General features: G+C 42.9%; 1 protein-coding gene across 1 annotated transcript; it reads right to left on the reverse strand.

Annotated features, from left to right (window-relative positions):
* Positions 1–8,855: 8,855 nt before the first annotated feature.
* On the reverse strand, positions 8,856–39,720 carry HSD11B2 (hydroxysteroid 11-beta dehydrogenase 2). Its single transcript, XM_040410110.1, has 5 exons — positions 39,355–39,720; positions 15,391–15,603; positions 13,562–13,747; positions 12,349–12,486; positions 8,856–9,781 (listed from the first exon to the last, which is right to left on the reverse strand). Exons 1-5 carry the CDS (start codon positions 39,629–39,631, stop codon positions 9,429–9,431), a joined length of 1,167 nt encoding a protein of 388 aa, XP_040266044.1. The 5' UTR covers positions 39,632–39,720; the 3' UTR covers positions 8,856–9,428.
* Between the last annotated feature and the right edge of the window lie 32,369 nt (positions 39,721–72,089).

Below are 72,089 nucleotides of genomic sequence, written 5' to 3' on the forward strand. Positions count from 1 at the left end.
AGGTGACATACCGTACGAGGAGATTAGGGGGGTTGGGTATGGTCAACCCAGTGGTGTTCCTTGTGAACACCTTTGTTAAGATCAACCTGGCAAACCTCTGGAAAGAGAGGGCTCCTCCGTGGGTAGTCTCTTGCAGGGGTTGGTTTCGGCCTTTCTTCCAGGAGTGGGAGACAGGAGGGCAAGTGAAGGATTTGCGTACACCTCACGGATATCTTCCGGCTTATGTCACCCCGATTCTGAAGGTGATCCGCCAGTGGGGTTTGGGAGTGAGGGAAATCAAGACCCAGTCAAGGAGATCCCTTGACGAGAGGGTCTTGTTGACCCGCTTCTGGAAGCCCCTGGCCCTTAAGGATTGCCCAAGCCGGGATCTAGACAAGGGGTTACAGTTGTTAAATTCGACAAGGATCCCCTTGAAGTTTTGGGACTTGGGTTGGCGCTGCTTTCACGGGAAGCTGTATGTAAGGGACAACTTGAAGTACAGGAACTCTGATGAAAGGGGTTGTCCCCGGGAGGAGTGTGGCGACATACTGGAAAGTATGGAGCACTTCCTGCTTCAGTGTCCCTTTAATACAGAGGTATACAAACGGGTGGGTGCATCCATTGGCTGGCCTAGGCTAGCCAACCTCTCCTATGCGGAATGGGCTTATGGAGCATTCAAAGGTTTGGGAAGAAGGGACCCATGCACAGCTTTTATAGTTAGCATAGTGATCAGGTACTTCACATGGAACGCACGGTGTTTAGTTTCAACCCAGCAGAAAGTCCTCCCTGTGGAAGAGGTGTGTAGGAACATTCTAGGTGACCTGGCGAAGGTTCGCTCTCTTGAGTGCGAGAAGGTGGGTACGGATGGGGTCTCTTACCTCTGGAGAGGCTTCACCTTTGATGTGCCTTAGCCTCAGTAGCACTTTTCCTGGTGTTGGGCTGAGGCTTTCACATTAGGTTTTTGTTTTGTATTTAAGATGAGTTTTTGAAGAAAGGTTTGCAAATGACTGAACTTGGGCCTTCGGGTGGATTTTAATAATGGTTTGTATAGATTGATATGGTTGTTATAAGATGTATATATTGTATGATAGGGTAAGTGGGGTGTAGTTAGGTTGGGTGGGATGGGGTGGGGGGGGTTCATATTTTTGTGTGGGGAGACCTGCATCCAGCCCTGGACTATGCGGACATAGGAGGACATGAGGCGAGGGGCTGGGTGTGGGTGGTGGAGGAAGGGCTGGCCTCATGGAGGGACAAGAGGCGGAGGTTGGCCCTGGGTGAAGGTGATGAGATAGATAGATTGGTAGGGTTAGTATGGGTTTGTTTTCTCATATATGTGTGTAAAAAAAAAAAAAATATTTAAATGTAAAAAAAAAAAAAAAAAATTAATAAAAAAAAAAAAATTATTATAGTTATTTGATATTTCTGTTATGATTATTTTATGTTTATTTTTTTTATTGTAAGAAGTTGTAATTTATTTTCTGTTCTGATTAATTTGTATAAATTTGTATATACCGTATTTTTCGCTTTATAAGACGCACTTTTCCCCCCCCCCAATAGTGGGGGGGAAATGGCAGTGCGTCTTATAAAGCGAACACTGCCATGTTTACTTTGCTGACGCTGATACATCGCAAGCCGCAATGTATCAGAGGGGTGGGAGGAGGGGACGGAGGCTGGCAACACTCGCGGCGGGGCCCGATGCAGTCACTGTACTGTAATACATCGGACCCCGCTCACGGTAATTATCACATGTAAAGTCTATAATCTTCAAGCAGTGTCTCTGCTTTAAACTAGGGCAATCCTCTGTAGTGCAACTCACTATGAAAGCGGCAGGCAGAGCGGCAGCGTAACCTCGCGATTCTCACTCATTCATGGGAAGGAAGTGGGAGGAGCGTGAATGAGTGAGAATCGCGAGGTTACACTGCCGCTCTGCCTGCCGCTTTCATAGTGAGTTGCACTACAGAGGATTGCCCTAGTTTAAAGCAGAGACACTGCTTGAAGATTATAGACTTTACATATGAAAACTGCTTCATTACACTCTGCTTTCTTCTATACCAGTACTCACTATGAAAGCAGCGGTCCTGCCGGCGCGTGACGTCACTCACTCGGTCATGCTCCTCCCACTTCATTAATGAAGCTGGCAGGAGCGTGACTGACTGAGTGAGTGACGTCACGTGCTGGCCGGACTGCTGCTTTTATAGTGAGTACTGGTATAGAAGAAAGCAGAGCCATTAAAAGATTTTACATATAAAGTCTACTGTGTGCCCTGTGGTGTAATGGGGGTCACTATTCACACAGGGACAATATACTGTGACACATGATACTATGACCAGCATAAGATCATCTTATGCTGGTCACAGTATCATATGTGTCACAGTATATTGTCCCTGTGTGAATAGTGACCCCCATTACATAAGATGCTATATATGATGCTACATCCCCCGTAGTAGTGCGTCACCCAAAGGTCCCCCATAACAGTGCGTCACCCACAGGTCCCCCCATAACAGAGCGTCAACCACAGGTCTACCCATAACAGTGCGTCACCCACAGGTCCCCCCATAACAGTGCGTCACCCACAGGTCCCCCCATAAGAGTGCGTCACCCACAGGTCCCCCCATAACAGTGCGTCACCCACAGGTCCCCCCATAACAGTGCGTCACCCACAGGTCGCCCCATAACAGTGCGTCATCCACAGACCACCATTAGTTCAAAACCCCTCCAAAAGCACACCATTAGTTCAAAACCCCTCCAAAAGCACACCTTTTGGTTCAAATTTTTTTTTTCTTATTTTCCTCCTCAAAAATCTGGGTGCGTCTTATCATCAGGTGCGTCTTATAAAGCGAAAAATACGGTAGTCGGGGCTCAGCCGGATCGGATGTTTACGTTAGGCTAAGTTTCATTTTCTCCATTTTTTTTTTAATTTTTTTTTTTAGTAGGTATGAATGAGATAGTATGCATGTAGCTGGGCCAGTAGGGTAAGTGTATATACTTTATACCTTGTTTGGAAAATTTTATGGCAACGTTTTTGTATTTTTGTATAAAATTAAAAAAGAGTTCCTCAGTATCTGCACTTATTCTGTATATATGGACACTGCACAGTACAACTTCTCTTGTCCTGTATACCGGGTGTAATTCTCAGTATCTGCTCTTATTCTGTATATATGGACACTGCACAGTACCACTTCTCTTGTCCTGTATACTGGGTGTAATTCTCAGTATCTTCTCTTATTCTGTATATAAGGACACTGCACAGTACCACTTCTCTTCTCCTGTATACTGGGTGTAATTCTCAGTATCTTCTCTTATTCTGTATATAAGGACACTGCACAGTACCACTTCTATTCTCCTGTATACTGGGTGTAATTCTCAGTATCTTCTCTTATTCTGTATATATGGACACTGCACAGTACCACTTCTCTTCTCCTGTATACTGGGTATAATTCTCAGTATCTGCTCCTATTCTGTATATAAGGACACTGCACAGTACCACTTCTCCTGTCCTGTATACTGGGTGTAATTCTCAGTATCTGTTCTTATTCTGTATATATGGACACTGCTGTAGTCCTGTATACTGGATGTAATCCTCAGTATCTTAGTCTCTATGTATGGACACTGCACAGTACCACTTCTCCTGTCCTGTATACTGGGTGTAATTCTCAGTATCTGCTCCTATTCTGTATATATGGACACTGCACAATACCACTTCTCCTGTCCTGTATACTGGGTATAATTCTCAGTATCTATTCTTATTCTGTATATATACACTGCACAGTACCACTTCTCCTGTCCTGTATACTGGGTGTAATTCTCAGTATCTGTTCTTATTCTGTATATATGGACACTGCACAGTACCACTTCTCCTGTCCTGTATACTGGGTGTAATTCTCAGTATCTGCTCTTATTCTGTATATATGGACACTGCACAGTACCACTTCTCCTGTCCTGTATACTAGATGTAATCCTCAGTATCTGCTCTTATTCTGTATATATGGACACTGCACAGTACCACTTTTCCTGTCCTGTATACTGGGTGTAATTCTCAGTATCTGTTCTTATTCTGTATATATGGACACTGCTGTAGTCCTGTATACTGGATGTAATCCTCAGTATCTTAGTCTCTATGTATGGACACTGCACAGTACCACTCCTCTAGTCCTCTATGCTGGAAGTAATCTTTGTATCTATTCTTAGTGGACTCTACACATTGTTTTTGGCAACAGTCTGTAAATTTACGGACAGTTCACAAAACACTTTTTTCTGCCATCTGTAGTGGTTTATTTTTTCATTTGCACTGTGCACGTGCCAATACATGACATGTGTAGCACAAACAGCTTGCTCAGCTTTTTCTGTCGCCAAGGGTCTGAGGAAAGGTTCTGAATTAAAGGGACTGTTCAGGAGTTTTTTTTTTTATTCTCACACGGTGCTGCCGGATTCACAAAGGAGCAGAAAGCTGCTGTGATCATTCTGCATCTTCGACTTTCATGACCTCTTCTTAATTGTCCGAGCTTGCACCCTGTTACGAGTTTAAGCCTGTCTCTGAGTGCCACACACCTACTCCTGGTTGTACAGCAGGATCCCTTCCTGCAAGCCTAGGCACAGACCAGTGATTGGCGCACCAGGCAGCACTGGAGCCTGAGAAGGTAGACACCAACCACTGGACACTAGATACTTCCAGGACGCATTCTCTTCCAAGGCCTCTTAACCCCTCCACTAACAATATCTACAAAATATAGTATTGCACATGGTAGAAGTGTTTTGTTTTTTTCCAAAACTTTGCTACACAATCCAAATGTTATGCCTTGGGTTTTGCTGTGGAATTTGCCCCAGATTTGTCCACAGTTTTTACCATTTGTAAAATCTAAAGGTCACACCTGCAGTAAACTTTTGAGACATATAGGGCATTTCTATCTGGATTTTCTGACGGGGCGATTGAAAATCTGCCATACGTGGGAAGGATCAGGTGTGGGATGGGGAGATTGCATTTTTCTCCTCAGGCAGCAGAAAGGCTAGGTGCACCTCCTTCTTCCATCTAACTCTTTTTAGTTCATCAGTTTGACATTGAGGGAAAATCCACACTGAGAAGCAAGAGTTGGCTGGATATTTTTCTCCTGAATATTGGCTGTCCAATTCATTTCTTTAAAAATTCCTTTTCATAGTCTGATGCTTCTAACTCTGTTTCAGACCCATAAAAACGCTAGACCCTTTAACAATATCTAATCTGGTGGTAGCGCTACTCTGGTTGTACCCAGAATTTGCGGGAATTCTAGACCATGGGGTTCACATGGGAACAAGGTTTTACTTTACTTGAAATCTGCTTACGACCAGTGTTGAGCGAACTTGTGTTTTAAGTTCAGCGTCTAAAGTTCGGGTTATCGAAGAATCGCGTTATGGATTCTAAATTCCGTTATGGTCCGTAGTAGCAGAATCCATAACGCGATTCTTCGATAACCCGAACTTTAGACGCCGAACTTAAAACACAAGTTCGCTCAACACTACTTACGACTCAAAGGGATCTGTCTGTTCAGTTCCTCTGATCTCTTTCTATGAAAATTCTTATGACTGCTGTATGGGACGTCAACAAATCTGCTTACTTTTTCCCCCCATTCACTGTGGGAAGCTTTTGACCTTTAAACTCTAATCCTGAGAGTTTAGTCATTATTGCTTAGTGACGAGTTCATATTATACCATTGATACTATTCGGATATGTTTGCTCAGTCTACTACAAGAAGGACCGCATTGGATATGTGGTTATTTATTGCAAGGCTTCTTTTATGCAAAAGTTCAGGAGTCTTAGAGGAGAAAGAAAACACATGCAGAAATACACACACTTACACGCCTGAGGTTATTAATGGTTGTCTTAGGAATGTTCTGCCACGCTGAATGCATTTAGGCACACAAATCATCAAGATCTGTTGGTGGTAGCTCCCTGATGCCTCAGATTTGCTCGATGGGAGCTAAGTCCAGAGACACAGCAGGCCATAGTAGCGTGTTTAGACCACGCGGGCTTCTCTCAGTAGAAAAAGTAACATGCAGCCTGGTGTTGGCCTGTTGACAAATGGCTCCTGTGAGAGTTTGAAGAACTGGCTGTACCACTGGTTCCACAACCAAATCAATGTTATGCCGAGCGGTTAGTGTACCTGAAATAAAGACTAGAGTAGTCCAGCTACTGTACATTATACCACCCCACACCATAATCCCGGGAGTAGGGCCAGTGTGACATCCCTAGGGCCCCAGTGCCCCACTCAGTTTCCCAGTACGTGTGCGTCAATCACTGCCAGGCAATACAAAATGCAAATCGCAATGCCCCAGATGTCTGATAAAGTGACCAAAGGGATTTATTAAGTGGACCAAATTTTAATTAAAAAAAAAAGTAACATAAAAAGTCACCCTTGCCACTTCATCTGACTTCTATGTCCGTTAAATGGAACAGGTGCTTTCTAAATATGGCGCTCCTTCTGATCACCAAATTTCTCAATGTATGTACACCAGACAACTGGCATCAATACTTCTCATCTATTTCAAAACTGCCTGCCTGTAGCCACCACTAGAGGGAGCTCAGTGCATAAGAATGTATGCAGTGGAAACTAATCACTTGTTTGTCCTCAGCTCCCCCTAGTGGTGACTGCATGAAAATGCAGTGTTTTTAACACTGGAAAGAGTTTAGCCCCCCAATGGGCATAATCAGGTACACCACTGATTGCATGATACCTTTCAAAACCTAAAAATAAATTATATGGATTTGATACCTATCCTAAATTTGATACCTATCCTAAGGATCAAACCTAAGCATCAATATCTAAATCCTGGAACCATATCAAACACTTTCTTTGATACACAATGGATACGCAACAGACCAATTTTATGAAAAAATAAAAACCTTTATTTTGTTTTAGAAACTAGAGACAATTTACAAGGAGAGGCAGAACAATGATTTTGAAAAATAATCTCCATTTTTGTAAAGCATAATAACTGCCACAACACAACACACACATCACAGAAGTCGGATTTCTAACATGATCTGTAAATCATCATTTTTGTAGCGAGTGGTTTAATGCAGACAGAATGATAGGCTACATTACATTTCCAGCATGGTTTATGGTCTCTTTCAATGTTCGGTGGCTGACCCCCGGCACCCCTCACAAATCAGCTCTTTTTGTCAACTGTCAGTCCTATTCTCTCTATTTTACATAAAAGCAGTGCAACAAATATATCCGGATAATCCCGTAATACAATCATAGACAGAAATAAAATGATTTGCTTAAAATGCATAATATAGTATAATAACATGAACCCTTCTGATTATCAAACTGAACGTCTCAGAGCAGAAGTAAGACTTACAATATTTGGCTGATCTCAGACAAAAAAAAAAAAAAGAACAGAACTTTTGACGAAGAATACTTTCCTCTACTGTCCAGTCTTCAAGTTCAAGCTATCTCTACACAGTTATGGCTACAGTTAGATACAATCTAGCATCGACTAAATATAGTCGGACAGGTTGGGTTTTCCAATTTGATGGCATCTCCGAGATGAATGACGCTGGTGGTACATATCCATCATAGAAAGCATTAGGCACATTCGTCCATATTGGAGAAGCCTGTTAGAGGGAGCTCGGAGGAATTAATTTCATGGCTGAAGAATCCTTCAGTTGGATGGTGGCTAGAATTGGCCAGATATTAACTAGAAGAAAACAGCATTGATACATTCGTAAAAAGGTCCCACCGGAAGGACCAAGGTTTCATCACAGAACTTACTACACTTCTAGAAACCCTTCTTCTATGGCCCTCACTATTTATTTTTTACTCCAGATAACAGATCTTCTGGATGGATTTTTTTTGTAACATTTCATCATCCCTGGTCCACTGTGGTATACATGGAAATCTCTGAAATGTGACATGGCTCCCCCAATAGAACTGTGCATAGGAATTAAGGGGCACATTTATTAAGACCGCTGTTTTAGATGCCGGTCTTAATAAAGCCCTAAACTGGTGGTGGGTCTGTAGAGGCGCCTGAAACACGCCTAATTAGGCGTATTTAAGAATAGTAAATGACCCCCTAAAATGTAGTCATTCTATGACCTGAAGATAATTCAGTTGTTTTTGCAGTTGTTACGTTGCTTCTCCAGAATATGACTTACAGTTCTGAGAAGGCAATTTAAACGGTCTACACTTACAATGAAAGCCCAACTCATTATACTTACAAAATATGAAAAGGCATTTAAAGGGCTTGCGCCACCATTAAATGTTATTTTAATATACTCCAGCATTAAAAACAAGTTACTTTTATCATTTACTTTGCACTAACATGCCCCAGTTATGAGATATTCACTTTATTATAATGGTGTCTCCTGCTGTCCACCTATCGAGGTGGTCTCACATGCTCACTTCCATTGCTCAACTGCTACCAGCCATATCTACTGTTAGAAGCTGTGACAGTTACAGGGAGAGAGCTGCAGCAGAAAAGACACACCTCCTGTGAAAGAACACGCCTCTGATCTGTGATAGGTAGAGAGCTACATCATAAGGACACCTCCCCAGAGCTCTGATAGAGAGAGAGCTGGAGCAGAAAAGACACACCTCCTGTGAAAGAACACGCCTCTGATCTGTGATAGGTAGAGAGCTACATCATAAGGACACCTCCCCAGAGCTCTGATAGAGAGAGAGCTGGAGCAGAAAGAACACACACTCTGACATAGGGACAGAGATGCAGCAGAAAGGACATGCCTCCTGTGAAAGGATATGCCCTTGAAATAAATGTAGCAGAACAATTGGAGCAATGAACGTGGAAATCTCTGGATCCATGTGAGGTACAGGGCTGGTTCTAGCTTTGTTAGAAAGAGGATGTCAGGTACTATATGGTGTCTCATTTAAAAAATAAAAAAACATCAATCATGGCATAACCATATTTAAAAAAAAATGTAATATAACAATTATATAACAATCATGAAAACTGAAAAGATAGACAAGCCAGATCTGTGACATAACACAAAAATGACCAAAATCATAATGAGGTCATCAGCTCAAATGAATGACATGAGCACTTAGTGTTCCATTCATTGCTTAGTGTTCCATTCATTGCTGTGTTTTAGACAGACCATAACTTATGACATTTACAAAATATTCTTCATTTGGCCATTCCAATCAAGAGCAGAAAGTATCACTGGAATGAAAGACACAATGGAGGCGGCAAAGACCAACATTTTTTTCATCAGAAATGTTTTAACCTCTTTCCAGAACTTCTAGACAAGCACTTTTAATTATGCAGACAGGACAAAGAAATGTCCTTCTCATATTAGCAATGTTCAGTGATGCTTTTTCTGCAGTATTGTACAAAATTATGAAGACGTTCCTCAATCGAGATGAGAAGGAATTAGACTTGTATACAACGTTCTTGAATGCAAATCACCGGGTTGGTTCCCAGAGACCATGTTCAAGGACGGCAATAGGTGGTTTCTCTTATTCGTTGTTCTTCTGCTTTTGAAGTGCTCTCGGCATAGCCTTATTCTTTACGAAGATACTTTTGAAGAAGCTGTCACTGATACTGTGTGGTAAGTAAATTCCAATGAAATACAATAGCCATAGCTGTTTGCCAGCATAATATTTCACTTTTGGTTCCTCGGACAGTATGGCATCTGTGATACTGTCTAACACTGGGCTGAAGTCGGTGTTTGCTGTATTTCCATAATTGAGAAACAAGTTCTGGGTTTCGCCGATATATTCTTCTCCATATTCTTGGAGCAATTCACTTGGTAGACTTGTCAGCAGCTTTTTGTGTTGTTTCTCCCAGTGCGTTTTGTTGTCGTGAGCACCTAAAAGCAAAATCACAAAGAAAAATTATAAAGTGGAAAGCACCGCCACTATACGATTTATGGCATTGTTCTTAGTAAGCAACTGAGTGAGCGCTACAGCTTTCTGAAAGAGCCGATTGGCAGGGGAGCCAGGACTTGGACCCTCGCCGATGTGACATTAATGACATATCCTGTGGATAGGTCATCAATATTATTTCCCGGATAACCACTTTAAGTAAAGATCTCTTCACAGGTAGGAGTAGGACTTTAAAAACAAAAGATCCTGGACACGCCCTTAAAGGCTACACAACTTTTGTCTCTTATTATCCCTGCCCTTACCCTTGATTGCTTACCCATACTTCGGCTGAATTATACCTAAACATTATGGGGGAGCTTTATCAAAACGAGTATATAGGAAAACTGGCTTAGTTGCCCATATCAACCAATCAGATTCCACCTTTCATTTTCCAAAGGAGCACTGAAAAATGAAAGGTGGAATCTGATTGGTTGCTATGGGCAACTAAGCCAGTTCTACTATACACCGGTTTGATAAATCTGCCCCTATGTCTTATTGAGCTGACCTTTTTGAAATGACCGCGTTAGTCGTGTTGTTCGTTATATTAGTAGCCTTTGGCAGCCAAGTAGAAATCATGTTGTTATTATAGAATAAAGTGAAAATACAAGGCGGCCAAAATGTCATTTCAAATCGTAAATGGTTTGCCAATTTCATTGCTATTAGATTGACCAGCCTTGTAACGTCCAAAGCTACATGAGTGCAAAGTGGTCAGACGGTACATCAAATGTTTTTTATTGGAAGAAAGAAAAAGGTAGGAGAGAAAATCTTCTATTCCAGTCTACTGCCGCTGTAATCGTGTTGCCGATAGGAAAATATCTCTTGAGTTAAAATGATTTATATCTTATATTATTCAGGATTAATGAGTGAGTGCTCCACCGACAGGGCAGTTCACCTTAGATAGCCTGATGGATCTCAGCTACTTTCATATTTTGTGGTCTAGCGGCCCAATTAAGATGTCTGGACCATTTATGAGTTGTTTAGTAAGGATTTACTGCAGTTACGCCTTTTAATATTTTTGGAAAAACAGATATTTAAAAATAGAAGAAATCAAAAGTTACAGGACTTCTTTAAGGGCCTATCATAATGGGGTTGTTCACCTTCACATGGTCCATGGTACACTAGCCAATCCCCCTAGGACAGATGCAGTTGCAGACATCTGGGTATCTTGGGGTTCATATATAAGGAAAGATAGTAAATCAGAAAGAGGGCTGAGCAGTGTCAAAATGGCCGACAAGAGTACCAGAGGATCCTCTGGTAGGTTTAGGCTGTGTTACTATAGTAGGCCCCAAAGGTCCAGAGGAAAAAAAGTCATATGACACTGCCTTTGGTGACAATAAATTGCCACTAGGGTCAATTTATTTGCATCAAAACCTATTAGACTTTATTGATGATATGGGGTTTGGGTTCTGAGAATATATTTTTCTTGTGGGCCCAAGGAACCCCCGTCTAACCATGGGGCTGAGGGTAAAAAATCCCTTTAATCTCAAATTCTGTACTGCAAAGCCAGTAGTGTTACAAAATGTTTTCAGGTATGTATCAACCTCCAATCCTCTTCGGCAATGTCACTCCCACCTAATGGTTTATTTACTAACGGGTCGACTGAGCAAATCAGACTAAGGCTAGTTTCACATTTGCGGCAGCGATCTCTGGGAGGGTGTTCCAGCAGAGAACAGCTTGCTGGAGTTCTCCAGATTCGGCATCGTCTGATACTGCTGTCTGCCCCCCAGACCCCATTGACTATGGGTTCCAGCAGAAATCGGCAGCTACTTGGCAAATATGCCGGAAATCAGCCGGACAAAATGAGTTGCATGCAAAGGTTTTTGTCAGGGTGACTCCTAGCATTCTATGCAGGGACAGCCTGCTGGAGACGAAAGCCACAAAAGTGAAAGCAGCCTTAGGCCTCGTGCACGTGGTCCATAAACCACGGATACCGGTGCCATGTGCATGCTGCCATTTTTTCCCATGTCTATAGAAATGTCCTATCCTTGTATGCAAAATGAGCAAGAATAGGACATGTTCTATCTTTTTTGAGGGCCGATGGTGTGCTGTCAGGATTTTTTGATGGCTCCATTGACATGAATGGTCAGAAGAAAGATGCAGAAGAAAAAAAATACATTTGTGTGCTTGGGGTCTAATAAATGAAGCACATCAGAATATTGTCTGACCTGTTCAAGCCCATTACGATTCTTGGATGCATAGTTAAAGGGCATCAATATCTGATCGGTGTAGGTCTGACTCCCGGTACTCCCACTGATCACCTGTTGCTTCAGCCTCTTCCTAGGCCAGTGACGTCACGTTCATTGGTCACATGGCTCAAGTGAATGGAACTGTGTTGCAATAACAGCCACTATACACTGTACAGAACTGTACTGTCAGAAGGCTGCAGCCGACCATCGCGGGTGCTGGGAGTCAGACCCCCACCAATCATTGATGATCTATCCTGAGTATAGGCCATCAATATTGTACTTCAGGAAAATACCTTTAAAGAATTAAGATCTGAATTGTTTCATACCTGTTCTGTAGGATCCTGGCTGTACCACACTGACTTTCACCCCCCAGGGCATTAGCTCATGACGAAATGTGTCCATAACTCGGCTCAGGGCAGCTTTGGAAGAGCCATACGCAGCCAAAAATGGAAATGAGTGTTCACCTATTAAACCAAGGGAATGGTTAGTATATTAATGTTATATGTTGGTGCAAACAGTTTGATAGAATCAGAGGCCTAGTGTAATGGGCAAATCCAACCAAAACTTTTGACATAAATAATGAAGGTTGCATTGGTGGAATGAACAAGCTCAACCTAACAGTGATTTCAGTTACTGTGGAATCTTTGACAGCACCTTAAAGAGGACCTGTCGCCTCTACTGACAGATCTGTTGTAGTAACTACTAGCATTCCCCATGTAATAATTATTTTTAAAATTGGAGAGTGTGGTGTAAAAATGCAAAATTTTGCAACATTTTTTTGCACAAGTAACCCCAAAGTGTGGCAAAACCCTTTGCTGCAACTTTTTGAAGCCAGAATTCTGGAGTGTGGGGCTTCATATTCCTCCCAAGGCTCTTATCAAAGTCTACGTAGCTCACATTAGAAGAACTGAAAACAAACTGACTATGTGTAGGTGCTAGCAATGACTTCATGTGTATGGCATGGATTATAAAGCATGGTGACTATCACTGGCAAGCACCTCTGACCTGTTCACAAGGATCTCTGGAAAACTATAGGATGCATATAGGCAAGTTATAGTTTCCAATCCTACTTGCCCAGTATGATTGGAACCCAAATTTTTCTGACCTGCTTGAAAAAATAAATAAATTTGTGGATCTTAGCGGGAAGGGGGCTTCCCAAGAAAAGGGGCCTAAGATGCATCGTTTAGTGCCTAAATTGCTCTGCAACTCTAGCCTAAAATTCTGTAAGCCAATCAGTATTTGGTATTGAGGTAGTCAACAGTTTCTAGCCTTGCACCAACTTTATCATTCAACCCCTGTGATAAATCTAGTGCAGGTCTCAACAGTCTGTGCAAATTTACTCAATCTATAAGATCTAGTTTTGTAAGCGGTGAAATGAAGATTTTTTTTTTTTGCTTTTAGAAAAAAAAAAAAAGGGTACTTCTTCTTTGAGTAGAATCCATGACAAATTATTCCATATGACCAGTGTGGATCAGGTCTTATATTACAACTAGCTGGTCAATACTGTAGGCCAAGAAAGGGGTAGGAGAACATAGTTACCGGCAGGGCTGCCAAGAGTCACAATCCGTCCTTTGGAGGAACGTATCATTGGTAATAATGTTTTGGTCATTTCAAGTGTTCCGAAAAAATTGACTTCCATGCAGCCTCTGTAGGTGGACATGAGTGACAGCTCGGCATCTCCAAAGTGAGCACAGAACCCGGCATTATTCACCAGCGCCCACAGCCCTAAACAGCAAGAAGAAGAAAGAAAACAAACCTTAAAATGGCAGAAACCGCAAAGGTTAGAAGGATTAAGAGCTAACAGGCCGTAGTGTTTTTCCTTTTGCACCTGCTGGATAGAACTAGAATTTGAAAACCTTCTGACATCGTGCCATACGAAGTCATTAAAAGAAAAACTATATTAAGTATAGTAAAAGGAGTGATTAATGAATCATTCTCCCAGGGAAGAAATGTTGAAAAACAAGTTAGCGGTCCTGTCCTCAGTCTACCTCCTCCAAAAACATTCTTCTAATCCAGAACCGGGCACTGCAATGTTTATATGATAATATTTTTGACAATATTACAAGCGTTTTTTCCATTATGCATATACAATGGGCAAATAAAGGTCACAAGAAAACTATAATAATAATCTTAATTTCTATAGTGCCTCCATATTCCGAAGATCTTTACAATTCAGATGGTGCATGTACAAATCAAAGTAGATATCACAGGATTACAGGCTAATATACAAATGAAACACCAGGAGTGAGGGCCCTGCTCTCAAGAGCTTACAACCTATGAGAAAATGGGGATGACACAAAAGGTAAAATTCATAGAAAACAAATTTTTAAGAATTTTTGACCGTTTTACTTTTTAATTTTTTCTATTAAAAACTAAAGACGTTGTGCCAAGTTTTCAAATTATCCCCTATCAACAGGGGATAACTAACTAATTGGTGGGGATCAGTCCCGAAAACGGGGGTCCTGTTCCCCCATCCTGATGGAGCGGCAGGCTGCACATGTGCCCTGCGCTCCGTTCATTCTCTATGGGAGTGCTGGAGATAGCAGGGTGCAGTGCTTGGCTATTTGGAAATAGGGGAGTACGGTGTTTGGCTATTTCTGGGGGCCCATGAATGATTAAGGGCCTGTTCACATTGAATATTTTTGCTGATTTTGATGTGTTAGTACAAATTAGAATCATTGCCAAAAAATGACTCCAAACAACCTCCCAGTCATCTCAAATGGAAGCAGCATTGACTTTTTTTCCAGCGACATGCCTATCTTGGTGTGGAATCTGCGCTGAATCTCCCTTTGAAATGAATGGGAAGGGCCCAAAAACTGCAGCATACTCATTCACATGCTTCTTTTGCGCAGATCCCTGGCAAAAAACATTAGCGGAGAATGCAGTTTTGAAATGAAGTAAACATCCATTGGATAAAAAAGAGGAGTCAAAAAGACCTTAAGAATGAGGTGTGTAACCTTCAGGAGCACATGCCAAAGTGAAACTGTCTCACTCAGAAGTCTCCTCTCAATCAATTTTCAGGGATATAAACGACAATCTGATTTGTATGGAGACCTCCAGATTGTCAGAAAAAATGAGGATTGAGCATTTTGGAATTTTTTTTTTTTTATCTGTTGTCAGAGATGTCTATTGCGGCTCATGTACCTCAAGCTTTGAACTAAACATACATACTTTGTAATGGAAGAACAAGAGAGAAAGTTGGCCAGTTGAGGCCTATCTTATGTACTTTTTCAAAAACTGGCATTGGAGAATTGAAAAATGCAATACAGTTCTGGGCTTACTTAGCACAACAACCATTTTGAAAGTACTCTACATGGCCAAAATTGTCCCATGTATAGTCCTGTAGGTGCTTATTCATAGATACATACCAACATCAGCTGTTTTATCCCTTATGATTTGATGTGCTCTCTTTATGTCTTCAGGTTTGGTCAGGTCCATTTGAATAAGGGTTAACCTATCTGAGCATCTCTTTTGGAGATCCTGGGCACCTGAGCTTTGAAGATCCAAAACACTTGCGATCACTCTGAAGCCCATTTGATCCATTTTATGGGCAGCAGCTTTTCCAAAACCTGAATCACACCCTGGAAAGAAGAGATAATAATTAATGGAAAACGGTCTTCAGAATTCTCCTGTTATCCTGGAGCCTAGTAATAGCCTTTATCATAAATCTAGTCTTCATCTCAAGGATAAGATGGAACCAAGCTGGGGATTGAGAAGTGTGACTTGGCCAGAAGAACTCAGCCTTATTTTCTCTCTCTGTTTCTTGTTTGTGACATACAGTAGTGGGCTGCTGGTAGATAGCAGTAGTATTCATAATATTGAACCCTATGGTGATATGTTTGCTTGTTTGGAAGTGAGGGTGGTACAAGGTCAGGAAGTCATAATTAGAGATGAGCGAATTTCTTAGAAATTTGATTTGGCTGATTCGCCGAATTTCACAAAAAAATCTGCTTCGTGACAAATTACTTTGTCATGAAGCACATTTTTTTGTAAGTAGCGGGTGCAATAACAGGGAGCTTACCGCCTCCATTTGCTCGCGATGTAATCTCGCGCCGCACAGGATTTTGAAGCAAGATGGAGGCTGGCAGCCAGTCTCGAGCAAATGGAGGCGGTAAGTTAGAATTTTTTTCGTTTTTTAGACAATTTCAGGTTAAATCGATTAGCTGACATGAAGCACGAGGAAATTCGACTGTTAAGCGAATCAAATTTATCCTGGAATTCGATCATCTCTAGTCATAATGCGGACACTCTTAGGGTCCATGTACACGTCCGTAGTGTATTGTGGATTCGCAATACACCCGGCCGGCACCCCCATAGAAATACCTATTCTTGTCCGCAATTGTGGACAAGAATAGGACATGTTCTATTTTTTTCCAGAGCCGCGGACCGGAATATAGATGGCGCGCTCCAAAAATGCGGATGCGGACAGCACACTGTGTGCTGTCCACATCCATTCCATCCCCATAGAGAATGAATGGGTCTGCACCCATTCAGAACAATTGCGGAACGGATGCGGACCACAATTGAGGATGTGTGAATGGAGCCTTAATACGCCACATTACACCCATTTGACATCCTCATTAATGATATTGAATAGCCCAGAGAAGACGTTCTTAGAGAATTTCCATCTCTATTAATATCATTTTTACGTCTAATCTTTAAATTCTGAGATATCAGAGAACGTCTATTAAGTCAGAAGGCATCATCGTGGGGCTTCTGATGTTCTTCTGAGACAATGGCATGACAAAGCAAAAGGTGTGGTCTGAAATCTAAGCTTGTCAGGAGATGGTTCACATGGATGGAGTTTAACCATGTGCCAGTTCTCCCATTTGGAAGTTATGCTATGCTAGTTTTAATCCAACCTACAAACCATGCAAATAGAAGACTAAATAACATGCGTACTTGAAGATTAGCAGAATACCTGCACGTCACATTTAGCCTGTTAAAACCCAATGTCAAATATGAACATACAGTAATGCATTTTACTTGAACAAATACTTTAAATGTGTAGACTTCAAGGTCTTATAATACATCCACATAGCAAATCCTGATGAAATCAAGTAACCCCTTAAAAACACATTTTATTTACTTTCTCAGAGAAGAAATTGCAGCTACACCCTGGGGCGAATAGTTGTGACTTAATGTTTGCTCATTGTTTTCTTAGTCGAGCAGCTATACTTGGTTTAATGATTGTAACTTTCCTTAAAAGTATTCTGGCTACAACAAGTTTTCTAAAACTAGTTAGAACTATTAGATCGGTAGGAATCTGACTGCTGGGACCCACAACGATCATAAGAATGGGGGCCCCATACTGTGAAATAAATAGAGCCGCTGGTCGATCATGTGCCATACCGCTGCATTCGTTATCTATGGGCCTTCCAAAGATATTGGAGTACAGTGCACAATTACACTGCGTGCAGAATTATTAGGCAAATGAGTATTTTTACCACATCATCCTCTTTATGCATGTTGTCTTACTCCAAGCTGTATAGGCTCGAAAGCCTACTACCAATTAAGCATATTAGGTGATGTGCATCTCTGTAATGAGAAGGGGTGTGGTCTAATGACATCAACACCCTATATCAGGTGTGCATAATTATTAGGCAACTTCCTTTCCTTTGGCAAAATGGGTCAAAAGAAGGACTTGACAGGCTCAGAAAAGTCAAAAATAGTGAGATATCTTGCAGAGGGATGCAGCACTCTTAAAATTGCAAAGCTTCTGAAGCGTGATCATCGAACAATCAAGCGTTTCATTCAAAATAGTCAACAGGGTCGCAAGAAGCGTGTGGAAAAACCAAGGCGCAAAATAACTGCCCATGAACTGAGAAAAGTCAAGCGTGCAGCTGCCAAGATGCCACTTGCCACCAGTTTGGCCATATTTCAGAGCTTCAACATCACTGGAGTGCCCAAAAGCACAAGGTGTGCAATACTCAGAGACATGGCCAAGGTAAGAAAGGCTGAAAGACGACCACCACTGAACAAGACACACAAGCTGAAACGTCAAGACTGGGCCAAGAAATATCTCAAGACTGATTTTTCTAAGGTTTTATGGACTGATGAAATGAGAGTGAGTCTTGATGGGCCAGATGGATGGGCCCGTGGCTGGATTGGTAAAGGGCAGAGAGCTCCAGTCCGACTCAGACGCCAGCAAGGTGGAGGTGGAGTACTGGTTTGGGCTGGTATCATCAAAGATGAGCTTGTGGGGCCTTTTCGGGTTGAGGATGGAGTCAAGCTCAACTCCCAGTCCTACTGCCAGCTTCTGGAAGACACCTTCTTCAAGCAGTGGTACAGGAAGAAGTCTGCATCCTTCAAGAAAAACATGATTTTCATGCAGGACAATGCTCCATCACACGCGTCCAAGTACTCCACAGCGTGGCTGGCAAGAAAGGGTATAAAAGAAGAAAATCTAATGACATGGCCTCCTTGTTCACCTGATCTGAACCCCATTGAGAACCTGTGGTCCATCATCAAATGTGAGATTTACAAGGAGGGAAAACAGTACACCTCTCTGAACAGTGTCTGGGAGGCTGTGGTTGCTGCTGCACGCAATGTTGATGGTGAACAGATCAAAACACTGACAGAATCCATGGATGGCAGGCTTTTGAGTGTCCTTGCAAAGAAAGGTGGCTATATTGGTCACTGATTTGTTTTTGTTTTGTTTTTGAATGTCAGAAATGTATATTTGTGAATGTTGAGATGTTATATTGGTTTCACTGGTAAAAATAAATAATTGAAATGGGTATATATTTGTTTTTTGTTAAGTTGCCTAATAATTATGCACAGTTAAAGTCACCCCCACACACAGATATCCCCCTAAAGTAGCTAAAACTAAAAACTACTTCCAAAAATATTCAGCTTTGATATTAATGAGTTTTTTGGGTTCATTGAGAACATGGTTGTTGTTCAATAATAAAATTAATCCTCAAAAATACAACTTGCCTAATAATTCTGCACTCCCTGTATTCCGGCAGTCCCATGGAGAATGAATAGATTGGCAGTGTGCATGCTCATTTTGGGGTACAGGGAACCCAATTCTCATAATTGGTGGAGGTCCCTGCAGTTGGACCCTCATCAATCTAATCGTTATCCCCTATACTGTGGAAGGGACATAACTTATTGTAACCAGAATACCCCTTTGAGTAAGAAAAGTAGTTTAAAGGCTATCAACACCTTGCGTTTTACTTATTTTGGGCTAAAAATCATTTCTTCACCTGGTCTTTATTAAACATTTTCGACAGTCTTCCATAGCTTTCACATTATGTGTATTTTCAGACTGGCAGGCTCTCTGTTTTACACTGAATCAATCAGAGAACTGCTCTGTCGGATGGATCTGCAGCTCTTATATCTGAACTCCTGACAGCTCATAAACACTCATTATAGCTAAATTCTTATCAACCTGCCAAAAATATGGCTTAAATGAGTGTTCATGTCAGGAGTTCAGCGATAACGGCTGCAGATCCAGCTGCCAGAGCAATTCAGTGTGAAGCAGAGAGTCTGCTAAAAAGTGAAAGCTATGGAAGAAAAACTGTAGAGTATTATTAATAAAGATGATGGGAGAGATCTCTGTACTAAATAACCCACATTTCGATAATCTTTCTGGGTACTGTAGTCCACCTATTCCAGTTATTCAGTGGCAATGTGAGCTGCTCAAGCTCTGCTATGTCTTTCTCGTGTAACGGTGCCAAAAATGATGTTCTTCGTATGTGCACCTTTGCCGGGTTTGATGCATCAAATGCTTTTATTAGCTTTAGCAGCTAGTCTGACACTAGTTTCTACTGTTAAATGGGTTATCCCATGAGCAATGTAAAAAAATGAAACTCATACATCATATAGTACAGGGATCAGCAACCTTCAGCACTCCAGCTGCTGTGAAACTACAGCTCCCAGCATGCAAACATGTTCGGCTGTTCTTTTAACTCCCATAGAAGTGAATGAAGCATTCTGGGAGTTGTAGTTCCTGAAAGAGTGAGGTGTCGGAGGTTGCCGATTCCAGATATAGTACATGACAATCTCTCTCTCTCTAACAAATCTAGAACCAGCCCTGGACCTCACATGGACCCAGAGATCTCATTCATTGTTCTGCTAGATTTATATCAAGCTGACAGCTCAAGGGGAGGGTCTGCTCTGCTGCAGCTAAGAGGGCGTGTCTCAGCTCTCCCTATCACAGCTCAGGAGGTGTGTCCATGCTCTACCTATCACAGTTCAGGAGGCGTGTCCATGCTCTCCCTATCACAGCTCAGGAGGCAGTTGAGGGATGAAACTGAGCATGTGCGGCCTTATTAGTGAGTAGGACAAACAAATAAGGAAAAAAAATAAATCAGCAGGTGGCGCTATACAGATACAATGTATTGAATAATTCAGTGTCTATGCAAAAGAATTCAGATCCCGATGCTATTTTGAGAACTGTAGAATATTTTTCTTGGGACAATCCCTTTAAATTCTTTTCCATGTCAGTTTTACCCATCATTCCGAATGAGGATAATTTTTACTAAATGTCTCTTAACTGGATTATTGTATTTTTTGTTTTTCCAGTTTACCGCTTCTATTTTCATTCCAGATTGTTTTCATTTTCACATTGTTCACCAAATAGCCAGAGGACTAATGGTTTCTAATAGAATAAGTTTGACATAACAACATTTGAACAAGACTGCGAATAAGACAGTTACCAGGGGGCTAGAACACAGTACAAATCCTATGTACCAGCTTCTTGCACCATGCCGTAAATGTACATTATGGCAGCTAATACATTTGCGTACCGTGCCGTACATTACATTACAGCGATGGTGCCTATTCAGGAGCTTAGCCAGTGCATTAGCAGTGGATGTCAGCTGTAACATATATCAATAGCCACCATAGCATCTAAGTGGTTTACAGAGGGAGGGGACCCCCTGTGTATCTCACCAGGCCACTACAGAGTCCCGTTAATGGCCATGGGCACCAATGGCCTCTGGGCTTGCCATGTATGGAAACTGATTAGACCCTGCCAAAAGGTATAATACATTACAATACAGAAGTAGTGTAATGTGTTTTTACCAGTGACCGAACAATTGTAAGTTCAAGTCCCTTAGTGGACGTAATGGGATATTGTCATACTCGTGAAAATAGTGTAACAATTTGCTTTCTCTACTATTAACCCATATGAAAATGAATTAACTTGAGCTAAAGCTACATATTACTGGAAAATGTTAATTTATTAACTTTGCCGGACAAAATTCTAATAAATTCTAAAAAACACCTGGGGGGGGTAAAAATGCTCACTAGTCCCCTAATGAATTCCTTGATGGGTTCAGTTTCCAAAATTTGATCTTTTTGGCCTCTGCAAACCAGAAATGGTGCCTGAAAAAAATCCTAAAAACTGGAGGCCCATAAATCCACCAGGTTCTCCTTCATTTATGAGGGTCACATATGAGGCATTTGCATAAACTGCAGAATCAGGGTAATAACTGTAGTGTTTTACTTCTCTTTTGAAAAAGTTGGATCAAACATCTGCAAAAATTTTATTTCACTTTCATTTTGTGTTAATTCTTTCAAAACATCTAAAGGGTAAACAAACTTTCTAAATGTTGTTTTGAATACTTTAAGTGGTGCAGCTTCTTTTAAATGGAAAGATTTATGGTGCGTCTTTAATATATATATATAATTTTCAAAGCCATTTTACAATGAATTGGTCCCTGAAAAATAGATTTGGGAATTTCTCTAAATTGCTGCTTTAAAGTTCCTAATGCCCCCTAAAAACAGTGCCTTTGACAAATGATGCCAACATAAAGTGAGCATATAGTAAATATTAAACAATTAAAGGTGTCCTCCGGGCTACAGATATCTATGGCTTCTCCTCCGGATAGGTCAATATCAGATTGGCGAGGTTCCAACTCCCAGCAATCCCATCAATCAGCTGTTTTGGGCTGCCTCTTCACCGGAGGCTGTGCAGTGTATGGAGCTGGAGGCAGACAGTGTACTTCCCAAGATCGGCCTTCAGTCATTTGAATGGTAGCTGAGCTGTAGTACCCGGCACAGGCACTACACAGTGTACCAAGGTGCCTGCCTCCACCTCTGTACACTACAGAGCCTCAGGTGCTGCAGCAGCCTGAAACAGCTGGTCGGTGAGGATGCCGAGTTTTGGACCCCCACAAATCAGATATTGATGTCCTATTGCCTGCACAACTCATTTAACTACTTTGTGAGGCATGGCTTTCCGTCTCTCAAAACAGAGAAATTAAAATTGTGAAAATTGCTTATTTTTCTTTACATTTTGGATCCTTTTATAAATTAAAACAAAAAAAAAGATTATTTTTTTTTGTACACATACACAGGTATACTAATATTTACCACTAACCTAAAGTACAGTGTATTACAAAATACAGTCTTAGGATCACTTGAATAAGTTAAAGCATTCCAAATATGAAAAAGAGGGCTGCATCCCAAGTTAGATTGTGTCTTTAAAAATGTGGCTTGATGATAATTAAATAAATTTACCTTATTGTGCAATGCACCTGCATTCTTGTTATTCTGCTCACACCTATTATTTTGTCCCTTTGATGGCTTACTATTTACTATAAACTTCACTGCGTATTGAAAGGGGCTATATTATCAAAAAAGGGTTTCTAAGGGTAATAAATTCTAGCTGATGAGAGTTTGCAACAATGTCTCCAGTCTAGGCAATTTTCTGTGAAGTAAAAGTTCTGCACTCTAGGCTTTACCTGCACTGATACAATGTAACAAATTATCAAGCCAGGCGATAGCTTTGTGCGTGAGTAAGACAGGATGGGGTTTCAGCATCTACTCTAAAAGATTTGCATCAATTCTTATCTGTTTTTTTAAGGCTACTTTCACACTTGCGGCAGAGGATTCCGTCGCCAGAACTGCCTGCCGAATCCGTCAAAACGTATGCAAACTGATGGCATTTGTCAGACGGATCAGGATCCTGATCCGTCTGACAAATGCATTGAAATGCTGGATCGGTCTCTCCGGTATCATCCAGAAAAACGGATCCGGCATTTATTTTTTTCACATTTTTTGCGGTCTGAGCATGCGCGGTCTGAAATGCTGAATCCGGCATTCCGGCAAGTGTTCAGGAATTTTGGACGGAGATAAAACCCCAGCATGCTGCGGTATTATCTCCATCCTGAAAAGGCAAAAAGACTGAACTGAAGACATCCTGATGCATCCTGAACGGATTGCTCTCCATTCAGAATGCATGGGGATAAAACTGATCAGTTATTTTCCGGTATTGAGCCCCTAGGACGGAACGCAATGCCGGAAAAGAATAACGCTAGTGTGAAAGTACTCTAAGATCTCTGACTGCTATCAATGAATAGGAACATCAGATAATTGCATACCTTTTTATTACAAAGTTATTTTTATTCTGAGGAGCTAGTCTAAATTTTCTTGTGGCCCACCAGAGGATCCTCCGAAACGCCCAAGCTCTGACCATAATGGACCAGAGCTTGGGCAGCTCTCTCTGCTCTCCCCCTCCCTTCTCTCAGTGTTAGAGAGAGCAACAGGGAGGAGGAGGTTGTACATGTCAGATCAGAATATGGAGAAAGTATCTGAAGAGGACAGCTTATACCTACAAGTACTGGCATAAATAACTATAAATGCAGTAATATTTTGATGAATAGCGCCAAAGCATACAGGATCGTTGAGCAAAGCAGTGTCCTTGTATGGAATGGAAAGTACAGTGTATTCTAGCCTCCAAGATGACACACATGTCCAGACTCTTCTGTTTAATAAGCTTTATAGCTTATATTTATTAACTGTGATCTGACAGGAGCATAATAATAATAATAATAATCAAAAATTTCTGCAATCCTCCATGTCAACGAGCTGCAAATATGTGGATTTCTTGTAAATTTGTGTTTTATTGGGTTTTACAAGAATTAATTTTACAGCAACTTGAAATAAAATAGTCATGTTCTGTTCAAATGCACAGACCCAGACATACAATAATGTTCTTGTATGTTACCGTATATTCAATTCAATATATTTGCATTATAGATAAAGTATGTAAAACGCAAACAGCGCAACATGGTCGTGCACATCAGTACAGTTTTAGCAATGTTTCAGGCTATTTGAAGCCCTTCCTCAGGCCATACAGTATATAGACTGCACATGTGGATGCTGGCAGAAAACAGATGTCATAAAACACAGGCTGTTTTACATCGACTAGGTCAAGAATAGTGAATATGGAAAGTGTAGCATCCTTGTGCAGTTTACTAAAGCGATGCTCCTAAGTGTTACCTGTGATCACATTACATTAAGCTACTGCAAAATGACTTGAAAAATGTTGATACAATATAAATAGAGCTAATTTCTTATATTAATGCTATTTAAGAAGTGTGAACCTGGCCTCACCCCTAGTCATGTACGTGCTGAACCCACCCATGACGTCCTTACCTTACCTTAATCTCGTTGTATATCACCTAAAGTTTTATCAGTGAATCATGTTAACTGTCTCTTTGCTGTTGACATCTGCTGTCTACAAAACTATGTTCCTTTTTACTATGCTACAATAACAGTGTTAGCATTATGCATGACTGTGTAGAGAAAATACTAATAAATCTTTCACACACCCGTCTGTCTGTTTTGAAGAAGGTAGCAATAAAAGAACCTGTTAATTGACTTTCTATGTGTGTGTGGGTCAGCATATGATAGGGAAATGAAATGGTGAGCTCAACTCCAAATATGGATCCCTGGATCATTATTCCTTCTCCAGAAACCTAGTACATACATATTTTTCAAGGCATTCAAGCCCCTCTTTAACTTTAAGTGTGACTGACATTTCAAATTCTAATGTGTAGCAAAGGTTAGTATAATGTGTTTTTGTAATATAGTTTATTAGAAAATTGTTAAAATTCCATCTTCAGTGTCTATTGAATACTGAAGATGACTATTTGTAAGATGCAGAGGCAGGCGTCTCAGCCTGCCTCTTCTCTCCCTGTCTCAACTGCTACCTTCCTTCCCCAGCTCTGCCTCCCTACATGTGAAATATGTTAGTAAAATTTAGGGGGAAATTTATCAACCCCTCTGTGCCAGAAAAGTGTCACCAAAAAGTTGCATGGCCTGTTACATATATTATAAGGTATACCAGGAAACAGGCCTAGATTATAGCAGAGATCTTTACCAGCTTCCTTATTGGTCTAGATATCTGCTTTGTCGCATGAACCTACAAAGATGTGCCACAAATATTAGGAGACATGTCCCTCTTAATAATTGCAGTGCATCTGAAGCAACCAGGGGAGATTAAATGATCTCCTATGATTTTCCAAGTGTCCCTGGACATTCGATCTGTTGCCATCCCTGATCACTGGCAGCAGCACTCTTCAATCTTCCAAATGTGTACTGGTTGGCAATGGAAAGATAGAGAGGAGCACTGCTTTACCAGCGCTGACAGTAAGTATACAGGAACTCAGTCCATTTCCAGCACTGTATACTCTTAGTCAGCAGTGCTTCCCTTTATCGTCCCAGCTCTGGTCAGGTCTGGGAAGATAGAGAGCAGCAGGGCTGCAGAGATCAACACTGATAATAGGTATACCTGAAGGCAGTACACTAACTGTCAGTACTGACCTCTGGCAGCAGCACTTCTCTATCTTCCCAGTGCTAACCAGGTACATGCTTGGAAGACATAGGGGAGCAATGCTGCCAGTGATTAGTGTTAACAGCAGATCGACACTTGAATAATCTTAGGTTTTTAGTATCATAATAAGTACTTAGGAGGCAGGGCTGGGATAGGGAGAGGAGGGGCAGGCTGAGAAACCTGCTTCTGCATCTTACAGATAGCCAGCTTTCAGTAGATGCTGAAGATAGAATTTCCGTAGCAATGTTTTGTTACAATCTCGCTAAGGAAGCACTTAGCTTGAAATAAGTATATATATATATAAAAAAAAACTATTATATTTACTTCAAAGATGTCCACTGTATCCATGAAGGGAGCGCTCCCTATGTTTCCCCCATATCCTCCTGCCTGACTGCTATTAACCAAATAAAACAGTGTTTGTTGAGCCATTTGGGCTAATAGGAGAGCAGGCCTTTCTACATCATATACTAACATAGAAAAGCACTGTCAGATGATAGATCTGCTTTAAGAATACTGCTGAATTTAAACTTTATTTGCACTTTTTCTGTAACACCTTTTTGGGGTCACTAACAGTTGCTTAGTAAAGACCATGACTTTGGCTTCTACAACAAGTCAAGTCTTCTGAGGAATCAGAACGTACGTCCCCAATTCCAAAAAAAGTTGGGACACTGTGTACAATTTAAATAAAAACTGCAGTGATTTGCAAATCTTATAGACCAATAGATCATAGAACACAACATATCAGATGTTGAAAGTGATATACATTACCATTTCATGAAAAAAAAAATTAACTCATTCACAACTTGATCATTGCATTCCATTTTTATTCGCATTTATTCACATTTTATAAAGCATCCCAACAGTTTTGGGGAATTGGGGTTGTAGTTCCATATTTGTAATATCAATAAGAATACGCTATAAATAAACGCATACATTTGAATAGAATTCTGTCATGGTTTCCTCTCTCTGACATTTTATATACTGAGTGATCTTATTTTATGAAATAAGAACACAGCTCTGATTTCATCTGATAAGCTGAAGCCTCAGATCAGCAACTGCCTGCTCATTAGCTGAAGCCTCCATAGGAGGTGGAGGTTGGCAGAACGCTCTGTACCACAGATGATAATGCCTAAACAATTGCAGTACAGAGCGTTCTCTTGACATGATAATTATAAGTGGGGCATCCCTCCCTTCCTGATGAAATCAGAAGTAGTATGGGCTCCACCTCAAGAACTAAGGCGATATCATAAAAGGTGCACACCTACACAAGGTTACTGAGTATATATACCGTATATAATATATATTATAAATATATATTGTTAGGTTCTGGAGCTGCACCCAAATACATTCTTGACATTGTATTATAACTAGAGATGAGCGAATTTATGAAAAGTTTGATTCAGCTGATTCGCAGAATTTTACAAAAAAATCGGTTTGTGACGAATTGTTTTGTAAAAATTTTTTTTGGTAAAATTGTAGCTAGTGCAATGATAGGGAGCTGCGATAGCGCCGCCACCCCCCCACCCCCCGGCATTGTACCTCTCAGATCTTATTGTTTGGGGAAATTAGTTTTCATTTCTTTTCATTTTTAAAGTTTTAAAGAAGCCTTATGTAAACTGTCTACATTACTGTGCAATAAATATTTGTGTGACGGATACATTTACTTTGGATGGTTTCGATGGAGGAGTGCCTGTCTTAGCTAAATATAATTCTAGATTTTTGTCGGGGTGAGTCAATTTGGCAGAGGACCATAGCCATAGCTCCGAGGAGGCGAGCCGCTGTAATTAGTTTAAACAATTGCAAATGATGCCTTTAAAAAGTACAACTTGTCCTACAAAAGAAAACAAAAAAAAAAAAACCCTCATATGGCTATGTGAATGGAAAAATAAAAAAAGTTATGGCTCTCGGAAGGTAGAGTGAAAATAAATAAAATAATGGAATTCGAAATGGAAAAATCGCAGGGTCCTGAAAGGGTTAATAATTATTATTTTAAAATAAAATACCGTACAGTTAAAAAAAAAAAGATAATTTTCTTTAAATAATAATGGTAAGAATTATTATTTCGTAAAGTGAAACATTCGTTTTAACCCCTTCACTGCCCCAAGCCATCAGGGATATGGCCATGTAACCTTTCGCTGAGTTTCTGAATCCCACGGCCTGCCTTCCTTAAAGGGGTTTGTAAAATTGATGACCTTTTCCTTGGATAGACTATGAATGTTAGATCGGTGGGGTCCTAACTCTTGGTACTCCCGCCGAATAGAGGGCCTAGCAGCAGGCTGATTAGCAATCCGAACACCATACTTTTCATAGTGGCTGTTGTGACTATTGCCACACTTCTGCTGGAAGCAGTCTGCAATAAAGGTGTGTCATGACATCATCCAATCATTGCTGTCAGTATCCGACTGTGCAGGAGCAAACCCCCGACTGTGCGGGAAATCCATTCATAAACGTCTAGAAGGAAGAACTGAGGATTGGCACAACATGGAGTTATAAGAATAGCTTGGCATTACATAGAGAATGCAAGTGGTTACTACAACAGACATGTCAGGAAATGTGACAGGCCTTCTTCCGCTACCTGCAGGGTCTGCTGCCTCCGGTAAGAAATGAATGGGGAGGTCCTTTGGCACTGCTATAACAGAAGTGAATTCTTGGAATCTGTAACGCAGCAGCAATTATATTCTCACAGCAAGTTCCTAGACAGAATACCCTTTGGAAAGGAGCCAAAAACGATCAGCAAACACAGCAGGTTGGCGGCGAGCCATTATACCGTCCCCGACTGAATCAGCGTATACACTCTGCGCTTTCAGACATTTCTTCAAACTTGTATCGGCACGTTATCTAAAATGATCCCATGCTGTCACATTGCCCTGACATCGGAAGGTCTCTGTCCGGTAAGACGAGATAGACTACAGCGTAGACAGGGCTGTTAGTACTGACAGTGATCAGACCTTACAAAGATACATCGTTATGGAAAATAACTATATAATAAAGATGATAATAATAAAGTTATATAATCAATACTCGGATGAGTATTCAAGCCATCTTGATGGAAGATCTTGGCCAAAATCCCGTGCGTGGTGACGTATGAGGTCACCATGCCAGCCGGCGTGACAACATCATCTCGGGCCTGGCGAGATTTTGCGCATGATCTTCAAGCAAGATGGCGGCGGCCGGTCCATTGCAACCAAATGGATTTGTGACTAAGTAATTTGCCATGAAGCAAATTTTTTTGGGTAAAATTAGGCGGAGCAGCCAAATCGAATTTTCCAAAAGTTCACTCATCTCTAATTGCATGTAATATTTACTATAGCCACTGAGCTATTCAATAAAATGTATCTGTATAGCGCCACCTGCTGTTATCCTATTTCTTGTCCACCTCACCGAGGTGGTCGCACATGCTCAGTTTAAATCTACAACTGCCACCAGCCATATCTTCCGTTAGACACTGTGCAAGTTACAAGGAAAGAATCTAGCTGAGCAATTGGAGCAGTGAATGAGGAGATCTCTGGACCCATGTGAGGTACAAGGCTGGTTCTAGCTTTGTTAGACAGAGACGGTGACGTACTAAGGAATGTCCGATTTTCATTTTTTCCCCCAGTCATTGCATAACTTTTTCATTTATACAGCCAACAGACATGCAACAATTAAAATGGTGTTTACAGAGAGCAATTACTGGAATAGCGTGGACAGTAATGAGCTCTCATAGGGTCATGCACATGGCCGTTGCCCGGCCGTGGCCTTATTTCGGGCCGCACACAGGGAGTCCGCAATACACAGGCATCGGCCGTGTGCGTTCCACATTTTGCAGATTGGAACGTCCTTCCCTATGGTAGAAATGCCTATTTTTGTCCACAAAACGGACAAGAACAGGATATGTTCTATCTTTTTTTGCAGGGGCGCAGAACGGACGTGCGGATGCAGACAGCGCACAGTGTGCTGTCCGCATCTTATATGGCCCTATTGAAATTAATGGGACCGCATCCGATGCACAAAATTGCAGAACAGAAGGGAAATAAAATACAGTCGTGTGAATGGGCCCATTACACGGACAGATTATTGGCAACGAACATTCATACGTACGCTGGTTCTTGATAATTGCCCTGCGTAAAGATGCTACCCATTACCTGATGAATGCGCAAATGCTTGTTCATCAGGTGAAAGAATCATTGATTTGTATACCAAAATCATATTTCTGAGCAGCAGACCAGTGGGTGTGTTTTTTCTGGTTCGAATTTTTCCCTAGAACAGCTCAGGGGTGTGTCCTTTCTCAGGGCGTGGGGAGTGTCCTTTGTGCTGCATCTCTCTACCTGTAACTTTCACTACTTCTAACAGTAAATATGGCTGATCAGAGATCCAATGGGTGGAAAGGCATCTTCTGTGGCCACAAGATCAGCTTCAGCTGAGTCCTATTTATATTGAAGCGTACCTATCGTTTCAGATGACTTTTCAGAACAATCTGCCAGGTTATATGTATTATTCTCAGTTGTCTCTGGGTTGAGCTGCCCATAGAGTATACTCTCTCTAACTCTGCTCACTAACGCTCTCTCACTCAGAAGAACTATATAGGACACATTATAGAGAAGTACTGAGAAGTAGTGATGTGAATAAAGCACTTGATGAGATATGACACTTAGGCATCTTGCACACGACCGTATGTTGCGGTACGCAAAAAACTGATCCTCAAAAAATATGGATGACATCCGTGTGCATTCGGTATTTTGCGGAACGGAACAGCTGGCCCCTAATAGAACAGTCCTATCCTTGTCCGAAATGTGAACAATAATAGGACATGTTCTAATTTTTTTGCGGAACGGAAATACGGAAATGGAATGCACACAGAGTACCTTCCGTTTTTTGCGTGGAACCATTGAATGGAATGGTTCCGTATACGGTCCGCAAAAAAACCAGACACAACAACAACAGAATGAAAATACGTTAGTGTGCAAGAGGCCTTAGTATTAGCTGCTGATTCAGGTCTGTGCTGTTTGGTCTCTCTGCACTCTCCCCAGCGTTCTATGGGATGATATTATCTGATCCTTCAGTGAGCAGGCAGCCCATGCTGATCTCACAAGACGTATTTATCACACATTTTAGAGAGAAAGTTAGTTTAGAAAAGAGGGGGGCAGCTGATAAGGGTCCATTAACACATCCGTATGTGTTTTGCGGATCCACGGATCTGCAAAACACGGACACCGGCAATGTGCGCTCCGCATTTTGCAGACCGCACATCGCCGGCACTTAATAGAAAATGCCTAATAGGACATGTTCTATTTTTTTCGGGAACGGAATTGCGGACCCGGAAGTGCGGATCCACATTTCCAGATCCGGACAGCAGATCGTGTGGCCCCATAAAAATGAATGGGTCCGCAATTCCGTTCCGCAGAATGCGGAACAGAATTGCGGACGTGTGAATGGAGCCTAACTCTAGAACAAGGCACTTTTCTCTGATAAGATATCTTATATTATGTTGTGAGAACGTACGGAGACCTTATAAAACCAAGTCGTTTTGGTACATCCCCTTGACAAATGTACTTTTACATCAGATAAGGAGGAAACTGAATCCAGGACTCAGGGCCAATGACTAATGGTACATGACATTGACAACTTGTTCCTGTCCTCAAAAAAGAAGCACTACCTCTGCAGTCTGTTCTAGCGTCCTATAATTGACATATTTAATGGGTCGTTAGAAAGCCTTCAATCCCTTTAATGCAGAAATGTACTGTTAGGATTTAGGGAAATATTAGGTAACACCTTATGATGTGATGATGTGAGTAGACCTGGGTATGGAAGGGTTTAGCAGCTGGTCCGGATCTTCTATTTTACTGCTCACATGCAATTACTATAGATCTCAGATCTACAAGCTTGTGTTCCTGCAGCAGCAGTGTAGTTCAGGACCCAGTGGGAAGTAGACCATACTGGCTGTGTGCCAACTAGATCAACAACCTCTGCCTGGAATTTGATATGCAACACCTAGGCTATAAATACTGCTGTTACTATTGGGTGTGTCAAGCATTACAGCCTTAGGCCTCGTTCACATTTCCGTGTCAGTGTCTGTGAAAAAAGGGTATGTGTTTCATCCGTGAAGCTGACCGTGAAGGATCCGTGGTTGGTCCGTGTGTCCGTTTTTACCATTCATGTGTCATCCCTAATTCACTGACGTTGCTCAGCTGAAAATTCATTTCCAAAGAATCTGCTATTAGTCTTCAGTGAAAAACGGACGCAATACGGACGCGTTTCAGTGATTTTCATGGACCCATAGACTTTAATGGGCGTGCTTGGTCCTCATCACGGATCAAAGTAGTGCATGTCCCCGTGATTTTTTTTATAGTAAAAAAAATAAATGCTGAAATGTGAACAGACACATTTAAATCAATGGGTACGTCGGCTGTCCGCAGAAAATACGGACAGCACACGTCAGTTGAAAAATGGAAATGTGAACGAGGCCTTAGAGAGAAATGCTGTAAAATAAAATCATTAGATACAAAGATCTGAAGAAACTCAAATCTCTATATTACTCATTGCTAATTTTGATTAAAGAACATCTGTCAGAATGATCAGTCCTACTAAACCATTGCCTGGTCATGCTGATTACAATGACACCTTTGGTATCTTTGTAGGTAGAAATGTTCCCAATGTAGTTGCTTTTTTCCTACTATGCAAATGAACTCTTTTGAGCACCAAGGGGCTGGCCAGAAGCCTTGGAGCACTGCAATTGTAACGCCTATCTCATCTGTGCACCTCCGCTCCCCTGTGACTGACAGGGTTAAACATCGCGTCTAGAGATGAGCGAAGTATTGGAAAATTCTATTCGGCTGCTTCGCCAGTAAGTAGTGGGTGACAGGGAGCTTCGATTGCTTTCCCCCCCCCCCCCGTCATTGCACCCCTCAGATGCCACGTTCATACGCGATTGTGGCATCTGATAGAAATAATACAGTGTAAAATAAAAAAAAGTTGATAAAATCATACTTATCTGATCGTGAAGATCCGGCCGCCGCCATCTTGATTGAAAATCTAATCTCGTGTGGCCCGTGAGGATGTCATCACGTCAGGCGGCGTGGTGACGTCATGTCACCAGGCACGGGATTTCGTGCGAGATCTTCAATCAATCAAGATGGCAGCGCCCAGCTCTTTGCACTCAAACGGTTGAGGTAAGTAGGATTTTTTTTTTGTTTGCTTTTTGGGAATCGAATTTTCCCTCAAATTCGGATCGAATTCCACTTCGTGGCGTTCGATTTGTTAAACACTAATCTCGTCTAGTCCTGTAAACTCGCTCCCGCGCAGTAGCTCAGTGACTCGGCGACTGTGCACTTGATCTCAGTCGAATATGATCAATATTTATTTATTATTTGTTTGTTTAGTTTTATTTTAATTTGTATCAAAGCTTTTTATGATGCGAGAGTATAAACTGTATAACATTGTACACTAGGCACAGCCCTGGAAGAAGTCGCGATTGGCGAAACCATGGTCAGGCGGAGTAGGGTGCCATGTGGCTGAACATTTTAAATAGAGACCAATTGAAAAAATTATTGACTAAAATGCAATCATAAAAATAATTCCCCTGAAGGTGTCCATAGTCTTCAACTGGTAAGGTTTCTGCCTCTCCTACAGCAAGTCTTGGAAAAAAAGATTAAAGGTAGAGGGATGTCCCCAGGTACTATCAGTAGTGCTGAAGGCCCATCCTACTTCATGTCAGAGTGTGGAGTTCCTTGACAAGAGTAGGGACTCCTTAGAGCTGACAGCAGCCTCCAAAAGGGGAGGGGCCAAGCTGTGACCCTTTAGAGAAGAGCAAAGACTCCTTACAGCCTCTGAAAGTTGGGCAGGGCTATTTGTCTGGGTCGTCCTGCCTCCACTGCTTGTACAGCTGAAGTAGGAGGAACATGGATGCTGAATCCACTTGTATGAAGAGCTCGTGCCGCAGATTGTTATATTCCATTTTTGTTCACAGTGACTGTGATTACTTGAGACATTTCCAACAGTAAACCTCTAGGGAGTTTACTGCTTCATGCATATTGAAATAATTATAATAAAAGTGATATAAAATGATTAATACAACTTAAAAAATGCCTACAATTTTATTTGCTCGGAGGGAAGCCTTTTTTTCTTTTTTAGGAAACCGCCTGCAAATAAAACATTGCACAGAGCAGGGATCATGGAAGGCAGGTGGTAACTTTGGCCCCATCTGAACAGATTTTATGAGTTTGACTTCACAGCCAGGCCTCTCCATCTCCATACAATTCCATTAGGGATCATAAATGATCTTGGCTCACCAAACGTAGTCCATATTGCATCTAGTGAACTGTTGCTCATTTTTTGGTACAGTGAATTTCTGCTTTAGTGCCGGTTATATATTCCAGAGAGGGATAAAAGTTATGTAAGAGTTACTGTGATCATGTTGGAACGTTGCCTTCAACTATTATGACGCTTTTCAAATTTCATCTGGTATATGATACATGTAGCTCACAAGGGGGCAGATAAAGCTATGAAAGCGGAGCATATCAAAGCCAGTGCTTGTGGTACTTTTTCTTATAGGTGTTGGGATACTCTCCTGCAATTGCATGGGTCTTACCCCAAACATTGGTGCAAAAGGGTCATCTAGTCTCAGAGTCAAATTGAAGTCTCTTGGGCCCTCCAGTGGAAATGATTCTGAGGGCCCATCCTCTGTGTATATTGGACCTTAAAGAGGTTGTCCGGGTTCAGAGCTGAACCTGGACATATCCCCATTTTCACCCAGGCAGCCCCCCTGACATGAGCATCTGAGCATTTCATGCTCTGATGCTCTCCCTTGCCCTATGCTGAATCGCACAGTGCAAGGCCTTTTTTTAAATATATTTTTACACTGCTAGGTGGAGGCTTCCGCCTAGCAGTGTTCCCGGTGAGGTCACCAGCTCTGATGAGCGGGCTTTAGAGCTGCCCTAGCCATTTTACAGGCTAAGGCATCGCTAAAGTCCGCCCATTAGTGCCAGTGACTTCACCGGGCTCACTGCTAGGCGGAAGCCTCCACCTAGCTTTCCCCATGGAGAGCCCGGAAACACCACCAGATCTCCCCAAAAAAAAAATGTTGCCCTGCGCAATTCATGAAATCCTCCAATGCTCATATCAAGTGGGCTGCCTGGGTGAAAATGGGGATATATATACGGGTTCAGCTCTGAACCCGGACAACCCCTTTAAGGCCCTATATACACAGAGGATAGGCCCTCAGAATAATTTCCTCTGGAGGGCCCAAGAGACTTCAATCCAACGCTGAGACTAGATGACCCCATGAAGAACATGGTACGTCACCGGATCTCCAAAAAGAGCTCTCGCCTTGCGCGATTCAGCACAGGGCAAAGAAGTGCATTGGAGCCTGAAATGCTCATATCAGGGGTGCTGCCTGGGTGATAATGAGAATATGTCCAGGTTCAGCTGTGAACCCAGACAACCCCTTTAATGGTCCTGTTTTAATAGGGGTTCATCATTGTCTGAGCTTGGACCCTCTGGCGAATCCTCTGGTACTCTGGAGGGCTAGTGCGACTCTGTCTATCCTTTCAACACTTAGTACAAAATATTTTATTGCTGTTTGGTAGGGCACTGATATGGGGCCATTCCATATTCAACTGTATCGCCACCCTCACGGTGGAGATACAGATAAATACTGTGGTGTGGCGGCTGATGGCGTTGTTCACCCTCAAAGGCCACAAGCAGGGCTGGACTGGCGGACTAGAGTACTAGAGGATCCTCTGGTGGGCCCAAAGGTCAGGGAGAAAAAAAAAAACATTTGGAGCTGCCTTTGGAGGCAATAAATTGATTTGATTTGTTTTAATCTAAACCTATTAGAGTTTATTGATGAAGTGGGGGTTGGGCCCTGAGAATAATTTCCTAAAGTGGGCTCAGGGAACCCGAGTCTGACCCTGGTCACAAGCTTATGAAAGGACAGCTCTATGTTGGAAGACTCCCTGTGTCCCCTTTGGTGAGAAAAATGAATTTTTATTCATATGCAAATAACCTTACTGGAGCACCGAGGGACCAGCTAGAGCCCTTGGAGCACCAGTTTATACACACCCCTTCAGATTCAGTTCCTTCCCCTGGATAGACAGGGCAATATTTCCCATCTAGTCTTGTTTTCTTGTGCCTGCTGCTCTCCAAATGCCAAGCCCTATTATTTCAGGCTCTCTCCCGGTCTCAGTGCTTGCACAGTTGGAATCTGCATAGCTTAGAGCACAGCAGGAGATATCCTGAGCAAGTGCTAAGACCAGAAGATACAGCGCAGGCGTGAAATTAAAAGTCTCGGTGCTTGCTGCTCTCCAAGTACAAGAAGACAGAACTAGACGAGATACCTAGCCTATCGATCCAGGGGAAGGGTGGAGGACCTGAAGCTGAAAGGGTGTGTACAAAGTGGTTCTCTGAGGGCTCTGGTTGTCCCCTTGGTGCTCCAGTAAGGTCATTTGCATATTAATAAAATTGCATTTTTTTTTAGGCAATGGGGACACGGAGAGTCTTGCGACATTGAGCTGTCCTCTCATAGGCTCATGACCACAGTCAGACTGAGGTTCCTTAGGCCCACCATAGGAAATTATTCTCAGGGCCCTACTTTTATCTAAAGTGCATGGTCTCCTTTAGCATTGCTTCTAGGAGAAATTATTTCCCAACTACAGCCCCCATCGGAACATTATGCGGAAGTATACGGGATCCCTGCGGCTCTGTTGTATGGGCGTAGTATAGCGTCCTGCACACAGCTCTCTTAGAAGTGGGAATTCATTATAAGTTTTTGTATACAATCAATGGTTGCTTTTAGTGCCAAGCTGGTTTGTATTATTAATGGTAAATAGTTCTGGTTATTTCAGACCCGCTGCTAGAATAGTATTACATGTTCATGGTCATATCTATGTTCTATCATTTCTCTCTCATTGAAATTAATTTAGTGAAGTGGAAATCTCTAAACTGAAGCATATGTGAGCACGATCGTCTTACATGTAATACCGCATAATGAATGTGTTACCTTTTCATAAATGCAATATTTCCTGGATACACAACAATGGCTTTAGTACAGCCGTATATGGGTTATTCATGTGAAAAATAAGCATTCATCATCTCAGGCATTCACATACATTTTAAGACGTTGCGAGCAACTCCTCCACCCTGCAGATCAAATAACATCTAAGCTATTTCTTAACTATGGCCCAAGCCATTCAAAGGAGCTTTCGAGGAGTTTAATAATGATGACCTTTCCTCAGGATAGTCCATCAATATCAGAAGGGTGGGAGTCTGATTCCCAGCACCGATCACCTGTTTGAAGGGGACACATCACTTGGATGAGCAGTGTCACAGCGCTATACATTGTATAGTGGCTGTGCTTGGTATTGCAGCTCAATCTTATTAACTTGAATGAGCTACAGTAAAGCTACGTGACCAATGGATGTGAGCCACAGACCTCTAGGCATAGCATGATTCATAACTGAAGTCCATAGGAAGGTCTACTGAACTGAAACCCAATGGGGGGAATTTATCAAAGCTCCGTTTGGCTCCGCACGGCCAGGCGGACACCAAAACGACTTTTTCCTTCATGTCCGTGGATCCTCCAAAAATCAAGGAAGACCCACGGAAAAAAAAACGGACACGGATCACGGAAATACGGAACCCGTTTTTGCGGACCGCAAAAAAAAATGGTCATGTGCATGAGGCCATATTCTGCGTTTTTTCACGCAGCTCTGGCCCCATAGAAGTGAATGAGGCCATTCCCTTCTGTGTGGATACAGTGCGTTTTTCACTGATGGTTGCTAGGAGCTAGGGAAGTGTTTTTTATTACGCGCGTGAAAAACCGCATCAAAATGCATTGCACGCGCGTGGAAACAACTGAACCCAATCGCAGACAAAACTGACTGAACTTGCTTGCAAAATGGTGCGAGTTTCACTGAACGCACCCTGAACGCATCCGGACCTAATCCGTCACGCTCGTGTGAAAGAGACCTTACTGTCATATTACAGCTTGCAATATACATATAAACTGATATGAAAATCTGTTGTATAAATATATCAAGATAAAAGTCACTTATTGTTAGTCCCCAAATAGCATGGTGTCCTGCAAATATCCATAACCATCAAGGTAAAGTCTCACTGAATCGACACCGGTCTACAATACAAGGTAGCAGAACTAGAATCGAAAGAAACGGATTCCGAACTCTCACTTGAACGTCACGCCCCCTACAGCATACGTTTAATTGGTCGATGGGTATTTACAAAGCCATGTGCTGAGTGAGCTTACACAAAAACATTCAAACTAAATCAATAGTCACCAACGTGTTCCAACTGCTGCCATGTCCACCGTAGTATCCGAAAACCATAAATTTTTCAGATGAAACGCAGTTCATACTAAGAAATGCGATAACTGTATCACTGCGTCTGCCTGTCTTCTGTACAGAATTCCTATATTGTACATTTTGACTATATGGTTCAGCAACCTAATGTAAGATAAGACTTGTTTGGAGAATTCTGACTTGAAGGGTCAGTAAAGACGCAATCCGGCCACGGGGAGCACACGTTTGTGTGAAAGAGTCCTAAGGCCTCATGCACACGACTGTTGTTTTGGACCGCATCCGAGCCACAGTATTTGTGGCTTGGATGCGGTCCCATTCACTTCAACGGGGCCGCAAAAGATGCGGACAGCACTTCATGCTCCATTCCGTGGTCCGCAAAAAAATATATAACCTGTCATATTCTTGTCCGTTTTGCAGACAAGAATAGGCAGTTATATTAATGGCTGTCCGCGCCGTTCCGCAAATTGCGGAATGCACACGGACGCCATCCGTGTTTTTCGGATCTGCAATTTGCGGACCGCAAAACACACAACAGTCGTGTGCATGTAGCCTAACTTGGATTTGATTCATTTACACCTCTGCTCTTAGGAGTCCAGTAGGCAGTCCTACATAGTGATTGGAAGTCTCCCCTATTCATTTAAAGCTCTTTCTATGTTTAGGAGTCCAGTGGGCGGTCCTACATAATGATTGGAAGACTCCCCTATTTATTTAGAACTCTGCTCTTTCTATGCTTAGGAGTCCAGTAGGTGGTACAACATAGTCTTTGGCAGACTCTGCTATTCATTTAAACCTCTACACTTTTTATGCTTAGGAGTCCAGTGGGCGGTCCTACATAGTGATTGGAAGACTCCCCTATTTATTTAGAACTCTGCTCTTTTTATGCTTAGGAGTCCAGTAGGTGGTACAACATAGTCTTTGGCAGACTCTGCTATTCATTTAAACCTCTACACTTTTTATGCTTAGGAGTCCAGTGGGCGGTCCTACATAGTGATTGGAAGACTCCCCTATTTATTTAAACCTCTGCTCTTTCTTTGTTTAAGAGTCCAGTGGGCGGTCCTCTATAGTGATTGAAAGACTCTCCTATTTAGACAATACAAGTTATACTGAATCATTCCCCACAAAACTATACATCAATCTGCTCAGCTCCTCCTGCTCTATAACATTATCAGACATTATGTTCAATGTGGCAATTTCCATTTAAAGGGGTTGCCCATGATAAAAATTAATAATAATAATAATAATAATAAACATGGCTGCTTTCTTCCAAAAACAGCCCCACACCTGTCCACAGGTTGTGTGTAGTACTGCAGCTCAGCCTAACTCCCTTCTGTGGAGCTCAGCTGCACCTCCACATACAACCCATTGACAGGTGTGTTTCTGGAAGAAAGCAGAGATGCATTACTTTTTTTCTAATTCTGGACACCCCCTTTAAGTTCCGAGAACTGAGCACCTTTGCACAGGTCACTTACCTGTAATGAATACAGCCTTGCCCGCTACCGGCATCATCCTCCTTGGAGAGGCGATGCTCAGGACATACCAACACGCAGAACTGAGAAGGACCATTCCCAGCACGATTGGGAGATACAGGTGACAGAACCATTCAAAGATCACCAGGAGGAAGAAATACACCAGCAGAGCAGGTGTTAGGACCATGTCAGAATGGGAAAATTTAAAAAAGACCAAAACGGAGAAGAAGAACCAGACAGAACCATAGGCCCACAAGGAGGAAGAGGTAGACAGATCCATAGTGGACAGACAGTAGACTGTATAGAGGTTGTAGCAAGTGTTGAGTTGAGGACAGAACCTCTGCACCTAGTCCACAGAGTACTGAGAAGCACTGTACACACTCAGGCACTACCGGCAGTCTATTTATAATAGGGAGGGAGTGGTCCTCTCTAATCTCTACTCCAATGAGTTCATGTGAACAGAGGAATTCGCTGGACTCTCTCCCTTTACCACTCACTTGCAGATACAAACTTCTCGTGGTGCCTTTCCAAGTCTCCGGACGCACGCTTTAAATCCGAGCCAGACCGGAGAGCGCACTTCTGCTTCTTGCAAGACCTGATCTCCTGGTGTGCGATCCTGGCTAAGTTACTTGTGTCTTCTGCACTTCTGAGTAGAATTCAGACCTCGTCTAGTAGGGAAGGGTTCACGGGGAGTTCTCCCACAAGCGGCGAATAGCTTGCACTACGTGAACTCTACTGAAAGGACGGGCTGGAACACGACGCAGCTCCCTTCGCTTTGTGTAGGTGATGGGGAAACGCTGCTGTGGTTGCCTGCCAGACTCTGGCCAGCGACATTCCCAGGAGCTGGGGCCACTTAGAAGGATTCATTCCAGTTAGTTTGGAGAGCTGCTGCTTTCTAGTAAGAGACTGGAAACGCGGTGCACAGGATGAGGAACTTTAGCTTCTATTTTTCTTTGTTGGTATTTATGTTGATGTATGTTTTTATATATATATATATTTTAATTTTTTTTTTTCCCTTTTTGCATTGATAGGCTTTATGGCTGTTGTAACAAGCTGGAAAGCAGGTGGGTTGAGATATGAAACTGGTCTAATTCCATGCTTTAATTATACAGCAGGGGTGGAGGTTGACCCCACTTTTTTTTCGCTGCTATATCAATGTTTATTTTAATAGGATTTGGAAATAGATTCAATATTTACTATTAAATCCCCTGTTAAGGTCTCTTTCACACGGGCGCGTGCGCCCCGATCCGCCATACACGGGTGCCGTTCCATGGGCATTCCGCATCACGGATGCGGACCCATTCGCTTCAATGGTTCCGGAGATGCGGAATGGTGCGGAACGGAACCCTACGGAGTGCTTCCGTGGGGTTTCGTCCCGTACTTCCGTTGCGCAAAAAGATAGAACATGTCCTATCTTTTTGAAGTGAATGGGTCCGCGATCCGCTGCGGCTGCCCCACGGACTGTGCTCGTGCATTGCGGCCCCCAGCATGACCACGGGGCACACACGCCCATGTGAAAGAGGCCTAAATAGTAACACCTCAGGTCCAGGTACGCTTTGGAGATGGGACCACATTCTGCTACAGTTACTGGGGCTGGATCCATTGCTGGATAGGCAGCTACATTGTCCTGGCACAGGTCATACGGCCCAATTAAAACACATTAGGGTACAGCCAGGAGTGGATGATAAAAGGTGAGAAAGTATAATGGACAGATAGGACTTCTCCTTTGGTTTGTATTAGCTCCTGGTTTTGGCTTCCATGCAGAAACCTGACCGGGTGGCGAGGTCCTAAGGCGACCTGCACATGATGCAGATTCCGAGTGTATTTATTTATTTTTGTCCCGGGTGGAAAAACCACAGTATCATCCAGTACCAGGAAAGTGTATGAGATTAGACAAAATCCACAGCATGTCAGCGTTTGTGTAATTCCGCCGATCTTCTCCATAGGACTTCAACACGAAAATCCACAGCAAAAACCACACAAAACTTCAATAAATAATGCAGCTTTATTTGAATTTTTTGTGCGGTTTTGGTACGAATTTCATGCAGTTTTTCTGCATACAGACCTGCGCTGTGTGAAGTGTACCTGCACACAGGTGCGGGTCGTGTAACCGAATTTCCGTGCAGATTTCTAGGCATTTGTGCACCAAAAACCACAGTTTTTTGGTGTGGATTTGATGCAGATCTCACCCTTGCATTGCACCAAAAATCGCACAAACAATTCACATTGGGTGGGTTTCTAAATCTGCACGGCGGGTCGATTGCTACAGGGATAAAAAAGAAAATAATTGACAGGAGTTAAATGTACATGAGCGTGTACCCTGCGTTTTTTCCACACGAGAATCCGCACAAAATAAACACTCACAATCAGCAAACTGTTTGTGCCCGTTTTTATGTTGGAGAAGAGTGCTGATATTGCTGCGGATATGCATATCTGTCTTCTGGCGGTGTTATATTATACGTGTAGGTTACAATAAGGATAGATCGTGCAGTGGGACAGTGAATTTTACACAAGATACGTTTGTTTTATTTGATCCTCCCTATTTCTTGTTAATCTCCATAAAAGCCAATGATTATTGTATTACCACATGGACACTTAGGTCCCTTTCACACGAGCCAGTTTCCCGCGCGGGTTTAATGTGTGACGTGAACGCATAGCACCCGCACTGAATCCTGACCCATTCATTTCAATGGGTCTGTGTACATGAGCGTTTTTTTTTTTTTCACGCATCAGTTTTGCGTTGCGTGAAAAACGCAGCATGTTCTATATTCTGCATTTTTCACGCAGCCCCGGCCTCATAGTAGTGAATGGGGCTTCAGTGAAAAACGCATTGCATCCGGAAGCGAGCGCGGATGCAATGCGTTTTTCAATGATGGTTGCTAGGAGATGTTGTTTGTAAACCTTCAGTTTTTTTATCACGCGCGTAAAAAACTCATTGCATTCGCGCTGAAAAAACACTGAACAACTGAACGCAATCGCAGACAAAACTGACTGAACTTGCTTGCAAAATGGTGCGAGTTTCACTAAACGCACCCTGAACGCATCCGGACCTAATCCGTCACGCTCGTGTGGAAGGGGCCTTAGGGTCCTTTTTCAAGGATCGAATATCAGACGAATTATCGGGAATGAACACTTGTAGAAACGCTCTTTCCCGATAATCTGCCGGCAATTACCCAATGAACTTTCATCGGGTGATCCTGTTGTTCCACCAGCCTTGAAAATCATTGTTTCCTTGCTGCAGGTCATTCCGTCAGTCTGAGCACGAATAATGATTCTTTACAGGGAGAAGTGATGGTTTTATCGATCACTTGTCCCCATACAGCGGAGGTGATTGCTGCATGTTACTGTAGCCCTCATTTCTGCTGATGATCTGACAGATATTGGGAGCGTCTGTTCACTTGTGCCTAATAACAGTCGGCACCACTACATCTGTACAGGACTGGTTTATGCACACACCATAGCCGCATGCACATGCAGGGTAGGGGGGGGACTTTGGTCAAAGTTTTAAATCCAGAATTCTGGAATGCAGGGCATAATAATACCCCCCCCCCCCCCCCCCAGTCATAAAGCGCTTGTCTCACTTCAGCAAATAGCATTTTCCATGTGGAGAAAGTTAATACAAGGCAGTTACTAATGTATTGTGATTGTCTATATTGTCTCCTTTGCTGGCTGGATTCATTTTGCCATCACATTATACACTGCTTGTATCCAGGGGTTATGACCACCATGCAGTCCAGCAGCGGTGGTCGTGCTTGTATACCAGGGATCTCAAGTCTCCCGGACGTTCAGGGAGTCTCCCGCTATTAGATAGCGGCTCCCTGACGCCCGCATGGGAAACAATATGTGTTGTGAATCCAACCACAACACACAATACATTAGTAAGTGCTTTGTCTACATGATAAATGCTATTTGCTGAAGTGAGACAAGCCCTTTAAAGGGATTACCGCATGATTGTTGTAAAAAATGAAGTTTCTAACAGTAGATATGGCTGGTGACAGATGGACGATGGAACTGAACGCGTCTGTCCACCTCAGCAATGGTACTGAGGTGGACAGAGAGGAAAGGAAATGAACAAACAGCAGGTGGCGCTGTATAGGTAGATTTCACTCAATAACTCATCGGCTATACAACACTTTTAATTACATGCAATTACAAAAGTATTCGGATCCAGGTGCTGGTTTGAAAAATGCCAAAGAGTTTTTGTGGGACAACCCCTTTAAACTGCCCCAGATTAATCACAGTGGTTGGGGCTAGTCTAACATCACACCACCTACAGTATGTGTTCACTTAGCTTTTGGCAAAAAAAAAATAATCTGACACATTTTTGGCACACCTTTGTGCACAATGTCGCATTTAAGCCACGTCCAGTTCCCAAGAATTCACACCCCCTTGTTGAACTAGGCGTAAAAAGTGTCTAAAACACCTAATAAATATGGTCCATGTGCAGTAAGTCACTTGGAGCAAATTGCATCAGAGTTCTGGGGCATCTTCAATAGTAAATCTGCGCCGTGAATCCGTTTTTTTCTGCAGTGAGTTGTATTTGTTGTGTATTTCACTCCAGATCCGCCATCCATCTCTCACATCTGTGGCCGGCATATTCACAGCCTTAGGCTACTTTCACGGATCTGTCATGGATCTGCAAAAACGCTTCCGTTACAATAATACAACCGCTTGCATCCGTCATGAACGGATACGGTTGTATTATGTCTTCTGTAGCCATGACGGATCCGTCTTGAACACCATTGAAAGTCAATGGGGGACGGATCCGTTTTCTATTGTTTTCTATTGTGCCAGATTGTGTCAGAGAAAACGGATCTGTCCCCATTGACTTACATTGTGTGTCGGGACGGATCCGTTTGGCTCCGCTTCGTCAGGCGGACAGCAAAATGCTGCAGGCAGTGTTTTGGCGTCCAAACTGATGCATTCTGAGCGGATCCTTTTCCATTCAGAACGCATTAAGGGCAAAACTGATCCGTTTTGGACCGCTTGTCAGAGCCCTGAACGGATCTCGCAAACGGAAACCAAAACGCCAGTGTGAAAGTAGCCTTAGTTCCATTTAGGGACCTGATTGATGTTCAATCCAATGAAACTAAATCTCGGGGTTAATTCCATAGAACCTCATCACTATTCTGGCTGCGGTAACATGACAGCAGCTCATTAAAATACCTTTGTGGAGCTCCGTGTCTCACTGCGCCTCCCTCCTGCTGCCGTCAGTACCTCTGTCTGTGCTGCTCTGTACCCACTCTGCAAAACCAGCCATTCCCTTATCCATTTTTGCCCACGTGCCTGGCCTCATAATGCCACCTATCAGGGGCGTAGCTATAGGGGGTGCAGTGGTAGCAGTTGCTACCGGGCCCAGGAGCCTGAGGGGGCCCAACGACCCTTGTGCCGCATATGAAGACACAAGTATTATAGAAAGTGCATGTTGTTCAAGTTACACCTCTGACTGGAGGGAAGGGGTTAGGTGAAGAATTTGGCATGAGGGAGGGTCCTGTTTCAATTTCTGCCTCAGGCTATGTGCTTCCCTGCCCCTGGCCACAAAGCACTGAGGGAAGGGGGTCTCAAGCTGAACTCTTGCACCAGGGCCCATGAGCCTTTAGCTACGCCCCTGCCACCTATCATTTCTAGTATTAACTAGATAATCATTTCAATTGGCTGCTACAGTATCCAGGAGCTCCATCAATAAAGGATAAAAAAAGGACCTCTTTTACACAGGACAATTACTGCCCCCAACCGGCACCAATCGATGGTATACCAGTTTGATTGGCAGTCGTATAAAAGGCCTTTCACACGGCCCGATGCAAGCGGAATGGGGGATAAATGATCGTAAGTTGGTAACTATAATTGTTTGTCCCCCATTCTCATCCGCACAACCCTTGATTGCACCAAGAAGGAGGTGCAATCACCAAACAGGTAGAATGTCGGGTGGGGTGACTGATGGCATGTTTACACAGGGAGACGATCGGGAACAATGCTTCACAATTACACCCCAGTTACACCAAATTGACACATGGTATGATGCAAACCCACAGGCCAAGGTCATAATGTATTATGTTCTTTAAAGTCAGCTTGTGTCCTGAGAACTGCATTCCTGGTACTTTCAGTGACACACGGTCCTCACCTCTTCCTCTTTCTAACATGCTTGATGACTAATCATAGGCTTCAGTAAATACATGCAGATGTAAGTCCTTCTACTCAGTTGATGATGATGATGATGATGATGATGATGATGTATAGTCTCGTGTACACTCAGTCTTACCCTTAGGGCCTCGATGTGCTTAGCTGGCTGATTCAACAAGGGAGGAAAAAGAAGAAGGCATGACACTTTACCATGGGCCGCAAAGGCCTAGAGCAGGGCTGGCCAACCTGCGGCTCTCCAGCTGTTGCGAAACTACAACTCCCAGCATGACCAGACTGCCTACAGCTATCAGCCTACAGCAGGGCATGGTGGGAGTTGTAGTTTTACAACAGCTGGAGAGCCACAGGTTGGCCAGCCCTGGCCTAGAGGATAAGGCATCTATTCCAGAGACCAATTTCCTAGCACTTATCAAATGGAGAATCAAGAAAAAGGGAGGGAAGAGATCTCAAGGTTCAAAGAGTTCGGACGAGATATAGAGAATGTGAAGAGAACAAAATTAATAAATGTGAGGAAAAAGGTATCTTTAAAATAGAAGGGACATTACCAACCGTGAATTTATAGACTAAGATTTAGATTTAGTTATTGCATCTGAGTTTTTCGGGAGATTTAGGCCCCTTGCAGACGAGCGTGTCCGGATTAGGTCCAGATGCGTTGCGTCTGCGATCAGGGAAAATCGTGCGAGTAGGTACGCAATTGCAGTCAGTTTTGACTGCGATTGCATTCCGATGTTCAGTTTTTATTGCGCGGGTGCAATACGTTTTGCACGCGCGTGATAAAAAACTGACTGTGGTACCCAGACCCGAACACGGACTTCTTCACTGAAGTTCAGGTTTGGGATTGGTGTTCTGTATATTTTATTATTTTCCATTATAACTTGGTTATAATGGAAAATAATAGCATTCTTTAATACAGAATGCTAAGTAAAAGGTCCATTGTGGGGTTAAAAATAAAAAAAAATAACTCACCTCCTCCACTTGATTGCACAGCCGGGCTGGTCTTCTTTCTTCTTCTTCTTTCAGGACCTGGCTGGAAAAGGACCTTCGGTGACGTCATTATCAATCTTCTATCTTCATTCAGCAGGACCTGCGCTGACGTCACCGCGCTCACTACGTGGTGAGCGCGATGACGTCAGCGAAGGTCCTTTTCCAGCCAGGTCCTGCAAGAAAAAGAAGAGAGAAGACCAGCTCGGCTGCGCGATCAAGTGGATGGAGTGAGTTACTTTTTTTTATTTTTAACCCCACAATGGACCTTTTACTTAGCATTCTGTATTAAGAATGCTATTATTTTCCCTTATAACCATGTTATAATGGAAAATAATAAAGTAAATGGGGTCCCGGGTAACTCATCCCTTATCTCCTAAGCAACCATGCGTGAAAATCGCATTGCATCCGCACTTGCTTGCGGATGCTATGCGATTTTCACGCATCCCCATTCATTTCTATGAGGCCTGCGTTGCGTGAAAAACACAGAATATAGAACATACTGCGATTTTCACGCAACACACAAGTGATGCGTGAAAATCACCGCTCATCTGAACAGCCCCATTGAAGTGAATAGGTCCGGATGCACCCGCGTGGAATTCTTGCCTGTGTGAAAGGGACCTTAGGGAAATACACTATCAGAAAATAAATAGAGACACCTAGTGTTGGTCCTGTGTGTCTAGGCACTATGCATGATGGTAGTAGGTGGTCTCCAGCCCTCCTGAAAACTCTGATTTGTCCATCAATGGTAAACAATAATGTTCAGTGATGAAAGCAGGTTCTGCCTTGGTACTAATGATGACCGTATTAGAGTTCCCAGGAGATCTGGAGAGCATCTACTGCCGTTATACGTAGTGCGGACACACACAGGACCACTATCAGGTGTCATGGTGTGGGGAGCCATTAGCTTCCATGGCTGTTCCCATCTGGTATTTGTGGTGAGAATTCGGTATGTCCAGGACATTGTGGAACCAGTCCTACTGCTTTTTTGACTTTGTCAGGAGACACTATAATGTCCGACCACATACTGCCCATGCTACACGTTGTGGGAGATTTATCAAATCTGGTGCAAAGGAAAACTGGCTTAGTTGCTCATAGCAGCCAATCAGATTGATCTTTTCATTTTCCAAAGGAGCTCTGAAAAATGAAAGGTAGACTCTAATTCAGGGGTGCACAACCTTTTCTGGTTGGGGGCCACATTGTCAACCTGAACCAATTCCAAGGGCCGAAAATAAACTTTAAAGGTGTATTACCATGTGAAATACTATATTTATGGCATATTGAACATACAGTATATATCATAAATGTCTAGTTACTCTTCTAGTACTCCCATCTAATGGGACAATATATGAAAGATTCATGTGAGTAGCCACAAGACATAGACATACATGTTTGCTACCAGATGGTTGGGGGCCGCATAGAATGGTATTGAGGGCCGCATGTGGCCCTCGGGCCGCAGGTTGTGCACCCCTGCTCTAATTGGTTGCAATTTTTTTTCCTATTCCTATTTGTAGTGGAGATGAGTGGTACCCGGTGGGGTCTTCTGCTGTTGTAGCCCATCCGCCTCAAGGTTGTGCGTGTTGTGGCTTCACAAATGCTTTGCTGCATACCTCGGTTGTAACGAGTGGTTATTTCAGTCAACGTTGCTCTTCTATCAGCTTGAATCAGTCGGCCCATTCTCCTTTGACCTCTAGCATCCACAAGGCATTTTTGCCCACAGGACTGCTGCATACTGGATGTTTTTCCCTTTTCACACCATTCTTTGTAAACCCTAGAAATGGTTGTGCGTGAAAATCCCAGTAACTGAGCAGATTGTGAAATACTCAGAACGGCCCGTCTGGCACCAACAACCATGCCACACTCAAAATTGCTTAAATCGCCTTTCTTTCCCATTCTGACATTCAGTTTGGAGTTCAGGAGATTGTCTTGACCAGGACCACACCCCTAAATGCATTGAAGCAACTGCCATGTGATTGGTTGACTAGATAATTGCATTAATGAGAAATAGAACAGGTGTTCCTAATAATTCTTTAGGTGAGTGTATACCCTTCTGCAGAACCCAAAATAAAGGGGGCACCATCTTGATTGTTTCATCATTTACTGAGCACCCCTAGAAGTTTATACATTGTCAACCTCAGCTCAATTGCATTATAGGGGTTGTCCAGTTTTCCCATATTGATGACCTATTCTGCAATGGAACTAGCATTGTGAATGGAACAGGAAGCACAGTGCCGTTCAAAGTGTAGTGGCCGTGCCTGGTTACAGCAGCTTAGCTCCCATTCACTTCAGTGGGAAATGAGCTGCAGTAACCCAGGACGGCCACTTCACTTTGAACGGAGCTGTGCTTCCTATTCCATTCAGAAGCCAGTACTAGCACCGGAGGCTGCAAGGAACAGCTGATCAGTGAGGGTGCAGGGTGTCAGACCCTTACCGATCACACATTAATTACCTATCCTGAAGATAAGTCATCAATATCAAAAGCCAGGAAAATGTCTTTAAGGCCTCATGCACACGACCGTATTTTGTTTCCGTGTCCGTTCTGTTTTTTTTGCGGATAGAATGCGGACCCATTCATTTCAATGGGTCCGCAAAAAACACGGACAGCACACCGTGTGCTGTCCGCATCAGTATGTCCGTTCCATTGCTTCGCAAAAAAAATTGTGCATGTCCTATTTTTTTCTAGTTTGCGGACAAGGATAGGCATTATTACATCGGATCAGCAAAAAAAACGGATCCTCAAAAAAAACGGATGCCATATGGAACGTCATCCGTTTTTTTTTGCGGATCCGCAATTTGCGGACTGCAAAACACATACGGTCGTGTGCATGTAGCCTAACACTGGAATCATTTTACCAATAGAAATCCAGTCTCGCCCTTTCGAATGTGGATAAGATTGTATGTGCCACGCAGGTCAAATTTTGTGAAGACCTTAGCGCCCCGGCCCCCGGATCCTGTCAAAGAGTTCGGAGATTAGAGGAAGAGGGTATCGATTCTTGACTGTGACCATATTCAGACCTCGATAGTCGATACAGAGCTGTAAGGATCCATCTTTTTTTCTGAACAAAGAAGAACTCGGCACCGGCTGCTGAAATAGATTTCCAGATAAACCCCCTCTCGAGATTCTCCTTAATGTAATCAGACATCGCTTGGGACTCAGGAAGTGAGAGTGGGTAGACTCGACCATGAGGAGGAGTGGCACCAGGCAGAAGGTCAATCGGACAATCATAAGGACAATGAGGAGGCAGGGTCTCAGCCTCTTTGTTATTGAAGAAATCCGCAAAACTGCTGCGGAAGTCCAGGCAGGTCTACAGGTACAGTAGGCGAGGAAGCAGGTCGGACCTCTGATAAGCAGGTGGACAGGCAGGATGATCCCCAATGCAGAATCTTACCGGAGTGCCAGTCCAGAACTGGAGTGTGCTGACGCAGCCAGCGAAGACCAAGGATAACCGGATTCATGGACGCTGGCAGCACATAGAAGCAGAACATCTCTGAATCCAGAACCCCGATTTGCAACTTAAGGGGCATAGTAACAGAAAGCACAGGTTCGGGAAGTGGCAGTCCATTTACGGAAGCCACTGACAGAGGCCTTTCTAGACGGATGGTAGGAAGCCGGTACTGATGGACCAGAGCTTGCTGAATGAAGTTACCGGCTGACCCAGAGTCCAAAAATGCAGGCACAGACAGTATGACCCTTGTGAGAGAGAGTCACCAGAACTGAAAGTTTTGGAGAGGACTTCTCCTTGTCTAGGAGCACCTCTCCAAGTGACCCTAGACAGTGGCGTTTACCGAGTTCTATGGACAATTACACACAAAGTGGGCCTTGCCTCCACAATACAGACATAGGTTCTCTGCTTTCCGGCTTAAACATTCCTGGTCAGACAATCAAAGGCGCTCTATTTGCATGGGCTCCCCAGAGGGGATGAACACTAGAGATAGAACCGGCCTCTGGAAGGATGGAGCCAAACGGGGTGGTCTTCTGGTGCCTGTGACCTCCCTAGAATGTTCCCTGAAATGCATATCTATCCTTGTGGCCAAGGTGATCAGATCATTCAGAGTAGACAGACAGTCGCGACCAGCTAATTCATCCTTAATCCGCCAGTTGAGCTTCATTGTTCCATGCAAGTTCCAGCCATTGTGGAAACTGGATGGCGTACTGACCCACAGACGAGGAAGCCTGTCGTAGACGCAGCAAAGCTGATGCAGCGTGGGACGTGCAGCCGGCCTCTTCAAAGACCAGCCGGAAGATATCCATGGAAAGACTGCAGATTAGTGGGCTATGGACCTCCATGTTCCCAAATAGGATTTGCCCAAGCAAGTGCCTCATCAGACAGCAGGGACACAACGAAGGAAGCCTTGGACCGCTCAGTGGGAAACTTCTGCCCATGGAACTGAAAGTGGATCAGACACTGGTTCAGGAATCCACAACAGGTTTTTGGATCTCCACCATAGTGTGACGGCAGAGGGAGTTGCATATCAGCAGCACACAAATCCGGATTCACCGGTGTGGGAATTGCAGGAGTAGCAGCGACTGGCGACCCTGCAGTAGCTGGAGAAGAGATGGCATCCAGACCAGAAGCAACATTTTGCATGAACTGCATCATGACATACTGACGTTCGCCTCACTTCATGTAACAATTCCTGAACGTCAGGCTTAGGGTGACCAGCGGGGTCCATGGCCTCAGTGTGCTGTCACGAACCAGCGGGTGTGGGTGTGCCACGTGTCCTACCTCCTCTAAGGGCGTTGTCTAAGTGAACCCCTGGATCTTCACAGTACCCCTGAGGTGGGGATAGACTTTCCCAAGGGGAACACCAGGTCGCTACCTCTTGAGGACTCCCCTGCATAACGGACATCCCTGCCTCTAAAGGCATTCCGTCATAGAATTGCGTTATGGTCCGTGGTAACGGAATCCATAACGCAATAAATTTTTTACCAACAAACGAAGTGTGAACGAATTTCATAAGCAGAAATTCGCTCATCTCTAATGATGATCTACCTGTTTGTATTACATGGTGTACCATACAGTATGTTTGCACGCTCAACCTGCCTTGCAAGGTATGAATGATTTGTACTATGCAATAAACGTGTCCTCTGCGGAACAGAGAGTACTTGGCAACTGCTTATAGTTGAGGTAATTGCATGATAGAAAGTAGGTCACCTCGGCTACAGACTAACATTGAGGAATCTTGCAACATATATTATCTTAACTGGAGGCCATCTATTTCTCTGGTAGTAGTGAGTAAAGTTATGTCAGTAAGCAGCTTTTATAGCTTTAAAATGTAGGTAGAATAGAGAAAATGTCACGAGACAGATCCATCTAAGTTGTCCTAAACAAAACAGGTTGGAGCTGCATAGAAAAAAATTCAGCCCTATATGTAAGGTACCATAGTTATAGTGGTCTGACCTAATAGGCTCCTTGTTGGAACATAAACCTAGAAATTGTCATTCTTGTCTTAAAAGTGTTTTCTAGGCTCCTGATATTGATGACCTACGTATCTCCAGGACAGGAAAAAGAACAATGCAGCAGCACTCTACAAACAAAAATAAAGTACAGTAATGCCATAATTATAGAAAACATTCTGGTGTAGACTCTTGGCAAATACATTGTCTACAAAATAATTTGAGCCCGTCTGCCAAACGTCAAGGTGATCTCTTATCAGACGGGAACCTAACGCTAAATCCTACCTGTTGTGGGCCATACTGAAAGGATTTGGACCTTTCTGGACCTCTACGACCACCTTGGTTTGATGTCACTGTGAGACCTGCTTTGTGTTTCCAGCAGTCTATGAACTGTTTCCAGAAGTCATAAACTGACTCATTGTTCTTTTGTTTGCATTCTACAGCTATGGGGAGGGAGGACCTCTGTTTGAAAACCTCTTTCATGTGTTCCGTGAGTTCTTCCCGCATCTTATTCCTGCCCTGTTCTGTGTTCAGGCTGTATGTAGTAGCATCGGGAGTTGTCTGAATGAGGCTAATGCTGGGTATTTTAACCCAATCCCACCCTGAGTGCATCCCTATTATACCATCCACTATCAGCTTCATATCCTCCTGTGTGTAATTTCTCCCCTTACATGCCCTTTTCAGATAGGTGATAGTACCTAATGGTGCTGTAGTGGGTTTGGGACAATGTTTGATAATCCTATTAATGTCCTCTATTTCTATGGGTTTCTTCATTAACTGATCTCCTATTGTCATAAAGGGGAATGAATCCTCATGTCCCTTCTCCTGTTCTCCCTTGGACACAGAACCTCTGATCATGTCTTTAGGTGAGTTACACTTATAGGATATATGTATATTATTATTTATTGTGGACCCTGATCAGATATCTATGGTAGCAGGGGCCGACATACCGCCTGTGCAGCCGCTTTGGCTGCACAGGGGCTCAGTGCGGGAGGGGGCCCGTAAGAGGTTCGGCGGCAGGGCAGGGAGAGATAAGCGCTTCCATTGTGGAAGCGCTCATCTCTATATTCATCTGTATCGCCATCCTCAGGACAGCGATACAGATGGATGCTGCGACGGGGCAGGGGAGAGGCGTTTTGCTTACCCGTTCTTCTGATAGGCTAGTGCAGGCGGTGCGATGACGTCATCACGCTGCCTGAGCCATACAGCACGGGACACAGGCTGGAAGAGGACTGTACCTCTTCTCTGAGAGTGTCATGGAGTTAAGTAAGTGATTTTTAAAATTTTTTATTAACACTATGCTGTTGCCCAGAATGGGGAAAGGGGGAGAGGAGCACTATGGGGCCTTCTACTAAGGGGCATTATACTGGCACACATGGGTGGAGAAGAGCACTATGGGGGCATCTACTAGGGTGCATTATACTGGCACACATGGGGGAGAGTGGAGCACCATGGGGGCATTTATTTAGAGCCCTATATATTAGAATTATACTGGCACTATGGGGGGGAGCCATATGAGGGCATCTACTGGGGGCCCTATATATTGGCATTATATACTGTCACACATGGGGTGCACTATGGAAAAGTGGGGGAGAGGAGCATTATATAGGGGCATTTTATACTGGCACAAACTATATGTGCAATATGGAGATGGGGATGAGTACTATAGTGGCATTTTATACTGGCATACATTATGGGGGCACTATGGGGAAGAGAGAGAGGAGCATTATCGGGGCATCTACTTGGGGCACTCTATAGGGGCATTTTATACTGGCATATTATGTCAGGCACCATGGGAGGGGGGGAGCACTATGGGGCACCTACTGGGGGCACTATATAGGAGTATTTTATACTGGTACAAATTATGGGGCACTATGGGGACCTTAGCTCAACTGGGGGCACTAAGAGAGTTTTTTGGACACACAATAGGGGGCATTGGCACACATTATGAGGGCACTATAGGGCTATTGGATCTACTGGGGGCACTAAGAGGAGGTATTTTTTTACTGCCACACAACAGGGCATTTTTTTGTATCATTATTTTTGGGGGACATTATGTTTACACTATTATTGTTGGGGACCCTGTTTCATGGGTGCAGTTATTTTTTAGGGCACTGTGTACCAATAATTATTGAAGGGTCACTATCTGGTACTAGTATTTTCAGGGGGTTTATCTGTTTCTGAAGTATAGTATTTGGGAGCACAGCGGGCACAGTATTAGAGGTAGCAGGATGGCATGTTCAGAAGGTTGGAGGATGGAGGAAAAGTGGGAAAATAAGATGTCTGTCTGTCAAACTCTGCAGAAAGAAGAGATGGCTGAAAGAAATAATCATGGTGGTCTGGCCTGAAAGGAGAAGATGATGAAAGAGAAGTTCTACATCACTGGATGTACAAGGTATGTGGCGCTGTATTAGGCTACTTTCACATCAGTGTTTCACATCAGAGAACAGCCTGCCGGAATTCACTGGATTTGACACTGTTGGATGCAGACAAAATGCCCGCCGGCCCTATTAACTATAATAGTTTACGGAGGAGATCAGGCCACAATCTGGCAAAAATGCAGAGAATCAGCGGGACACAAACCGCTGCATGCTGTGGTTTGTGTCCAGACGGATCGTAGTGCCGCAGGTGTGAAAGTAGCCTTACCCTGTATGTTTTGTATTGCTGTATGCAATGTTTGGAGGGAATACGTTAGGTTGAGAATTTGGCATGGGGGGTGGAGGGGCCCAGGCACATTCGCCCTCTGCTGTCTGTGTCCGCCCCTGTATGGTAGGTACTATTGGGACGTCCCTCCTTTTGTAATTTATAGTGAGGACCATATGGGAGCTCCTGTTTAGCAATATTATTTTGCTTGAACTCTTCTTTTTTCCCACCAGTGGTTATATGACATGTGGTATATCTTATTGGAGGGTATGTGATTTCTTAGGACCTAGTACTCGGTATCACAATTATGGTCATTTTAACCATTGTTTGATGTTTTTTTGCCTTGTTTTCCTAATTACCGTATGTCTGTTTTATCTTATTTTTAATAAACTTCATATTTTGATTTTATTGCTTGTGAGCATCATTGTTTTTTCCTTGGGGAATAATTTTGTAGGTGTTATTAGTATATTGAGATTCCCTTATTGTTTGAGGCTTGTTTGTTTTTGTCATCAATAACCTGGAAAACTCCTTCAATCTCTTGATGCAACGTTATATACATATTGAATATAGTTGCCAAAGGTCCTGAATTTGCAGGGACTGTCCCTAATTTTCAGATCTAGTCCCTGCAAATTTGAACTGAAAATAATTATGGCTTATGTAAAACCAGACCATCAATGGGAGATCCTGTGCAGGTTGGCCATTTTTGGGGCGGGGCCACTTTGTCTCAAATTTACCAACTGCAATGTTGGGAAGTATGTACATACATGTCATGGATTAACTAGAGGCTCCATTAAATATAGTAACATTGTAGTGTCCCACTAGGTAGGCGTGGGCACTACACAAGGGTCAATTGGGTCACATGTTACTTCTGCTCACAGGGGACAGTAATATTATATTTAACTATGTACTTTAATGTATTTTCTATGTGCTTTTACATGCAATGTTTCCCCTGTGTCATGCATAGCAGGCCTATGAGGGTGTAGTTAGGCATCCTAGACACTAGAGGGAGATAGAGAGCCCCTAGTATAAATGTTCAGGCCCAGACAGGGAGGGGTTTGGTCTGTAGTCAGGAGTCTGTGGACACAGAAGTGAGAAGGCATCTTAGCCAGAGATATGCTGAGGGCCTCCTCCTGACATGCAGCTAGATAGCCCTGGCTGCTAGTTGTTACCAGGAGGCTAGTGAAGGACTCCAGCCTGCCTGTTGATAAAGTGAGCCACAGTTAGCTCAGAAGATTACCCCAGTAGTAGGAATGAACCTCCTGGGAGAAACCTGCAGCATCCCTCACAACAGGAACAATACAACCAGCTCAGATAAGTAAGCTGATGGGCAGAAGTACTATAACATAAAAGCAAGGGTCAATACTGGAGGAAGAATTTCTACCAAGGATTAAAGCCAGCATTTAGGCATCCGGGCCTTGGGATCCAGCCAGCTAGAATAGCTGAAGGGGATAGTGCAGCATAGGTCTGCTAAGCATTAATGGTATACCCTCCAAGTATCTTGCAAGATTATACCTGCCATATTAAGAAATAAGCCTGCTTGCGGAATATTGTTATAAGGGACTGCATCATCATTATCAACTGTCTGTATAAAGTTGGGACTGTTTTCAAAGTAAAGCAACGTTTGGTTTACCATACCACCTGTGTACCTCTATTACTACTCCTACAAATCGGTGTGCCACCGTTACAGGCACTGGCGTCACGATCCTTAAAGGGACCTTGCCTCAGGCACTCAAAATACCTGTAACATCCAGGGCACCTCACCCACCATCAGGTCTGGTCCCTACATCCAGAGTGTGCCCCAGAGGAACTTGTGTCTACCTCTCCTTCACTGCCGCATGCCTGCCCAGGGTTCTCCTCTAAAAAGCGAGTAACCCTCGATTGCCCATAACCGTGACCTCACTATCGCAATACCCTGCAGGTCTGGCGTGCTGCAACATCAGGATATAGCACAAGGACAGCAGCTGTGCATGTGCAATTAAGGGTGCTTTAACACCATGTTTTGCATTGTCTGTCAGGAGTATACATTTCATGACATATACTTTGGGAAAATGAGGATGCAGCACACTGTAAGATGCGGGTGCAAATCAAGCCAATGTGAACCGGTACCTGGGTCCAATGCGATACAAAGATGAAAGAAGGCCAGCAGCACACCACGGATTTCAACGGAAAACGTGTAGTTTATTCACCCAGTGTCAGCAGCGACGTTTCAACAGCTTGTTTCTGTCTTTCTCAAGCTATGTGCACATGTGTTGCAAGCATGCAATATAAAGGTGCATCAATTGGAAATACAATTAAAACAATTTGTCCATACAAGGACAGAAATTCATAAGAACAATCGTTCATCTTAGTAAACAGAATACATGAATAGTGTCTGAAAAGTTAAAGGATACAGTACATATGGCAAGTGTCAAATAAAAATACATAGTGTTTACAATTCAGGGCAAGTACTTTAATTGCCCCTAATTAGTGCAAGTGTGTCCACATGATCCCAAAACATTAAAAAACTCACAATCAGCTGATGATCCGTACAGAACCAGCATTGCGATCTCGGCGGCGTCCCTATTCAGTCTCTGCGCATGCGCGAGAAAATCAAGTCGTGCGATACTTCGAGCGCAGAGAGCCTGACTAGCAACCACAACAAAGATGGCCAGACACAACAAAGATCAGTCGTGACCATGGTCAATATATAAATCTAAAAACAAAAGATTGATTTTGAATTATTCTAAAAAATTCTCAACTTGAAAATATAAACACATGTACACTCAACCTACAATAGGGGGTGAGGACCCACGTGCACCAGGAGAGAGACATGTCCCTGTGGGAAGTGGTATGTTGGGGAGACCACGTGGGACATGAAGACACGGCTAAATCAACATCGGTACTCCATCAGAAAAGAAAAGATGGACCTGCCGGTGTCTAAGCACTTTAAAGAGGCAGGACACACACAGAAAGATCTAAGATTCCGTATATTGGAACAGATAGAATTGGGTAGGCGTGGGGGTGACAGACAAGCTCTCCTCAAAAAGCGGCAAGTACACAAGCTGTATTGGGGAATCTTCATAATAGAATGTGGGTCTGGATCACTATATACCCGGGACTCCCACAGGGGAACAGATGTGGGAATCCAGGATCAAGCGCCCTATCAACCCTATTACTGGCTATACAATCACATAATAGGTAGGATTGGTGTCCAACGGCAGCGATTGATCGTATCAGCGATCCAATCACTGTCGAACTAAGGAGGTGGCGACGTCGCCAAGGGCCTCCCCGCGAATCGTCGTCCACTCCAATGGAGCACCTCACCCTCCAATCCTTGCACAGAGTGCAGACACCAGAGTTAAATATGATGGGGGTAAGAATAACAGCAACATCTTATTGGGAAAACCATATACATAAAGTAAATGGGTAGGCTCCGAACTGTCATGGATCATACTCCACATCTGTACCGGAGCCACAGTCGGGTCATCATGTATGTGGATGATGTCAAGAAAAACTATGGGTAGCCAACCGTATCAGCGATGTTCCATTCACCATACAGGGCATCAGTCGTGACCATGGTCAATATATAAATCTAAAAACAAAAGAAAGAATTTTTTAGAATAATTCAAAATCAATCAACTTGAAAATATAAACACATGTACACTCAACCTACAATAGGGGGTGAGGACCCACGTGTACCAGGAGAGAGACACCACTAATCCACCCTGAAATCGACATTCAACCCGTTGGGCTTCAAGGTTTTTAAAGTCGAGATCCAGAATAGCTCCCGCTTTTTGAGGAGAGCTTGTCTGTCACCCCCACGCCTACCCAATTCTATCTGTTCCAATATACGGAATCTTAGATCTTTCTGTGTGTGTCCTGCCTCTTTAAAGTGCTTAGACACCGGCAGGTCCATCTTCTCTTTTCTGATGGAGTACCGATGTTGATTTAGCCATGTCTTCACGTCCCACGTGGTCTCCCCAACATACCACTTCCCACAGGGACATGTCTCTCTCCTGGTGCACGTGGGTCCTCACCCCCTATTGTAGGTTGAGTGTACATGTGTTTATATTTTCAAGTTGAGAATTTTTTAGAATAATTCAAAATCAATCTTTTGTTTTTAGATTTATATATTGACCATGGTCACGACTGATGCCCATCTTTGTTGTGTCTGGCCATCTTTGTTGTGGTTGCTAGTCAGGCTCTCTGCACTCGAAGTATCGCGCGACTTGATTTTCTCGCGCATGCGCAGAGACTGAATAGGGACGCCGCCGAGATCGCGATGCCGGTTCTGTACGGATCATCAGCTGACTGTGAGTTTTTTAATGTTTTGGGATCATGTGGACACACTTGCACTAATTAGGGGCAATTACAGTACTTGCCCTGAATTGTAAACACTGTATTTTTATTTGACACTTGCCATATGTACTGTATCCTTTAACTTTTCAGACACTATTCATGTATTCTGTTTACTAAGATGAACGATTGTTCTTATGAATTTCTGTCCTTGTATGGACAAATTGTTTTTATTGTATTTCCAATTGATGCACCTTTATATTGCATGCTTGCAACACATGTGCACATAGCTTGAGAAAGACAGCAACAAGCTGTTGAAACGTCGCTGCTGACACTGGGTGAATAAACTACACGTTTTCCGTTGAAATCCGTGGTGTGCGGCTGGCCTTCTTTCATCTTTGTTTTTCATGACATATACCTCCAACAGATCACAGGTCACCCCTAGGCTCCCATATTAAAAAAGTATACTCCCTTTGGCAGTCCATTGACATTCCCATGACTGACTGAGTATAACAAGGGATAATAAGGACAGCTTTAGGTTTCAGCACAATAAAAAAAAAAGAAGTGATTACTACTTAAAAATAGTAGACCATAAAAATATGATATTATATAATATTATCATAATTATAATAATGTAGAATAAAGTTATCATATATATATCTTTTTTCAATAAAACATTTTGCAAATGTACTAACATATATAAAATATATACAGGTGGAACTCGAAAAATTAGAATATCGTGCAAAGTTCATTTATTTCAGTAATGTATGAGAGACTCATTACATGCAAAGTGAGATATTTCAAGCCTTTATTTGTTATAATTTGGATGATTATAGCTTATAGCTTATCCCCTTACAGACACATGACGTACCGGTACGGCATGGTTCCCGAGTCCTTAAGGACACATGACGTACCGGTACGTCATGTGTTGTTCCGATCACCGCCGCCTGGCGGGCGGTGATCGGAACAAGGTTCCTGCTCAAATCATTGAGCAGGCACCTCGGCTAAATGCGCGGGGGGGTCCCGTGACCCCCCCGTGTCGGCGATCGCCGCAAACCGCAGGTCAGTTCAGACCTGCGGTTTGCGGCTTTTTATTGTGCGGGCGGCGGCGGCAGTGGTGCCATTGGGTCCCCATGGTGCTGATGGGGGGGACCCAATGGCATGGAAGGCAGCGCAATGCCTTCCTGAGGCATCTGCGCTGCCTTCCGGTGAAGAGCCTGTGAGATCCAGCCCCCTGGATCTCACAGGCCCCGGAAGCTGTATGAGTAATACACACAGTATTACTCATACAGCCAATGAATTCCAATACAGAAGTATTGGAATGCATTGTAAAGGAATATACCCCCAAAAGTTCAAAAAATAAAGTGAAAAAAAAAGTAGAAAAAATAAAGTTTTCCCACCAAAAAGAAAAAAGTTTCAAGTAAAAATAAACAAAAACGTCATTTTCCCCAAATAAAGTTAAAAAAAATAGGTAAAAAATAGGAAAAAATAAATAAATGCATACATATTAGGTATCGCCACGTCCGTATCGACCGGCTCTATAAACATATCACATGACCTAACCCCTCAGATGAACACCGTAAAAAAATTAAAAATAAAAACTGTGCTAAATAAACCATTTTTTTGTCACCTTACATCACAAAAAGTACAACAGCAAGCGATCAAAAAGGCGTTTGCCCACCAAAATAGTACCAATCTAACCGTCACCTCATCCCGCAAAAAAATTAGCCCCTACCTGAGACAATCGCCAAAAAAATAAAAAAAAACTATGGCTCAGAATATGGAGACACTAAAACATCATTTTTTGGTTTGAAAAAAGCTGTTATTGTGTAAAACTTACATAAATAAAAGAAAAGTATACATATTAGGTATCGCCGCGTCCGTATCGACCGGCTCTATAAAAATATCACATGACCTAACCCCTCAGATGAACACCGTAAAAAATAAAAACTGTGCTAAATAAACCATTTTTTGTCACCTTACATCACAAAAAGTGTAATAGCAATCGATTAAAAACTCACACGCACCCCAAAATAGTGCCAATAAAACAGTCATCTCATCCCGCAAAAATCATACCCTACCCAAGGTAATCGCCCAAAAACTGAAAAAATTATGGCTCTCAGACTATGGAAACACTAAAACATGATTTTTTTTGCTTCAAAAATGAAATCATTGTGTAAAACTTACATAAATAAAGAAAAGTATACATATTAGGTATTGTCGCATCCGTGACAACCTGGTCTATAAATATATCACATGATATAACCTGTCAGATGAATGTTGTAAATAACAAAAAATAAAAACGGTGCCAAAACAGCTATTTCTTGTTATCTTGCCTCACAAAAAGTGTAATATAGAGCAACTAAAAATCATATGTACCCTAATCTAGTACCAACAATACTGCCACCCTATCCCATAGTTTCTAAAATGGGGCCACTTTTTTGGAGTTTCTACTCTAGGGGTGCATCAGGGGGGCTTCAAATGGGACATGGTGTCAAAAAAACCAGTCCAGCTAAATCTGCCTTCCAAAAACCGTATGGCATTCCTTTCCTTCTGCGCCCTGCCGTGTGCCCGTACAGCTGTTTACGACCACATATGGGGTGTTTCTGTAAACTACAGAATTAGGGCCATAAATATTGAGTTTTGTTTGGCTGTTAACCCTTGCTTTGTTACTGGGAAAAATGGATTAAAATGGAAAATTTGGCAAAAAATGGAAATTCTGAAATTTCAGCTCCCTTTGCCAATAACTCTTGTGGAACACCTAAAGGGTTAACGACATTTGTAAAATCTTTTTTGAATACCTTGAGGGGTGTAGTTTCTTAGAAGGGGTCACTTTTATGGAGTTTCTACTCTAGGGGTGCATCAGGGGGCTTCAAATGGGACATGGTGTCAAAAAAACCAGTCCAGCAAATCCTGCCTTCCAAAAACCGTATGGCATTCCTTTCCTTCTGCGACCTGCCGTGTGCCCGTACAGCGGTTTACGACCACATATGGGGTGTTTCTGTAAACTACAGAATCAGGGCCATAAATATTAAGTTTGGTTTGGCTGTTAACCCTTGCTTTGTAGCTGGAAAAAAAAATTATCAAAATGGAAAATCTGCCAAAAATGTGAAATTTTGAAATAGTATCTCTATTTTTCATTAATTCTTGTGGAACACCTAAAGGGCTAACAAAGTTTGTAAAATCATTTTTGGGTGGTTTCTATTATGTAAGCCTCACAAAGTGACTTCAGACCTGAACTGGTCCCTAAAAATTGGGTTTTTGAAAATTTCTGAAAAATTTCAAGATTTGCTTCTAAACTTCTAAGCCTTGTAACATCCCCCAAAAATAAAATATCATTCCCAAAATGATCCAAACATAAAGTAGACATATGGGGAATGTAAAGTAATAACTATTTTTGGAGGTATTACTATGTATTATAGAAGTAGAGAAATTGAATCTTGTAAATTTGCAATTTTTTACAAATGTTTGGTAAATTTGGTATTTTTTTATAAATAAAAATGAATTTTTTTGACTTAATTTAACCAGTGTCATGAAGTACAATATGTGACGAAAAAACTATCTCAGAATGGCCTGGATAAGTCAAAGCGTTTTAAAGTTATCAGCACTTAAAGTGACACTGGTCAGATTAGCAAAAAATGGCCTGGTCCTTAAGGTGAAATAGGGCTGAATCCTTAAGGGGTTAAGAAACCCCAAAGTCACAATTTTGAGGTACCCTTTGCTCAGGGGGTATGGATTAATTAGCTAACTAGAGTGTGATACTTTGAGCCTAGAATATTGAACCTTTTCACAAAATTCTAATTTTAAGCTGCATTAATGCAATTCCTTTTAGTTTGCATTACTGAAATAAATGGACTTTTGCACGATATTCAAATTTTTCGAGTTTCACCTGTACATAATTGGTATTACCACAGTAGTACCAACCTGTAAAATAAAGTTAATATGTGATACATCATAAAAAATATAAAAAAAAAAAAACATGGCAAAATTGCTGTTTTACACAATCAATACAAGTTAATCAATAAATTATATGTATCTCATAATGATGCTAATAAAAATGGCAACTCGTCCTACAAAAACAAGTCCTCATACAGCTGCATTGATGGGACTATAATAAAGTTTTGGCATTTGGGTCCTGAATGCTGAAAATAGACAGTTCTAAAAGGTTGAATGGCCACCAATAACTCAATTAGATGAGCAAATTGCTTAAAATTCAAATTGGGTTCCATTCAGACAAATCGATTGACCAATTCAATTCTGGTCTGGATTGATTTCATGAAAAGTGCTCTGATGGGCCTAAAAATGTTTGTATGGCACTGTGAGGTGTCCTAGAAGTCATATTTTTTTCCCTCTTGTCTCACACAATTTTTTGTTTTATAATTTCCCTCCCCAAAATTTGCTAGAATTGAATCACCAAAAATACAGATTCAGATGCAAGTTGAATTACAAAATTGTTTTACAAAATTTGGGCCACTTTTCTCATCTCTAACTGTAAGAGAAGACACTAGAAAAGTGTCAGTGTTTAGCCGCTTATACAGCGATTCATAATGAAATAATGATAGTTTCTGAGATTATAAAGTTCAGTTTATGGCATGTTTGATTTGGATAAAGCCTCTAAAGCAAAGAAAATGGATAATGTATAAAATGTTTTTTGCGCTCATGTTACAATAAACTGACTTCCTTGTCACTGGGAACACCTGTAAAAAATCCTATATCTTTAAAATCAACAAACAAATCTATAAGATAGGAATGTTATATATTTTATTTATTTCTCTTTTTTTCAATCTCAGATTCACACTTACGAAGGCTCATTTAACTGGAGGGTCGCAACGTGGACAAGCGGTTGGTACAGAAAGGGTCAGTAAACCTAGGAGGTGAGGGACTGGCCTAGAGTTGTGCTAGTGAGGGATGCATCCTGGATACTTACCGTAATCTGTCTCCGGTTTATACTGAGAGCAGAGATCCTGATTCCATTGCTGTATATGTTTTTTTTATTTATTTTTTATTACAGTTTATCAGCTCAGCACAAGCCGAGGCTGAAATTCTCTGGAGCCCTTAACATTCATGATCTCTGGCTCCCCTGTCCACCCGCTACTGATTGAGAGCTTTCTTCCTATGCAGAGTAGTCCGCCGCTCATGAATATCAAGACTCAGTAATTCTCAGATAGGTCAACATAAAGCCTCATGCACACCACTGTATGTATTTTATGCTCCACAAACCACAGATCTGCAAAATACAAATATCAGCCACGTGAATGCAGCATTTACTTTCCACAAAATGGATAAAAATTGTTCATTTTTCCCTTTTCCTTTTCACAAAACAGAAAAAAAATTGAACATGTTCTATCATTTGCGCAACGACCACATAGATGCGGACAGCACACAGATGACATCGATTTTGTGTGGACCCATAGAAATTAGTGGAAATTAGTGGGTCCTCCTGTGATCCGCAAATAAAATGCAGATCGGACACGGACACAAAATACCTGGTGACAAACTTTGCATGAATCAATAAAATAGTACAATCAACTCATGAGCCTCTTTTCCTCCATCCCTGTCTTCTACATTGATCATTCGTATCACAATTCCCCGCTAAAATCCAACTCACTGTGAGGTCAGGTTACATGCTGCTGCTTACAGGCTCTAGTAAGTTTTCTGTCCAACCCTAGTACTGGATTCACAGCTACACTGCTAATTACTTCTGTATAATGCCTTCCATGTTACTGCTGCTGCTTCTGAGGGTGTACGACACAGAGATAGTACAGACAGATAGGAGAGTAAGATCTCATCTTCTCTGCGTGTGTATGGGAGATATAATAGCAGTATTTTGGATTTCTTACTGTATTGTTTTTTTTCACACTTTCTTGAATGTAACAGGTGTATTTATATGGAGTGATGGAGGAGGAGTATTAGCGTTTACTTTCCAGCAGGATGGAGGTTTGTGCGATCAGCTGACCAGAGCGCCACACAGTGCTGGATTAAAGGTCCTGCTCCTGAACTCTACCAGGAGCCGTCGGGTCTCCTTCTGTCAGTGACAGCAGGGAATGCGTGGAGAAGACAGAAGTAGTTTATTAGAGGAGGAGTGAGCCATCCAGTCCACAATCTCCTCCTCTTTGTCCTGAATAATAATGTTGCGGCTTTCAGAAGTCAGGGAGAACTGCCACCACTACTACTGCCTGGATGGCTGCTTCTGTTACTACCCAAATTCTGGGGAGGAAGAGACCTGGGGTCTTTTGTTTTAAACTGTTCCAGAGATTTTATTATGAGGCCTAATGAAAACTCACAATTTTCCAAAATTAAAAGTTATGGGTTTGGTACAGAGTCACACAAATTGCAAGTGTGTTTTCTGTAATTTAAAGACAGAGGCGCAATGTGTTTCTTCTTCTACAACCAATAGGGGTCATTTATTAAGATAGGTCTTTTAGACGCATATCAGTTAGACTCTGTCCTCTACATAACTTCGGCACATCCAGCTTCCTCGCTGGCTTAAATTTAGACCATTTTATATGCCTATTATGCCTAATACTGCCAGTCCATCCCCTTCCCCGTCCACACCCACTTTTTTAGACCTGGCGTGAGTGGGCAAAAGTCACAAATTGTGGGAAAATAACCTTTGTCTTTCCCCTTTGTAGGAAGGCGCAAGGGTCTGTCGTTGATGGAAGTTATCGGTCACCGAGGTTCCTGGCCTCGGTGGAGTAAGAGCCAGTTTTCATGTGTCAGCAGCAGTTGCTGTTTGACACCTAGCTATTTAGTATAGCTGTACAGCTGATCTCGGATGGCTCTTACTGGGAGTAGTCAAAGTGCTGGGTGGGCACCTACTCCCCACGTTCCAGGCCGGGTCTTGACTGGCCTATAAAAAACCCAGCCGGCAGTGTCAGCTGGGTGTGATTACCTCTCTCTCTGACAGAGGAGTTCTGGCAATCACTGGATTGGGATCTTAGCCGTGTGCTAGGCTGGAGGCCTGAGTTTGGGAGGTCTGCTCTGTCCTGAGAAATGCCGATCAGGTGTGAACTAACACCCAGGATAACAGGTGACTGTGTTGCTGTATGAACTATCTAGGTGTGAACGAACACCAAAACTGCAAATGGACTGTCGTACGGTTTTGTTGCTATAAGTGTGAATAAAACAGTGAAGTTTTTTTTTTGAGTTACAAACTGGTCTTTGCCTTTATACTGCGTCCGCTTGTCCTGTCTACCAGAGCAAATCCCCACAATTGGTGCAGGATGCATGCATCACAGTGAGGCTGGCGTGAAGGCCAAAATATTTTAGTTTTTCCGGGCACGGTTGTATGTCCTACATTAAACCAGCGAGATTACAACCCGTGTCCCTTGACAAAATGGAATCTGTCATGAAAGCCCTCGTGGAGGCTAACCTGCAACAGCGGGAGGCCAATAAGCAGCAGCAGGAAACAAACCAGCTGCTGTTACAACATGTGATGGCTTTACAAGCAGCACGAGCATCCTGGAGCGTCCATGATGCCCGGAAAGCAGTCCGTACGGCGATCCCAAAGATGACCCCCGCAGACGACGTCGAGACCTATTTGGCGATCTTCGAGAAGGTAGCCGTGAGAGAAAAGCTACCCCAGGAGCAATTGGCTGAGGTCGTCACTCCGTTCCTGGCATCTGGACCCCAGCAGGTGTATTTTGACTTACTGGACGATCAAGCGGCTGACTACCCGACAGTAAAGGTTGAGATCCTGGTGAGACTGGGGGTGAATGTATTAGTCCGGGCCCAGCGGGTGCATCAGTGGGAGTTTAACTCGGCTGAGCCCATGAGGCTCCAGAATTATACCCTATTACACCTGTTGCAAAAATGGCTGCAACCTGACGTGCTGAGTCCCACTACTATGTTGGACCGTCTGTTGGCTGATGTTTTCTGGAGGACTTTGCCGTACCCCATCCAACACTGGATCAGCCAGGTGTCTCCTGGTAATGCCCTTAAGATGGTGGAACGCTATAAGTCTACCAGGAATTTGAAAGGGGGTTCGTTTGGGAGGGGTCAGCTGAACCCCAGCAATCTCCATCACAGACCCAGAGACTTGTGCCAACCAAGCCTGACCGGGGTGTACCCCTCGTAGATCCTATAGTATGCTGGTGGTGTCAGGAGCCGGGCCACGTAAGGGCCTAATATCCCCATCGGGGTGAACCCATGGAGACTAACTATGGATACCGCATCTCGTTTTACGCCAGAAAGCTAGGTGCACCAGGTATCCCAGAGACTATAGACAGCAACCACCTGTGCCAGGTAGAAGTGGGAGACACTCTGGCAGTGGCTTTGTTAGTCTGGTGTCCCTGGTGCTACACTGTTGCTGCCTGACGAGTATACTGGCCGAAAAATCAGGGTTGTGTGCATACATGTAGATTTGAAGGACTATCCCACCACCCTGGTGTCTCTATCCATGGAAGGGGGCAGGTGGACCCACGAGGTGGCCGTTGCCACCACTTTACCTTATGAAATAATAATAGGGGGAGACTTTCCGGGATTCCCGGCCCTTTGGCCGGCTGTGAGAGTTGTTGATGCTGCTGAGTCAGGGGTAACTCCAACAGAGTGGCCTGGCTCGTACGAGAGGCCAGAACCCTGGGAGCCCGAGACTGAAGGTCCCACGGTAGGGGTGGTTGCCACTTTGGTGGAAGAGGGGGAGACAACCCAGCTGAGGGTGTTGGTAGGAGACGTTGAGGACTTTCCATCGGGTCATGAATTGGCAGACCTCAATGTCTCTGATGAAAATTTCAGAACCGCACAACACCAGGACCCAACCTTATCCTGGGCCTGGGAGAATGTTGTAATAATTGATGGTGAACCACAAAAAACCTGGGGCTGAGTCGAGGTTTCCCCGTTTTGTCGTTCACCAGGAAATACTGAATCAGGTAAACCAACTATGGGGTGAGCATGTTGAACAGCTGGTGGTACCCAAGGCATATCGCAAGCTTGTATTGGAGCTTGCCCACCAACATGCTCTTGGGGGGGGGTCACTTGGGATGGAAGAAAACGCAGGACCGGATACTACAGCTGTTTTACTGGTCCAGTGTATTCAGAGAGGTAGAAGAGGTTTTTAAATCTTGCCCAACCTGCCAGATAAATAGCCCTCAGCCACATTTCCGAATTTCCCTGGTACCTCTCCCGATTATCGCCACCAATGAAATTAATACAATAGAGGGAGGGAGGGGGGACCGAGGGGGGTCTGCCCCCTGCTGCCTGGCAGCCCCTGATCTCTTACAGGGGACTATGATATGCACAATTAACCCCCCTCAGGTGCGGCACCTGAGGGGTTAATTGTGCGGATCACAGCCCCCTGTAAGAGATCAGGTGCTGCCAGGCAGCAGGGGGCAGTCATGTACACAGTTCTTAGTATATTCAAACTTGAAGCGTCCCTATCACCATGGGAACGCCTCTGTGTTAGAATATACTGTCGGATCTGAGTTTCACGATCTAACTCATATCCGACAGTATATTCTAACATAGAGGCGTTCCCATGGTGATGGGGACCCTTCAAGTTAAAATATACCATCGGATTGGAGAAAACTCCGATCCGATGGTATAATAAGGACTCCTGGCCAGGCGGACACCAAAACGATTTTTTCTTCATGTCCGTGGATCCTCCAAAAATCAAGGAAGACCCACGGAAGAAAAAACGGACACGGATCACGGATTTGCAGACCTTAAAAAAAAACGGTCCTGTGCATGAGGCTTTATTGTGTTAAAGAGCTTACGAGTCTGCTTACCAGATGTTGTTGTGAAGAGTCACAACAACTGTAGATCGCTTTGCTGGTTATTTGGTGTCCCGACCAGCGTGCGGTTGTCTTGGGCTGTGGCCGTGGTCCTCTGCGTGTGCTCAAGGCAGGTGGCAGATGAAGAGAAATAACCTTTAAAAAAAACAATAGTCCTGACGAAGGGGGTAATCCTGCCCCAGAAACGCGTTGACTATACTGTATAATAAAAGATCTCTTAATACCAGACACTTCAATTCTGAAGTTCATTCAATCAAGGTCTAGGCAGCGCCAAAGGGGTCCACAACGACGGTTTTTAAAGGTTATTTCTCTTCATCTGCCAAACACTTATTTAAGCCACATTCTTATCAGTAAGATAAGAACTGAGCTATAATGAGGGTTTATAATGTCATAGAGCGGAGGTAAGGAGCCCGTCTGCTCCTGGTCTGACAGAAAATTCAAAGGGTGCTACTAGAGCAACTCAGCACTATACAGAAAAGAAAAAAGATTGCCATATTTTTAATAAAGACCGATTTAAAAATTTATTTTTAGCTGAAAATAAGCACAATGCAATAATAAAAAAAAATTGGCGCCAAAGGTATACATGGCCTTTAAGTTATATAGACTCCTAAATGGTGTCATTGAAAACTCATGCCCGGAAAAAAAGTATTACTATAGCTACACCAACGTAAAAAATAACACTGCACAACAATGATTTTGCTACTGAGAGATAAACATGTGATTTATACTAAAATGAGCGCGCTGATTCCAAATATGAACTCGGAATTTGCCTGACACGTCTACAGTTTTAAGTACATGCAAAGCCTATTCAGTTATAATATTAATGCATTATATTGGAGATATTCCAATGGACATGTTCAGACCTGTTCGGACACACTCAGGCTGATGTCAGCAGTAAGTATATAAGGCAAGCTGGACAGATTTTGATAAAGTGATCTGTTATAGTGCTATCAGTTTTAAAACTTAAGATGGATAAACGAAAATGTGTTAACGATCCAGACAATTTCTGCTACATATGTGGCAAATACACTACTTATGATCAGCGCAAGAATCTGACAAAGCGAGTGCGTCTTGCAGCTTGGGATGCATTTGTGCTAGTAGTGAGGAACTTCCTTGGGAACAGACAAGCTGCAAACTATGCTGAATTAGTAGACAACATGCTTACTGCATATGAACAACTTGACTGCCAAATGTCATTGAAAGTGCATTTGTTACATTCCCATCTTGACTTTTTCCTACCCAATTTGGGACACGTAAGTGACGAACATGAAGAGCGGTTCCATAAAGATATTTCTACAATGGAGAACAGGTATCAAGGCCGCTGGAATCCCAACATGATGGGGGACTACTGCTGGTTTTTGCAACGGGAAAATATGACCATTCACAAATGCAAAAGCAGATGCCTGAAGCACTTTTATCAGTACTGGGCCTTGCTCAAGTAAGACTTAAACTGAAAAACGAGACTTTTTGAAATTGTGTTATTCCATTATATTTTCATACACTGTTTACTATGCAAACTTTGATGTAGATCATTTAATTGTTGAGTAAAACTTGATCTGTTCAAAATTATTCAATGCTTTCCAAGTGCTTAATTCATTTAGGCATACTTATGCATAGCAACATTTTGTGACGTGTTGCAACAATTCTGACTTCGGATTTGTAATCCGCACACGATTTAGTATAGGACAGATGGTTTTTGCCCAGTAGCAGACGAAAAGTATTTTTTTGTTGCGTGGTGGAATACGTTATGACTCTTGAAATGAGTTGACAGAAAACAAAAAAATTAAATAAAATGAAAAGTTCGCCTTGAAGATCTAAAATAGGCTGGACCTACACAAGTTACACAATAGTTACACAACAGACAGCCATTGTTTATTACATCCTTAATGGCTGATTGCAGCGTAATTATAAAGTGTCTTACTACAAAAATATCATCGACTTATTAATAGTTTGGAAATGTTTCCGTCTCTATAAAACATGATTCATGCAATCCAATAATACTCCATATTCCTTCTCTTACTGTATTACATGGATAATCCATTTTTTTAAACTGTATATGCCTGTCCTGTTATCATTATATAAGCCTGAAAATCAGTGAAAGACTGAAGGAAAGGAAACTGAATATAATTCAGAATGTTAGTTCATTTGACTCACCATCATCATATATTGAATGCGTTATACTTTAGGTTTTACATTTGTGCCTTTAAAGGGAATGTGTCACCTGTAATTTTTTTTTTTTGCCAGTTAAAACCAGACAGCAGCACACATCCTTCTTTTCTAGTTTTATTTTCTGATTGTAGATTGATTTATTCTATTTTATGACCATGATTATGGAAGCAGCCATTTTTAACTTTTGTTAACAGCATTTAACACTGTAATACACTGATAGTTTTCCTATGAGACCCAGCCTGGGGCCTCCGTACATGCCGGGCCTCAAGGCCTTTAATTGACTTGGGGCTGCCATGGCAACCATCGGGTCACCGCCAACGCAGTGTGGGGACCCGATGGATGAGGAGAAGGAGCGCAAACCTACCATAAGCCGCGGTCAGCGCTGACCGCGGCATATGAGGGGTTAATCCACCGGCATCAGCGTTATCACCGATGCTGGTGGTTGCAGCAGAGATCCGGCTGTCAGTAACAGCCGGATCCCTACTGCTGATCATGGCACCGCACATGGGGGGGGGAGGACTGCAGGACGAGAATGCTCGTCCTGGGGCACAAAGGACCGGCCATTTAGGATGAGCATTCTCGTCCTGGGTCCTTAACCCCTTAAGGACTTAGGACGTACCGGTACGCCCTATTTCCCGAGTCCTTAAGGACTCAGGACGTACAGGTACGTCCTAACTTTAAATCGCGATTGTGGCGCGGCAGGGGTTAATCGCAACAGGATGTCCGCTGAAATCATTCAGCGAGTATCCTGTCACAACGCCGGGGGGGGGGTTACCCGTGACCCCCCGTGTCGGCGATCGCCGCAAACCGCAGGTCAATTCAGACCTGCGGTTTGCGGCTTTTACCTTATCCGGCGGGCGGCGGGCGGTGGTGCCATCGGGTCCCCATGCGGCTGTAGAGGGGACCCGATGGCATGGAATATAGCAAAATGTCTAAGGAAGGCATGCCGCTGCCTTCCGGTGACGAGCCTGTGAGATCCAGCCCCCTAGATCTCACAGGCCGGAAGCTGTATGAGTAATACACACAGTATTACTCATACAGCCAATGCATTCCAATACAGAAGTATTGGAATGCATTGTAAAAGGGATTAGACCCCCAAAAGTTGAAGTCCCGAAGTGGGACAAAAAAAAAGTAAAAAAAAGTTGAAAAAATAAAGTCCCCCCCCAAAAAATTAAAAGTTTGAAGTAAAAATAAACAAAAACGTCATTTTTCCCAAATAAAGTAAAAAAAAATTGGTAAAAAATAGGGGAAAAAAAGAAAAAGTATACATATTAGGTATCGCCACGTCCGTATCGACCGGCTCTATAAACATATCACATGACCTAACCCCTCAGATGAACACCGTAAAAAATAAAAAATAAAAACTGTGCTAAATAAACAATTTTTTTGTCACCTTACATCACAAA

Source organism: Bufo bufo, chromosome 10, assembly GCF_905171765.1.
Source record: "Bufo bufo chromosome 10, aBufBuf1.1, whole genome shotgun sequence".
NCBI lineage: Eukaryota > Metazoa > Chordata > Amphibia > Anura > Bufonidae > Bufo > Bufo bufo.

Coding starts and splice junctions, on each gene's coding strand:
- HSD11B2 (XM_040410110.1), bottom strand. CDS start 39,631: ATGGATCTGTCTACCTCTTCCTCCTTGTGGGCCTATGGTTCTGTCTGG. Junction 12,487..13,561: donor GACTCTTGGCAGCCCTGCCG/GTAACTATGTTC, acceptor TTGGTTTAATAG/GTGAACACTCATTTCCATTT. Junction 9,782..12,348: donor GCCAGGATCCTACAGAACAG/GTATGAAACAAT, acceptor TTTTGCTTTTAG/GTGCTCACGACAACAAAACG.